The sequence below is a fragment of the Dreissena polymorpha genome, chromosome 12 (genome assembly GCF_020536995.1).
Source record: "Dreissena polymorpha isolate Duluth1 chromosome 12, UMN_Dpol_1.0, whole genome shotgun sequence".
NCBI lineage: Eukaryota > Metazoa > Mollusca > Bivalvia > Myida > Dreissenidae > Dreissena > Dreissena polymorpha.
Genome location: NC_068366.1, coordinates 71,920,976 through 71,985,284, shown reverse-complemented (window position 1 = coordinate 71,985,284; position 64,309 = coordinate 71,920,976). Strand labels below are relative to the sequence as shown.

Genomic DNA, 64,309 nt, shown 5'->3' with positions numbered 1-64,309 from the left:
ATAAATAATAAAGTATGGACATGACATGATTACTTGACATTGCACATGTTCACGCTATTTCCGCGCGTTGTTGTAGCAGAAAAGCATCGAATATATGCATTTTCAGTTGAGCCCAATGTTAGGAATGGATATTAATAGTTTACCGGGACTGAATGAGCATTTTCACATGTTGTATGCCAATGTTCAATTAGTTTAATTTAATTTAAATCATGACCATACCGATAACAAACTTTTTTTAATAGACGCCGCAGACGGCAAATGTTTAGATTCTCAATCAGAACTTTTTCAATACGGCGAGAAATCTCTTCACATTTTGCCGTTCTCATAATAAAAGTATTTATCCTATTATTTAACATACTAGTAGTTGAGTTGTAATAACACTGGTATTAATGGTATGACTTCAATAGAGTGGTCCGATCTTATGAAATGTAATTTGTTTGACCTAGGTTTGACCTAGGTATTAAAGTATCGGTGGATTAATTGTTAACAAAGTCGATTGTGATTGTGTTTAACTTGTATTTATCCAAAAGGTTTGTTAAAATCTGTCTTAGTTTAACAACAGCATTTCAAAATGGAATAAACGCTTAAGCTATTATAATAATAGCATTGCTGCAGGGCGTCCATCTGAACCAAACATTTACGCAGTTTCTGCATGACTTGTACGTTCGGTCAAGTTTCTCGATGGATCAGTTAGAATAAACAGCACATACATGTGTATCATTTAAAAGGATATTAACGAATGGTCGGATATCCAACTCCACACACACGAACACACTTACACACACTGTGATTTAGTATACGAATACTCGTAGGGAAAAAAAACAACACACACACACACACACACACACACACACAATTTTCCTCGTTTATAAGGCACCACCTGAATAGACAAATCCTGCAGGATCAATCTGCTCAGGGCGTACTTTAAGGGGAAGACAAAATTTAGGGGGCACTTATCCGGGTCATCAATTCTGACAAGAGGACATTACTTCGCCCCCTATTTTTTGCAGGAGGGAAGTTCTCCGCCAAATAAAAAACATTGAGGGGTCATATATCCATATATCTGCACAGTGAAAAATCTTTGAGGTGGCACCTCTCCGGGGGGGGGGGGGGCGCTTATCCTAGAGTCAGAGTTTTGGAGTACATGTAATAGTACCCGAGCCGACAATTACCAATCGAACTATAACAACCGTTTTCAGGAGGTTTTTTTACGCAACTCTATCAAATGTAGAGCTGATGTTTATGCTCCCGATAGGATGGCATATAGCAGTCGGACTGTCCGTCCGTCTGTCCGTCCGTCCGGCATTTCATTTTCCGGCTTTGTTTTCCAAATAGCTTTAAGATATTGACCCACTATTTGGTGTGTGAGTCTAGCTACATGACTTACAGATGTGTGAAGTGTCAGTTTCGTTCCGGTTAATTTATTTTTGAGAAGTTATGGGCCTTGGACTTAAACAAAGACGATTATCAACATCACCGCCTCATTGCTTTCAACATTATTTGTTTTTCACAAATTAACGTCAGCAATGTCCAGACCTACGAACTCCTGTGTCAGTTGTTTCCATTCGCTGCTTCTCTTTCCTTGGTCAATCAAAAGACCTGTTTAATCAAGCATTCAAGATCCCAAGGGGTAATTGACTGATCGGGGATGTGGGTACAAGGAGATAAGAAAACATTGCCTAAGGGCTTATCTCCACCGGCGAGTAAATTAGCGCTAATCCTTTTGTTTAACAGGGACATGAACACACGCCTGCTCTTTTGTATTGAGTGAAAGTGTACTGTGTTTCAGAAGAGAAAAATTTGCAGTAGGCCCATTATTTAAAAAAATCACAACTCAACAGACAGCTGGGAGGGCCCGGGCCCCTGGGCCCACCCCCTGGGTATGGGCCTGCATATGTCATTAAATACTCATTAATCAAATTTTCAGTATTTGAAGCACAGTAATTACTCCACATGCTTGAACAGCAAGCACTTTCTCGCAATATTTCTAATTTATTTTATTTTGTTTAAATATAGACTGATCATCTACTTCATGCTGTTGTCCGGTGATTTTTTTCTATTTTGGCAAAATCTCCCATTGTTCCGCGAAATTCGTTCTTTACAATGCACAAGTCTATACCATTTATCAATCCACCATATCCCGTGTCTCAAAAACTAATGTTTAAGTTATTAAAGGGATCTGTTCACGCTTTGGTAAATTGACAAAATTGAAAAAAGTTGTTTCAGATTCGCAAATTTTCGTTTTAGTTATGATATTTGTGAGGAAACAGTAATACTGAACATTTACCATGGTCTAATATAGCCTTTATATGCATCTTTTGACGATTTTAAAACCTAAAAATTATTAAGCGTTGCAACGCGAAACGATTGAATAATTTGGAGAGTTCTGTTTTTGTCGTTAAATTTTGTGAAACTACGAAGATTGCTTATATAAGGTATAAAATACTTCAAGTATATGTACACGGCGGAATAGCTCAGTAGGCTAAAGCGTTTTTACTTCAGGACTCTGGCAGGACTCCAGGGGTCACTGGTTCGAAACCTGGTCCGGGCAATGTTCTTTTCCTTTTTTTAATTTTATTCTTGATTTTTTACTGGAGCTTTTACGATCCAATGTTTACATTTATCGATATAAAGCATTTAATGAATAAGTTAAAACATGCCAAAATCTGTGAAAAGGCCCCTTTAAGTCGTATATAAAAAACGAGGAATTAACCTCCGGCTTTTGTTTTCTCGTCCATAGAAGTAGTATCCGGATGACAAGCGTACGGATCGAAGTTAATATTTCCTGAATGTTTTTCCCTGAATCTATCGACAGGATTCACTACATGTATATCCTTCTAGCATGTATTAATTAAAAATAACTTAATGTCCCGCTACATTAACAAAAAATTAGATTGTGCTTTTGTAATAACATTATTGTTTAAAACACTGGAGTGTATTGGTTCACTAGTTCGTTGTTATGGAAGTCACAATTTAGCAATTTTGCAGCATGATTTTGCACACGAGTAGTACGTGCAGTCTATTCGAGAATATTTTACGGTTGGATCTTAAGTACTGGTGTTAATTTCAAAAATAAATAATTGATATGTTAATATTGTAAAGAGATTATATGAGTCGTTTTCTGAGAAAACCGGGCATAATGCATGTGCGTTAAGTGTCGTCCCAGATTAGCGTGTGCAGTCCGCACAGGCTAATCAGGGACGACACTTTCCGCTTTAATGGTATTTTTCGTTAAAAGGAAGTCCCTTTCTACCGAAAATCTAGTATAAGCGGAAAGTGTCGTCCCTGATTAGCCTGTGCGGACTGCACAGGCTAATCTGGGACGACACTTTACGCACATGCATTATGCCCGGTTTTCTCTTATCGCGACTCATATAGATCTACTATACATAAATTATATACAACAGTTCCACATTTGTTCGTGTTTTTTTCTATTTACAACGCCTGAATCCGAATCTATATATTATTCCACCTGCTTCATAATTTATTTATACTGCAACACAGCAAATGTAAGCTATATTTACGCGTTAGTTTTACAAAGGCGTACTTTTATGTCGTAATATTTTTTAAGTGAATTCGAAAGTTTAGTTATTTGTCATTTATTGGAAATATATCACATCAGTTATCTCTACGCTTCATACTTGTTCAATTAAGCAATAACTGTGTTTTTGAAAAATAAATTTGTTTAATTTTACGACAGAGCATAGACCGCATATCGATTAGTGACGTCACCGGTGAAATTTACGCCAGCATTTTGGCATAATAAATGTTGACATTTTTGTATTTTATTCTTTAAAAATGAGCGATTTCTTCAAATCGGCTTTTGGCCTAATAAGTGGATCAGCAGCTGGTAGAGAAGACAGTGATTTCGTTGGACAGGTGGTTGAACTTGGAAGCCAAAAACTACGTGTTAAGAGAAAAATAGCAGAAGGTAGTGCCCCTCCTACTCAGGCAAACAAACAGTGTCTCAGACTCAGGTTTATTCTGCATATGATATAGTTTGTTGATATTTGCAATATTTAAACTAACAGCTATACGAATATATGGGTTTGCTCTGAGCTGTACATTGATGTACTCTATCAGTGCTTGGTCTAGGTCTTGAAACATAGTCCTCTAAGGGCAAGTGGTCGTAGATTTGTATGTTCCATGTGGCATTTTTTCAATTTAACCTGTGTAATATATTTAATCTAACATGTCTTTTCATTTAAGACATTGCTTCTACAATTTATAAAACTAGTTTCAGTTTTTAAATTAAAATTTATTTGTAACAACTAATAAAACAAATTTTGTTCAATTATTTTATCAGATCAAAAATGGCATAAAAAGGTAGTTGCAATAACCCAACTTCCAGCTATTGACCCTTATGTTAAGGCTACCGCCAGGAATCCAGGCACCACTTTAATAGGTTAAATAAGCAACATTTACTATTTTCTGGCATAAATAACCACAAACAGAGCATAAATATATCCCTAATGCGCAAATTAAAACAACTTACTTGATATGTTGTGCTCGCAGAATAATGATATTAATCTAAGTTTCTGAATTATGTGCTTATTTATACTTGCTCCAATGAGTAACTCCAGAATTCTCGCAAAGATAGATCTTGTGTCTAATCAACCGATCGTGCTAGTCCATATAAACAGACTTCCAGAGCCTTTGATAATTTTTGCTATGGCGGCTCTGGTAGTCCATATGCACCTCTTCATAAACATGGATGCAGTTCAGCGCACGGAATCCGTGCGCTTCACTAAACAGACGTCGTTCGAGACAAATTGAGGAAAATAATGAATAAACTTTAAAAACATGTTAAATTTATCTGAATGGCAACCTACGGATGTTATCCTTTGCATGCACTCTATAAAAACATGACAATGTTTCAACACACTTTTCTCGCTGACATTTTTATGTTTAAATTTGAAACGGTGTATTCTGTATCGAATACCACATTGTTATCGACTTTAATAGGCTACATCACATAACCCGACATGCAAAATATTGGTGTACTGCGACCTAACCAATATTGGGTCAATTATCCAATATGGCAGATACAGCGTACAAAAGAAAAACTAAGTCAATAAAAAGCAATTATTTCTTGCTTTAATGGTACCATTTGGATTAGTTTGTGGTTTAGACAGGTAAACTTTAATAAGTTCTTGCAGTTTCAGTGTTCCTTAACCCTTGCATTGTTGATACAATTTTGCACCCATGGTCAAGAGAGAGCGCATTGCAACTCTCAGCAACCCATTGGGTTATAAAGCTGAGAGTTGAATTATTGCAACTACCGTTTGTGCTACATGACTATCTCAGAAACCTTCATAAAAAAGATTAAATCATCAATTAAAAACTTTGGCTTTGGGTTGAATTGTTTTTTTATCAACCTTTTGTTTTGAGCATTTATCCACAAACAACACACAGATTGACATGGATGGTAACAGGTATTGTGTTTGTTACGATGCTTTAGGTTGATTGAATTTGATTTTATAGACAAACTTGAGTCTTAATTTTTGACATGGAATTTGGTTTTATCACGAAAAACTATGAGCTGTACACATGTACTCATAAAAGCTCAAAGCATTCAAGAAGAACTACATGGAAGGGGTCCCAGGAGGCAGGGTGGGACTTTCTCTTATGAGGGTTATTCTGTGAGGTCACTAACACATTTCAATAATTCTTACCTACACTACAGCCCAGCAAATTCAAATGATGTGCTTTTGTGATTGCCTTTTGCCTGTAGTTTGGCATCGACATTTACTGATGTCTAGAATGCTGACAATTTTATAGCTCTTTATTTGATGGTCAAAGTTCATAATATGTTGATGCAGACAATGTAAAGAGCAAAAGTGTATTTACGGAAACAGTACTTTAAGGTAAATCTGGCTTATATGTCACTTGACATTTTTCATTCTGAGTATTATTGACAATTGATTTACATTATAAAGAACTGTACATAACATGTGTATATTTTCAGGTGGTTTTGCCATTGTGTTTATTGCTCAAGATAATGCTAGTGGAAAAGAATATGCATTGAAAGTAAGTTAAGAAGTTGCCAATTATAATTATTGAATAAAGAAACATTAATAATTTTCTTTTATAAAATAATAATTTTTCATATTTATTTAATGGACGTAAATATTACAACTGTTGTTAGCCCGATAATAAGACCCAAGTGTTTTCAAAAAAAATGAATGAAAGCTTTATTAATTGAATAAGTCATGTTCCCTTAATGGAGAGACAAAGTTGTGGTATTGCCCTTTATTGATAACTTCTTCATACAATATAAGTTGACTTTCTTCACTTGCCTTGGTACTTGATATGTTTCTTAATTGTATTTCAGAGATTATTGGCAAATGACGAAGAGAAAACACAGGCAGTTGTTCAAGAAATAAAGTTTTTGGTAAAAAGTTTTAACTTTGTATTAACCGTAATCAACCAAATGTTTTAAGTTGTCTTTAATGAGCCAATTGGATACACATTTTAAATCATAAGTACCAACCTCTATGATTTCTGTAATTCAATAAATTTTTTTCAATTTTCTGCATGCCCTATATAATATGAACATATTATTTATATATGTACTGATAGATCTGTTGTTTCATCGAAAGACCTTTGATAAGGAAGACTTCTGGTAACAACATATTTTTGTTATTGATAATTTAAACCATGTTCTGGAAAAACTGGGCTCTCTGCATGTGTGTAAAGTGTCTTCCCAGTTTAGCTTGCCCAGTTCAGACAGTCTTATTAGAAATAACACTTTCTGCTTGTATTGATTTTTTAGTTGAAAGGAAGTTTCCTTTAAACAAAAACTAAAGTTAAGGTGCACAAATTTGGCCCTGATTAGCCTGCGGAATGTACAGGTTAATTTGGGACAACACTTTAGGAGTATGCATTAAGCCCAGTTTTCCCAGAATGAGGGTAAAATGTCCATGTCAACTGGTAATTTATAATAGTAGAACTGTTACTTTAATTTGTTTGTAAATCAGGAGGAAAGCTGTTGATTCAAAAATAGAATGATAAGCCATTTATATACATGTGAAACGTATTTTGCAATAGTCACAAAGCATAAGTTTCATTTTTTATTTATAGAAAAAGCTGACCGGCCATCCCAACATTGTCCAGTTCATTTCTGCCGCCTCCATAGGGAAGGAACAGTCCGGGCATGGACAGGCAGAGTACCTGCTACTCATGGAGCTTTGTACAGGTATGGAGTAAATGAGCCTGGTTGTGGCAAAACTGGGCATAATGCATGTGCATAAAGTGTTGTTCCAGATTAGCCTGTGCAGCCAACACAGGATAATCAGGAACGACACTTTCTACCTGAACTGGATTTTCGCTAACATGCAGCTTCCATTAAAAAAAAAATACCAAAACGTGGAAAATTGCGTCTCTGATTAACCTGTTTTGACTGTTTAAGCCCAGTTTTCCAACAACAAGGCTCAAATAAAGTTTATAATAGTTTAATTCTGAGATTGTTTTGGATTACAAATGGTTAAATAAGACCTTTCTATCAAGCAACTCAGTCCTGTATTTATAACTGTCTAAACACATGGACAACATTATATTGTACGGTCAATCAGTGAGTTTATGACTGACCACTGGTCAACTGCAGGTGGTCAAGTAGTGGACATTGTCAACACGAGAGACGGGCCTCTACCACTAGATGTGGTATTGAAGATATTTTACCAGACCTGCAAGGCAGTACAGCACATGCACAGACAGTCGCCTCCTATCATCCACAGAGACTTGAAGGTAGAATATTGCTAAAACATTTCTAGTTTAACCCTTTTAAGCATGTAAAGTGTCAACCCAGATTAGTCGCTGCAGTCTGCACAGGTTAATCAGGGAAGACTCTTTTGGCCTTAACTGATTTTTGCTGTGACGAGACTTCCTTTAAACAAAAAATAGCCTATGAGTGGGAAGTAATAAACAGGAAGAAGCCACTTATGAATTGTCAGTAAGCACCATGCTAACATCACGTATCAATTGTACAAGCACAGTTGTCAATGGACATGCACTGAGCAGTGCCTATGCCTAAAAGTTAAGAAGTATAATGTGTTTCTTTAATTATTTTTTTTATACAAATGAATTCATATCAGCATACTAATACTAGCACAGTATCTAGATATTTGGATATCCTGATATTTGATGACATCCCTAGCCATGTTGTTGTTTTGAATGCTAGGTAGAGAACCTGCTTATAAGCTCCCAGGGTACAGTGAAGCTGTGTGACTTTGGCAGCGCCACGACAGAGGCTCACTTCCCCGACTCCTCCTGGACTGCCATGAGACGGAGCCTCGTTGAGGATGAGGTGAGAAGTACTAGCAGTAGACGAATTGAGCCTTGGTACTTGTTGCTCTCACTTAGTAATGAGGGTGCACAATCAACGGGGTTTTCAGGGATTTACAAACGGGCTGGACAGAATGTAAACACACTGTTAAGAACTTTATTTTTGCAAAGTTATTGAAATACATTTGCAAACATCTTTAGTTGCAGTTTGTGCCAATATCTTAAGGTATAAGAATAAATCCTTGAATATGTCTGAAATCGGTGCCAAATTTCATGTTGCGTGATGTACATGTACTTCAAATTGCCATAAGCAGCATAAAAATCTGTCCTTTATGCACTAGTTTATATTCTTAAGAAAAAGTGTTTTAAAAAGCAGCACTTACTGACATGTTTGCATCCATTAACGTTTAATTGGGAACCGAACAAAGTCACGTGATCATGCACCTGGTAATACAAACTTGCAGCATTTATACTACAACTACATCCACTACTATCAGGGACGACACTTTCTGTCTAAGCTGGATTTTTGTTTAGAAGAGATATCCTTTAAATGAAAAATACCATTCAAACATAAAGTTGCGTCCCTGATAAGCCTGTGCAGACTGAACAGGCTAATCTTGGAAGACATTTTATGCACATGCATTAAGCCAAGTTTTCCCAGAAAGAGGCCCAATTCGTACGAACAGCAATTATAGTAGTGGAAGTAGTTGTATAATTAACTGCCTGGTTGCTACGTGAAAACAACAACTAATGGGAGGTAGCAATTGTCAGGGGGTTTGACTTTCATACTATATTCTGGCTGGTTTGAAAGGGGTCAAAAATAACAATTTTTATGCTCCCCATATATATATATATATATATATATATATATATATATATGGGGAGTATATAGTTGCCAGTTTGGGGTTCCTTACTTCCGTCACACTTTTGTTACCGTTTCTCATAGCACCTGTAATATTTTACCGATCTCTAACATATTTGGCATGTAGGTACCTTGCATGGACCTCTACCTTTTGATGATGTTTGAGATCACTGGGGTCAAGGTCACTGAGGCTAATAATAGATTTTTCCGTCACAATTTTGTTACAATTTCTCATAGCACCTTCAATATTTTTCCGATCTCTTACATATTTGGCATGTACGTACCTTTCATGGACCTCTACCTTTTGATGAGGTTTGAGGTCACTGGGGTCAAGGTCAGATCACCAAGGCTAAAAATAGATTTTTCCGTCTCAATTTTGTTACAGTTTCTCATAGTGCCTTCAATATTTTACTTGTCTCTTACATATTTGGCATGTAGGTACCTTGCATGGACCTCTACCTTTTGAATGAGGTTTGAGGTCACTTGGGTCAAGGTCACTGAGGCTAATAATAGTTTTTCTCAAGGTCACTTTTTTTTTCCACACAATTAAACCATATATCGACAAAGCATAATTGGGGAAGATCCATCAGTTTTACTGATATCCTTGTTTGGATAATCGTGCAGTAGTGTTTTTGTTGGTTGAAATAATATATTGACTAAGGCCATTTCACTTAGCACATTTACTACATTTACTTATAGATAGCAGGTGCCCTACAAATCGTACACTGGCAAAAATATGTTTGTTGAAATCATGCATTTTTCACTTAAACATGTCTGAACTTGTGAATGTTTGAAAATATCTAAAATGTTTGTTGCAATATTTGTACACCTTAACATACATGTACAACATATGTCATATCTCCAATCACTGAAAGCTACAAATAACTAAGCTGAATTTATACCTAGCTACATTTATCACCACTATCTAAGAATATACTATACTTAACTTTTAATGGAAAATAATACCATGTTTTTTTGCTTTCTGTTGGTTCATAGAGAAATATGAGTGAATTAAAACTGATAATTCACTGTTTCAAACAGTGAAAATTAACAGTGAAAATTATCAATAATTTTCATGGTTTTACCGGATCTATTTTTGAATATGTTTGGTTTTCCCATTGTGACCCCCAATTTTACCAAGGGTGACTTCTCCGCAATGAATGTTTATAACAACATAAGGATTAGCTTACTTTGAAAATACATGTAATGACATCATGGGGAGCCCAACAAGGAATAAGATTGACCGGAATGACAAAAATTTAAAAATAATCATTTGTAAGCATAAAATAAAAGGAAAATATATTGGATTCAGTGGAATATTGATTTTAATTCACTTGTGATCATTAAAGAAATATTTCTTTGATCACTCGTGAATTAAAATTGATATTCCACCGAATCAAACAATTATTCTATGTATAATAATGGAATATGATAATTAAGTTTTTACAACAATTGTATGATATATAAGCGAGTATTTGCAATTCTTTTAACGAGAAGAGAAAGGGAATAAAAGTGCAAAAACAGTGCCATTAAAACCCAACAAAATTACAGTTTTATAAATTAGAAGTTATTTTCTCTCATACAGAATAAAGCTCATTTATGTAATAAAACATTTACTTGTTTGGGAAATCAGCAAACATCTGTGCAGATTTCTTTGTAAAACTAATTGATACAATGTACAATGGTTTGTTCTGCAATAAGTATGAGTACATATGATGTGTCGATATCGGCTTTAAATTGGTTGTTTTGAATGTCAGTCAAGTAAGCAAAATTTGATTTATGGTACCAATCTAAGACAGCTGTTCTATTTCATAAAAATATTCCTTGCTGATATTCATGCATTTGTTTAAGATTGAGAAATAATTTGTTGACATTAATATGGTATATTCTGTCTGTAAAATGTTAACAAGTGATTAAAAAATATGAGCAAGTAATAGTTACAAGTATTACCACTCTTAAAATGTCTTCAACCTATATTTACTAGACCATGTTTAAGATGGAAATATCAATGACCATGCTATCAATTAGTGACAAAAAAGAAGGATTTTGGATTGTGAAATACAACTTTCTTATGTGCTCACTCTACCCAAATTTAAACTTTTTGAAAACATTTCGATTGATGGCTCATGCCGACATATGGTTTTCTCAGCATGTGCTTTACACGTTTATCATCTTTAGAAATCAATTAACTGGGGGCTTATTTCATTTGTTCAGTGCATTATTATATTGGTTTGTATCCAAGTAGTTACTAGTCATATAAAGCAGAAAATTGTGACATCTTCATAAAAAATGCTTTTGGATAATAGTACTAAAATAGCTCTCAATCTAGGATGAGAAAAGGGCAGGGTGCTCTTTTGTAAAAATGGCAATGGTCAGGCACACTCATTATATACCTTTTGCATATTTTCAATATAGCATGTTTATATATTTAATATTATATGGGCCATGCTCTGTGATAAAGGGGTTTAATGCATGTGTTGCAGCAGTGCGTAAAGTGCGGCCCAGATTAGCCTGTGCAGTCTGCACAGGCTTATCAGGGACGACACTTTCTGCCTAAACTTGATTTCTGCTAAAAAGGGACTTTCTTGAAATGAAAAATTTCATAAAAGCAGAAATTGTTTTGCCTGATTAGCGTGTTTGGACTGCACAGGCTAATCTGGTACAACACTTTACGCACATGCATTAAACCCCTTTTTCACAGAGTGTCGCTCATATGTATTTTAGTTTAAAATATTGTTCTATAATAAATAAAACTATTTTCACAGTGATAAAATACTGAAACTTCAAATAAAACTTGCATATTTGATCAGATAAAGACAGGCATGGCGGTGGTTTGTGAGTGCAGGGTGCAATCTTTGGGTGGCAGGGTTCTGCACCCTTCTGGTTAGGCCTTGCTGGAGCACTGCTGTAATTGCAGAATTGCATGTTATGGATTCTTTTGATATTCTAACTTTAATTCTGAAAATTTTAGATATTTTCAGCATAAGTGAACAAAATCGACTTAATAGAGTAAACTTAAGCTAAAAGCATTTTTTAGTTGAATGACAGTTTTTGCTCTGACATAAATAGAGACCAAACATGAAAAGAAATATGGTTAGAAACGAACTGTTATAATTTTGTTTTGCTAGATTACCAAAAATACAACTCCAATGTACAGAACGCCAGAGATGTTGGACTTGTACCAGAATTTTCCCATCAACCAAGCACTGGATATATGGGTGAGTGAACATCTGTTATCTTATGGTATCTTTCGTAACTTATGTAGTTGTCAATAGTTAAAAATCTATTGCTAAGAATTTTTAATATTGAGCATATATGAGACTATTGAAGACATTTAATGCCACCTAGAACTATTTTTCAATAACAGCTTATTATGGCCTAGAATGAAAACCATTTTTTGTATGAAACCTTATTTGTTTTATGTTTGAAAAAATAATTGTTGAATAAAGGTAATCGCACTCAGCAAGGTTTAGAAACATTTAACTAAAACTGGCTTTGGGTTTACCTTTCAAGCCAATCAGATTACTTCCTTTTATGCCCCCGGTTGGGTGGCATATAGCAGTTGAACTGTCTGTCAGTCTGTCCACCTGTCCATCCGAAAATTTTAAGATTGCCCATAACTTTTGCAATATTGAAGATATCAACTTGCTAGTTGGCATGCACATGCGTGTATCTCATGGAGCTGCACATTTTGAGTGTTGATAGGTCAAGGTCATCCTTCAAGATCAAAGGTCAAATATATGGCTTCAAAGCGGCGCAGAAGGGGGCATTGTGTTTCTGATAAACATATCTCTTGTTTATTTTAAAATTAACCTTATATCCCTTTATTTTACATTTTTGGCCATATAAAAAAGCAGGATTCTGGAAAATAAATAAAACCTTAAATCATACAAGTACTGCTTCTTTAAGTTGTTGCACATAATTGAATAAAGCCAATTAACTGAATCAATATAAGCTGTGCTCTGTGAAAAGGAGGTTTAATGCATTTGCGTCAAGTGTTGTTCCAGATTAGCCTGTGCAGGCTAATCAGGGACGAATATTTCCACTTATATGATATTTTTTGTTCCAAAAAAGTCTCTTCTAAGCAAAAATCCAGTTTAAGCGGAAATTGTTGTCCCTGATTAGCCTGTGCAGACTGCACATGCATGAAACCCCTTTTTTTACAGAGCTTGGCCCATATTGTTCTCTTACACTGCATCCAAATAATACTTTTGGAAAAAATTAATTCTAAAGTTGTGATGAATGACTATTTGTCCCTTCCAGGCTCTAGGCTGCGTGCTATACATGCTGTGTTTTGGGGTCCATCCTTATGAAGACTCTGCCAAACTGCGTATTCTCAATGCCAACTATCAGATCCCGGAGGATGATAAAGATTACACTGTGTTCCATGATTTGATAAGTAAGCCTCACGTCTTCCCATTTAAATTTGATTTATTTTTAATAACCTTAATTAATCAGCAGCATGGCAAAGAAGAATTTATTATGATTGGTGTTTTATTATATGTTGAGGATACAGTCAGCACAGGCTGTTCAGGGATGACACATTCCACTTTTAGGGATTTTTTTTACCAAGACCAGGCCGAATGTGTTGTTCCTGATTTGTCTTTGTGGACTGCACAGGCTAATCTGGAATGACAGTCTACTCACATACATTATCCCGTGTTTGTAGAGCATGACTCATTTAGAAATTGCAAAATTTACCTATATAATTTATGTTCATTCTTTTGTATAACTGTTTCAACTTTTATTTTTATGTACTCTAAAGGTTGACAAAAGACCAATTATCAAAATGATTTCTTTGTTTGCCAGTGGGCATGTTCAAAGTAAACCCAGTAGAGCGTCCCAACATCAATGACATCATTGAGCGATTGGAAGAGATAGCAGAGGTGAAGAAAGTGCAGTTGACTGGCCCCCTTCCACCATCTCTACTGTCAGATGCACAGATGACACAATCTGGTAACCAGTCTATGTGTTTATAATTTAAACTTAACACCATTTCCTGCTCAGATACGGGATTTGAGGTTTTTGGAGTGCTTTAACATATCAAGTTGAAGTAAAGACCTTTGTTATCAGATCCATGCTTTAAAGGCCTCATTTCCAACCTTAAGATACTCCAAAACTAAGACTCCATTCAGCAGCAAACAGCATAAAACTTGTAGAGACTGTGACTTCCTCCAGTATTACACTTAACTGGATACCAGATCCATTCCACTGATAATGAAATCTGCAGCCGTTCCCAGCTTTTCTTACTATTTAGTCTGTGCTGTTTTAGTTTCCAGCTTTCCCTAATAATGAAATGTGCATTGTTCGGGCTTCCAGCTTTCTCTTATATGAAGTCTTCAGTTTTTTTATATCTAGCTTTCCCTTAAGATGAAATTTGCGCTTTTCTGTTTGCCAGCTTTACTTAAAAATGAAATCTGCGCTGCTCTAGTTGCCACCTTTCCCTAATAATTAATTAGGCGCTTTCTGTATCTATTCCTAATTCAAGGGGGAATCAGCTTGGAACCAGGCCCAGGATGGTATCCAAGTTCCCTCTTTTATAATGAAATCTGTTTTCTGGTTTTCATCTTTCTCATCTGCGTCTGCTGTTGCTCCTGGGCTGCTGGTAACCAGGCCCGGGATGGTATTGCTGGTTCCCTCTTTTATAATGAAATCTGTTTTCTGGTTTCCAGTTTTCCCATCTGTGTCTGCTGCTGCTCCAGGGGCTGCTGGGAACCAGTCCCAGGACGGTATTGCTGGTTCCTGGCTCAGCTCAATGAAGGCAGGAGCCGGTAGTCTCATGAAGAATGTGAAAGACGCCTCGGCCAAAGTTGTGGAAACAGTCAGCGCGTAAGTGATTTAGGATATTAGTTCTTTTGTGTGTGAGATCTTGTTTTATGTTTTGATTTTTCATAGAACATACATTGGAGTGTTGCTCTGGGAAAATGAAACAACATGTAAATGCAATATGTGTGAAGTATGGTCTCATATTGGCATGTTCTGTCCTCACAGCTTATCAGGGATGATACTTTCTGCCTAAACTCGAGTTCTACCAAGAAGTGACTACAGGCTAATCTAGGATGACACTTAAAGAACATGCATCAAGCCCTGAGTGAGGCTGATTTAAATGAGCATGGGCTTCAGGCAAGCTTTTACCACAAAGGACCACTGTACAACCTGACTTCTTTTACCCCCTGAGTTTGCAATCAGTCTAAAAGGGTATTGGAGATTGTGAAGGGGTAATTGTAAATAGGAACGGGGATTACAGTTTATATATATACCAAGATGTTGAAGTATATGAATGTGCATGTTAATATTGTTCCGCACAAGTTGTGTTTTGTTTTTTAAATATACATTAGGAAACTTGATGTAGAACAAACATGTTAAATTAAGGACAAGATTTACTGTGATGAACAATACCTCCACTTTAAGTTTTGTGAATGGTTATTTTCTTTATTTTCTCAACTCGCTGTTAGGATTTTCTAAAGGCTATTTGCACTACATAATTTTTTTTATAAATGCTCAAATTATCTGGAGCACTGAAGAGTACAGGCGACATGACGAGCATCTTGTACAAATGGGTCTTACGTCAAGTTGGCCAGTGTAGCTTTAGACCAGCCTGTGCAATTGCGCAGTCTAGTCAGGAGACAGCTGTTTGCTATTAAGTCAGGCAAGGTTTCATTTGCAGGCTGGGCTGAAGCTGCAGACTGCATAAGACCCTTTTTTTATGATGACGGTCTTATCATCATAGGGATCCCACGGGTGCAATTTTTTTAAACCAAATGTATGGCAGTTTTATGGGGTTTAATATAGTAAAAGTTGTAGCCAAATGGAAATTTATTGAGCAAAACTTTCTTACTTGTACCCATTTAATAATTTCCGAATGGCAAAGCAGGCCCTAGATCCGATCTCCAAAGGGATGAATGGAGTGGTACTTGGCTTAAAAAAATAAACTGGGAAATTTCTTTTTAATTTGAGTACTGGTTGTTTGAGACGTCTGTTGAGTTTAAATCTTAAGTGATATGCACTGTTTGAACACATTTTTCAAAATGAAGCAAAAAGTGAGTTATTTTATAAAAAGATAAAAAGTGATGCAAAAATTATCCAAGAGACCACTTGATATTGCATGTGAATGTGAAAGTACGGTGGTAGTTAGATGCTTTGTTATGTGAACATTATTTAACCCTATCCCGCTCAGAAGTAAAATTTAAATGGCTATATGCAACCACCATAAAACAGAACACCCTTTGAGTAACTTGCAGTCTGTTCAGGTTATATGCTGATTGATGCTCATCAGTCTCTATGGTTGGAAATGAAGGCTTTAAAACTTGAATCTTGTAATAAAGGTCTTAAATTTAATATGAATTTCTAAGAGACTACTGAACTTTTTAAAATGCTTATCTGAGTAGAAAAGGGTTACAGAACATGCAATATGGTGTACATGTTTGAATGTTTCAGAACCATGAACAAGGGAGAACTGGATATCAGTTATATTACATCTAGAGTTGCTGGTAAGTTGTGTACAAAAACACTGAAAATGACATATCACCCATCTAAATGTCAACGTTTTTTTTAATTATTTTGAATATTCAAACTCTGAAATAAACCCCTACACAACACAACAACACAAGGTGTACAGTATGAGATTAACCCCTCTGCCTTTTCAACTGTTGCAATATTTCCTTAAGTAATCTCATTTACAAATGAAACTTCGTATAAATATATTTTCAAACTTTTTTGATGCATATACATGTACCTGTATTTGATTCCGTATAACAAGCTGGTATGAAAGCTGGTATGGTATTGTTCAACTTGTGAAGCAAGGATTTAAATCAAGTATCAATAAAGGAAACAATTTAAGCATATAATATAATATTATGTTGGAAGAGTATTTATACCTGTTCTGGAAAACTGGGTTTAGTGCTTGTGCGTAAAGTGTGATCCAATATTAGCCTGTCCTAATCAGGGACGACACTTTCTGCCTTATCTGGATTGTTTTTATTAAAATGTTTTGAAGTCTAACAAAAAATTCCACAACAGCAGAAAGTGTCCTCCCTGATGAGCCTGTGTGGACAGGCTAATCTGGGGCGACAATGCACATGCCTAATTAATTTTCCTAGAACAATTCTCTTACAATGAGATAGTGCTTCCCATCTATAACATTGAATGTTATTACAGTGATGTCATTTCCTGTTTCCCATCATTGACATAATATGTTATTACAGTGATGTCATTTCCTGCCGAAGGGGTGGAGTCGGCCATCAAGAACCACATCGACGACGTGCGCAACTTCCTGGAGTCCAGGCACCGAGGCTTCTATGCTGTGTACAACCTCTCCCAGAGACAGTATCGCAATGCTAAGTTTGAAAATAGGGTAAGGAACTGTAGCCTTGTTTTACCGTTGGTTCTTTATTTAACCCTTTCCCACTCAAATGCAAAGTGAAAATGTTTATGTGCAAACAGTGTAAAACCAGAACAATCTGCTCGCACTCGCAGTCTGTGTAGGTTTTATGCTTGTTGCTGCTCATCAGTATCTAAGGGTTGTCAATGAAGCCTTTAAAACTTAAATCTAGTAAGAGAGGTCTTTAATTTAATTTAAATTTCTATGGGACTACAAATGCGTCAAAATAGGTGGAAAAAGGTTAATATCACACTATTTGACACAGTTTCAAATATTGCCACATACTTACACGTTCATATGTTGATGTAAATTGATTTATCTCGGTGAGCATAATATCTAATTTTTTGTTGCCCCATATTGTTGGCAGGTTCAGTAAGGTTTGCTGAAATATCATTTGCACTGTCTTTAAAATATCTTTGCAACATTACTGTTAATATAACTGTCTATGGTGCTTGATATTAGAATTGATACTTTTTGCAAAATTCATTCTTTATGTATTTTGTGGTGCAAGATAAGCCTGTGCAGTCTGCACAGACTCTCATGGACCACACATTACATTCTGCCTTAACTGTAATGTTATTTAGATTGGACTTTTTAAAGGAAAATGTCCATAAAGCGGAAAGAGTTGTTCCTTATAAGCCTGTGCAGATCTCTCAGTCTTATCTGGGTCTACACTAAATACACAAGCATTTATTTAGCCCAGTATTCCCAGTAAAAGGCGCAATTAATCTTATCCCCCTCCCCCTCCATTTCTTTGCAGGTGTCTGAGTGTGGTTGGCCCGTAAGGAAAGCTCCTGGACTTGCAAACCTGTTTGCCATCTGCAAAAACATGCACCTTTGGCTGCGACAAAACCCCAAGAACATCTGTGTAGTCCACTGTCTGGTATTTATTACGTAACAGTGTTTGTTTTACCGTTTTTTATGAGGCGGGGTCCCTTTGGATTGGAAAAAATGAAAAAATTGCTTTGTTTTGATTTATTCATAATGCTCATTTTTATTAGCTCGGCTGTTTTCGGAGAAAACCCTGAGGTATTGTCATAGCCACCTCGTCGTGTCGTCTGCTGTCCGCGTCGTGCTAAAACCTAAACATTTTGTCAAGGTTTTGAACATTGGCTATAAAATCAAAGTGCTTCCACCTACAACTTTGAAACTTCATATGTAGCTGCACCTTGATGAGTTCTGCACGCCTCACCCATAGTTGGGTCACTAGGTCAAAGGTCAAGGTCACTGTGACCTCTAAAAAAAAAAAAAAAAAAAAATTCTGACAAGCTTTCATTTATTAAAAAATGCACCTGCAGCCGAGCGTTGGCACCGTTATGCGGTGCTCTTGTTTTATGTGTGACAATATATTCCATTTTAATTTCCCACCACGATTTCTGAACATTTATGAGCAAATGTGACACTTGCTTTGGGTAGTGCCGGAAGAATTCATGAGAACTACCTGGTGCTTCCGAATCTGCCCAAAGCCAAGTTCGGATGTCGTAGCCGGAAATTCACATGGAATATATTGTGACACAAAAAAAAACCCGGAGCATTTTGTATCGAGTTAGATCTATGTTATCAGACCACATCTTGCGTTAAATTTTTTTTTTTTTTTTTGATGGGGCATTATTTGATTTTAGGCTTTTTTGATGGAGCATAACTCTGTTTTAGGCTTTTTGATTGGGAAAACTATGTTTCAAGGTTTTTAATGAGATATAAATCTGCTTCAGGCTTTTTGATAGACAATAATTCTGTATTAATCCCTTAACTGGTAAATAACTCTATTTTAGGAATTTTGATGGGACAAAACATTTTGGTATATATTGTCGTAACTCCTGGCAATAAATATGACAATAATATAAAAATTCAAAGACATGTATTCTATCTTTTGTATGATTGGATAAATACTGAGTTTATACAATGATGACAATAATGAAATTGTGTCTGTTTTAGGATGGCAAGTCCTCGTCTGCTACTGTGACTGGTGCCTTCCTGGTGTTCTGTCGACTCTTTGACGGTCCCCAGCAGGCGGTGAAGATGTTCAGCAACAAGCGATGTCAACCTGAGATGATGCCATCACAACGCAGGTGGGAATATGGGATAAATGGAGCCTCGTTATGGGAAAACTGGGCTTAATGCATGTGCGTAAAGTGTTATAACCAAATAAGCCTGTGCAGTCTGCAAAGGCTCATCTGGGATGACAATTATGGCCTAGACTTGAGTTTCATTTAGAAGGGACTTTCTTTACATGAGAACTTCCATGCAAGCGAAAAGTGTCGTCTCGATCAGCCTGTTCTTACTGCACTTTACATACATATGTCCAGATTTCCCAGAACGCGGCATATGATAAATTGTTTTTATAGTTTGTAGAAGTAGTAACAATGTTTTTTGTGTAAAAAATTAATTATAATATATACTCAGAAACATGCTGTTTTTAATACATTAGTGGCTGAATAGAGGTTAGTTATGTGTGGCAAAATCAGGGCTTGCTCTGCCATTTGCCAAATTAGTAAATGGCTAAAAGTAAGAAAATTTGGCCCAAGAAAGTCCATTTGGCTACAAGTTATTTTTCATAATCACCCACCAAATAACCAAATATCCAAAATAATAAGGAATCAGACATTAAAGGTAAATTTGGTTAAAGAAAAGTTTGACTCAGTGAAAGCCCTGAAAATTTATCTATTCTTTGGATGCCTTTTGGCAAGCTCAGCAATACAAACAATAGATTCATCAATGCCCCTGTTTCTGTTGCAGGTACATAGAGTACATGAGTGAGCTGGTGGCAGAGGAGCCATTCGTGCCGCACACAAGACCCGTAATTCTCAACTCCATCATCATGACCCCTGTGCCCCTCTTCAATAAGATGAAGTAAGTAGCAACCCTGATAACAGCCATTCCTTATCAGTTCAATGGAAAAAAACAGAAGGAACAGATACCACTCTGACTTAATTATCGATTTAACCATTATTTAACTATGTAAATCAAAAGAATACGTTATGAAAAGAAAAATGTTATATGTTTCAAAGTAAGTCACCGGCCTCTCAAGCAGGCTTGTGTAAAGTAGGCGATGAATAACTCTTAAATAAACAGTCCTACCTGACTTAGGGGCCTCCTGAGAACAACGGTCAACTGCCTATAACGGTCATTCTGGATTCCCTGTTATGCCTTACTTTTGGTTTACAACAGAAGTGCACTATTAATACTTCATCGAACGTAACTTCATTGACACATGAGGACCACTATTGAAAATTATCTTCAAATGAATGTAATATGAACTGTCAGAGTTATTGAATGAACGAGATGCACGAGTAAGCAACAATATTGCCGTTGATAAAATCATAAGTTTTATAATAGGTATGAATTTAAATCAATTTATAATATATTAATTTCTATTATTCAATAAAAAGAATGTGTGTTATTATACTAATGATCGGCAATCAGCCTTTGTTTACATTACACTGTATGGAAACGACAGGGTGGGGTAACAAACTAGCAATACTACTCTTTGTTTTTGCCTGTGTCTTGATTCATCTCTTCAAGAATGGGTGTACTCCATTTGTAGATGTTGTTTTCTGTTTCCACATTTATTGTAGCCTCACTCTAGGAAAATGGGCTTAGACATGTGCATTAGGTGTCTTCCTAGGTAAGCCTTTACAGTCTGCGCAGGCCAATCAGGGATCACACTTTCTGTTTTTATGGTACTTTTTGTTTGAAGTAAGGTTCTGCTCTGCAGAAAATCCAGTTTTATTTTTAGAAAGTGCCGTCCGTGATTAGTAGCCAGTGCAGACTGCACAAACTTGTAAGGGGATGATACTTATACACATGCATTAAGCCAGGTTTTCGAAGATGAAGTCTAAAATACTTGATTTCTTGCAGATAACCTCTTTGAATATGTTCTTGATTAGCCTGTGCGTACATGCTTTAAGCCAGCTTTTTCAGGTACACAGCTCATTTCTATATTTTTCAGGGTTTTGGAGATAATTTTTGTCTTAAAAAGCTGTAATATCCTGCAGGAATGGCTGCACTCCCTTTGTAGAGGTGTACATTGGCGAGGATCGTATTCTGACAACGTCCCAGGAGTACGACAAGATGCAGGGGTACTCTGAAGTCGAGGTCAAGATCACGTTGCCTTTGAATGTGTCAGCAACGGGCGACATCACAGTCATCGTGTACCATGCTCGGTCAACGTTTGGGGGGAAAATACAGGGAAAGGTGAAAAGTGTTAGATGCTTAACATGTTAATGAGATTGAAACAATAAATTGGAGTTAGCTATTAAACAACTTTTTAGATGTACATCCATTTAATGCATACGTTATAAAGGCGATAATATGAATGAGAATGAGGTGTTTATTGGCTAATTAACAATAATTCTTTGAAAATAATTGATTCTTACATCAACTGAAATTTTATTTTCAGAACTATAAGCAGTGTTTGAGAAGTTTAAAAGTGTGTGAGATCGAGAGATTGATAGTAGTTTTTTGTATTGCTGGTAAGAATTCATGTGCCAACAACACAGTTGATGTTGTTAACATTATTTCAAAATGTGTAATATGTTATGTATGTCACAAATATTGTCAATATTAACAAAATATTTTATACTTCTTTATCAATTACATTCAACAGCCTGTGTTTTAAAAGCATATGCACAAAGTGTCATCCCAGGTTAGCCTGTGCAGTATGCACAGCTAATCAGGGACGACACTTTCCACTTTTATGGAATGTTTTGTTTAAAGGATGTCCCTTCTAAACAAAAATCTATTGTAGGCACAAAGTGTTGTCCTTAATTAGCATGTTTTGACTGCACAGGCTAATCTTGGATGACACTTTAGGCGTATGCATTCAGACCAGTTTTACTAGAATGAGGCTCATTTTATTGACAAAAATTAACTTAATAAAGTACTTTCTTGCAGATAACCTCTATGAAGATGTTCCAGTTCCAAATTAATTCTGGCTTCGTAAAGCCTGACAAGAAAAATATACGATTTACCCAGTAAGTGTGTATAGCTCTTTATATCATATCTTAGTGGAATGTTGGATCACATATTTCTTATAAGGCAACAACAATTTTCAATATAGAACGGTTGGTTTCATATTTAAATAAGAACAACCGTATCTAGTATTTGAAGATTTGTTGTTGTGATGTAAATGTACATTTTTGTTGTTTCGATACCATGGTTTGATGCCATGTATTGGAACATTAGTAACACAATACGAACAAAACACAAGAACCCATACATCGGACAATTATAAACAAAGCAGACATGTCCTTTTAAATGTCCACTTGTTTCTAATCATATAAGACATACATACATTTTAGCCTCTACTGAAATTTAAAATCACCTTCAAATAATTATTTCCATCAATCTCTCTTAATACTGTTCTTTATTAAATCTATTTGAGCCTTTCTCTGGAAAAGAGGGTTTAATGCATGTATGTAAAGTGTTCTCCATTATAAGCATGTGCAGTACAACAGGCAGGGACGACACTTTCTGCCTTAACTCGATATTTGCTAAGAAGATACTTTTTTTTCACTTAAAAATACAATAAAAGTAGAAAGATTTGTTCCAGATTAGCCTGTTTACTGCACATGCTAATCTAGGGTGACACTTTATGCACATGCATTAAGCCCCATTTTCCAAGAGTAAGGCTCATAAATCATTTTCTTTCAAATCAGGTATGACCTTGATCAGCTGGACACGCCCGACCATTACCCGGACAATTTCACAGTTACACTCAACACTACGGTGTCACCAAAGGATCGGCCGCCAGAGACTAGGTTTCCATGGGAGACGTTTGAGATACAGAAACTGTCTCCGCGAATTCTGTTCTCAAATAAAGAGGAATTACAAGAGACCATGGCAGATTTTGGTAAACGTTTTAGAAATTCAAACTCATATTTAGGTCTAAGTTACTCTTTGAAGTATAAAATAAAACAATATAATTATTTTATGACAGCCTTTGTAAAATTAAAACGTTTAGAAGAATTATATTGAATTGTATTGTTCATTTTGTTTGGTGTTTTTTTATGCAAAGTTGAAGAAATTTGCCTAATGCTTTTGCGCTTTTTATATTGGGGGTTTCTTTGGTTTAGAAAGATATTTAATGGTTCATTGCTTTAAAGAGACAGTTTTCGGCTGTGAAAGTAATCATCTTAAACTAAAACTTTTCTGGTTATTTGTTTTAGATGTAATAATATATTTGTTGATTGAAAAAGCACTTGCTAATCTTTTATATGAAATGTTTCATTTTTTCTTAAAAAAAACAAGCTGGTATATAGATACAATTGTTCATGTTTGCTAAAAAAGGCATATAGTATCAAAATGATTATTTGTTGCGAAATAAATAGAATTGAAGACAAATATTTTGACTCTATAATATTACTGTTAGACCATTCAATTTTTGTCAAAGGATTAAACTATAAAGCTCTCTTTCTATGTTTTCATTTTCAAGTGAAACTGTTTATGATATTTTACAATCTTAACAACACACTCGCTTGAATGAATTAACAATGCACACTATTTCAATTTGATTATAGGCTTTTTGGACAGAAAGAATTTAATTGCTTCAGAAAACATGCTTTTATAATGCAAAATGTGGGTCAGAATATATTAAGGCCAGGCTCTGGATAAATTAGGCTTAATGCATGTGCATCAAGTGTCGTCCCAGATTAGCCTATGCAGTCCGCACAGGTTAATCAGGGATGACATTTTCTGCTTAAACTTGCATTTTGCTTAGAAGAAACTTCTTTTAAATGAAAAATATTTTAATAGCTTTAATTTTAATCACTGATAAGCTTGTGTTGAAAGGCATTTCAGTGACAACACTTTACATGCATGCATTAAACCATGTTTTCCCTGACTCGGGCTCATTTGTTGTCATGCCCTTTTGTAATATCCCTTCAGGCATATCAGACAGAGGTAGGGCTCGTTTAAATCGATCTTCTAGTCAGAGCTCAAATGACAGCCCTCAACATCAGCCAACAAAACCACAACAGAAGCAGACAGAAAACCAGCCTGTGAAAGTGGATAACCAGTCCAAACCAAAAGCAGAAGTTCCGACTGGGAATTTCTTTGACACTCTAGACTGGTCAGGGCAGTCGACTGTGACACAAGCAAGTACAGATGTGACACCACAAGATACAAAAGCTCCCACGACGGAAGACGCTTTCAGTCTCCTTGACAACGCCAGCGATGACGATGACAATTTTGCATCATTTGGGCATCAGAGGGTGGTTGGCCAACCACAAAAACCGCCAGTAGTGGACTTTTTTAATGATAATTCAAGTGAACAAATAGAGAATGGTTTTACCACAAAAAAGGAAAATCATTTAGATAATGTGGATTTCTTCAACATGAATAATAGTGATAGCTTAGCGAATAATATTGACCTTATGCATATAGAGAAGAATCCATCAAATGTAGATTTATTAGTTGGTGGAGCTGATGTTCAAGACGATGACTTTTTTGGCATCAGCTCGTCTAAGAAAGCAAGTGACAATTCATTTGATCCATTCCAAGCTTTTAACACCCCACAGCCAAAAGATGTTCCGCAGGTCAATGTTTCTGATCCCAAAAGGGAGTTCAATGCATTTGACCCATTTTCAGACTCATCTAGTGCCAAAAATGACATGAATTCAGGACCCGGTGGTATTGATGGAGATTTGATAGGTGATTGGAATACGGTGATATCATCAAATTCTAGTCCAAACTTGTCACGGAACAGTTCATCGTCAAATCTTCAAGGTGGTCAAGGATCCAATTCCAATCTATTCGCGGGCAGTGGCAATATTCCTCAGAGCGCTTCCTTTCAGGGCGGCGCAATGGCTGGAAACATCCCTAGAAACAACAGTGGCACATTCCAGGGAATGCAGATGGGTGGCAATATCCCTATGAGTGGATCATTCCCAATGATGGGGGGAATGGGTCAGACACTTGGGGGAAAACCAGCTGGGCCTGCTAAACCCGCAGATCCGTTTGCAGGCTTAGGTATTGCAATAAAAGCTTTTTGTGAATTGTGTTGTTTGCTTTAGAGATGATCACGTTATTGATAAAGTTTTTCTCCTGAAAATATGTTTTTGTGTGTGTCCGTTAATGGTTATTTGTAAACTATAATTGGACATTTAAGTGAATTTTATTTACCTTGTATTTTTGTATTTGTGTATCGTAGTAGTATTGTATGTTAGGTGTTTGATGGCTAACCTAATTTAAGTAAGAAAGTAGGTTAATAAATTAAATGATTGATACATTTAAATCATAGACTCCATCAATATACCTTTATAAATAACTTTGTATTCATAAGTAATTTCCTTATACAATTTTAAAAACCATACGTATGTGCACTAAATACGAAAATACCAGCTAATCCAGCTAATTATCATGATCTTACTTAAATTCTGTTCAATTTAGCAAATGATCCAAATGTGCCTTGATGTGGAAAAACAGGGCTAAATGCATGTTATTCTATTCAGGCTATCAGGGACAACACTTTCAAAACTTGATTATTGCTAACAAGGGACTTCCATGAAATGAAAAATACCATGAAAGTAAAGTGTTGGCACTGATAAGCCTGTGCGGACTGAACAGGCTAATCTGGGACGACACTTAAACGCACCTACATTAACCCTCATTTTCCCAAAGCACTGCTTAGATAAATAAATACAATTTGACATCACAAGTACTACAGTTTTGTCATTGCCTGCTCACTGTTCACAGGAGGGTTTGGTAAGCCTGCACCCATGCCCTTAAATCAACAACAAACCAGCAAGCCCAGCTCACAGCCAGTCAAGCCTCCCATGGGCTCTGGATATAAAGGTTAGCGTCACCATACAGTGTTTTTTTTTTGCCCAAAATTACAGCTTCTTACAGGCTGTTTCCCAATTACAAAAATTTTACAAATTTAAAAAAGGTTGTATCCCAATTACAAAAAATTTACAAATTTAAAAAAGGCTGTTTCCCAATGGTAATAAGTATCATTTTTTTACCTAAAAATATGACCAAACATTTCCTCAAAAATTATTCCAATTTTGTCCAATACCTCAATAATTGCTTTATTAAGTTTATTATACAGCAATTTAATTTCCAAGCAATTTATATTATAAATTTTTGAAAGCAGTTAAAAGTGCCCTTATAAACAATTGGTATACTGTTATTTATAATCATATGAATAAAGTTTTATTTTTCCCAATTCCATGGTCTATTGCACTTTTTTCCCCAATCAAAAAGGCACCGGCTATAAATGTAAAGTGAAAAAACCAACACTGCCATAATGTGCAATTATTTTTTGTTGCTTTATGTTTTACGGTCTGTACCTTAATAATAAACCATGAAATTGGGGAAAATGAAACATTATTAATTTGATTATAAATAACAGTATTCCAATTGTTAGTAAGTGCATGTTCAACTGCATTTAAAAATTTATATTATTAATTGCTACAGAATTATAGCATTGAATAATAAACTCAATAAACCAATCATTGATGCTATTGGAAAAGTTTGGCATCTTTTTGGGGAAATTTTGGTCAGAGTAAAGGGCAATAATGTGACTTTTTGCCATTGGGTCTGTAAGAGGCTGTAATTTTGGGCAAAAAAAAAAATCGCTGTGGGAAAGAAAATCCATTATGACTGCAGATGTGTTATTCTTCCTTTCAGAAGATTTCTTCCTGCTGTCAATGTCAAACTTATGTTACACATAGTTATAAACTTTGATGGATCATAGAAATTGAAGAGTTTTATTTAACCCTGTAAGGGTGGGGGGAGGGGGGTATTTTCCTTCCATGAGTTGGTTCTTAAATTTCATCCATTGGGAAGTATTTTGCCATTACAACAGGTCCATTTAACAGATGGATTTTGGGAGTTGTGTTGTTATATACTGGAAGGAAGGAGATGTATTGGAGTCAATATATGTATCTCTGATATTTTTTGTCAGTCCTTGAGTCTGTCTGCAAAAGTTACTTAAATGTTTCTCAAGCGATTAAAACTTAAATGTCATTCTTATTAAGTGTGTATGCGCTAGACATTATTTTTATAGCCAATTATTAACACATTCCTGAGTTATGATTCCTTGAAGCTAACACAGCAAGGGGGGGGGGGGGGGGGGGGAGTATTAGACCAGTTTTTTTTCATAGGTTTAGTCATTTCAGTCATTAATATTTAGGAAGCTGCTTTGTATGGATGTACAACTGAAATGCTCTTTTCTTGAAAACTTGAAAAGGTTTGCAAAATCTCTAAAGTGCCCTTAAAGTGATTTCTTTCTGAAACGTAAATAGGCACTTACATATGAAAACACTCTTTACATTGATATAACATTATTAGCTCATCTATTAAAAAAAAAAGAGAGCTATTGTCATCACCTTGGCGTCGGCGTCCGGTTAAGTTTTGCGTTTAGGTCCACTTTTCTCATAAAGTATCAATGCTATTGCATTCAAACTTGGTACACTTACTTACTATCATGAGGGGACTGGGCAAGCAAAGTTAGATAACTCTGGCTTGCATTTTGACAGAATTATGTGCCCTTTTTATACTTAGAAAATTGAAAATTTTGGTTAAGTTTTGTGTTTAGGTCCATTTTATTCCTTTAGTAATAAAGCTTTTGCTTTCATACTTGCAATACTTACTATCATAAGGGGACTGTGCAGGCAAAGTTTTGTAACTCTGACTGGCATTTTGACAGAATTATGTGCCCTTTTTAGACTTAGAAAATTGAAAATTTGTTTAAGTTTTGTGTTTAGGTCCACTTTTTTCCTAAAGTATCAAAGCTATTGCTTTCATACTTGCAACACTTACTAACTATCGTAAGGGGACTGTGCAGGCAAAGTTATGTAACTCTGACTGGCATTTTGACGGAATTATGGGCCCTTTATACTTGAAAATTTGGTGAAGTTTTGTGTTTTGGTCCACTTTAATTCTAAAGTATCAAAGATATTGCTTTCATACTTGGAACACTCGCAAACTATCATAAGGGGACAGTAAAGGACAAGTTGCATAACTCTGGTTGTCATTTTTACGGAATTATGGCCCTTTTTTTACTTAGTAAATTTGAATATATGGTTACATTTTGTGTTTAGATCCACTTTACTTCTAAAGTATCAAGGCTTTTGCTTTTAAACTTCAAATACTTTCATGCTATCATGAGGGTACTGTACCTGGCAAGTTGAATTTTACCTTGACCTTTGAATGACCTTTACTCTCAAGGTCAAATTATTAAATTTTGCTAAAATTGCCATAACTTCTTTGTTTATGATTAGATTCGATTGATACATTGACAAAACAACTCATACCTGACATACCACAATAGACTCCACCCTAACCATCCCCACGCCCCCCCTCATCCCCCCCCCCCTGGAATCCCCCCTCATCCCCCCATTATTTTTTTTTTAATTAAAGATCATCCAATAAATGACCACAACACCCTCACACTATACCCCCCCCACCCCAAATTTTTTTTATGCCCCCGGTAGGGTGGAATATAGCAGTTGAACTGTCCGTCAGTATGTCAATCAGTCTGTCCGTCCATCCGAAAAAAACTTAAACATTGGCCTTAACTTTTTACTTTTGAAGATAGCAACTTGATATTTGGCATGCATGTGTATCTCATGGAGCTGCACATTTTGAGTGGTGAAAGGTCAGGTCAAGGTCATCCTTCAAGGTCAAATGTCAAATATATGGCGTCTGTCTGTCCGAAAACTTTAACATTGGCCATAACTTTTTTAATATTGAAGATAGCAACTTGATATTTGGCATGCATGTGTATCTCATGAAACTGCACATTTTGAGTGGTGGAAGTTCAAGGTCAAGGTCATCCTTCAAGGTAAAAAAAAATAGAAGTCAAAGCGGCGTTCTCATGAAGCTGCACATTTTGAGTGGTGGAAGTTCAAGGTCAAGGTCATCCTTCAAGGTCAAGGTCATCCTTCAAGGTCAAAGTTAAAAAAAAATCAATCAAAGCGGCGTTCTCATGAGGCTGCACATTTTTAGTGGTGGAAGTTCAAGGTCAAGGTCATTTTTCAAGATCAAGATCATCCTTCAAGGTCAAAGGTAAAAAAATAGATCAAAGTGGCATTATCATGAAGCTGCACATCTTGAGTGGTGGACATTCAAGGTCAAAGTCATCCTTCAAGGTAAAAATGAATTTATTTTTTTTTAAATCAAAGCGGTGTTCTCATGAAGCTGCACATTTTGAGTGGTGGAAGTTCAAGGTCATCAAGTTCAAGTTCATCCTTCAAGGTCAAAGGTAAATTATTTTTTTTTAAATCAAAGCAGCATTCTCATGAAGCTGCACATTTTGAGTGGTGGAAGTTCAAGGTCAAGGTCATTCTTCAAGGTCAAGGTCATCCTTCAAGGTCATAGGTATTTTTTTTTTAAATATTTCAAAGTGGGGTTCTCATGAAGCTGCACATTTTGAGTGGTGGAAGTTCAAGGTCATTCTTCAAGGTCAAGGTCATCCTTCAAGGTCAAAGGTCAAACAAATAATATTTCAAAGTGGCGTTCTCATACAGCTGCACATTTTGAGTGGTGGAAGAAGTTCAAGGTCAAGGTCATCCTTCAAGGTCAAAGGTAAAAAAAATAAAAATTCAAAGCGGTGCAATAGGGGGCATTGTGTTTCTGACTAACGCATCTCTTGTTTTGAGCTCACCTGAATGCTCAGGTGAGCTTTTCTGACCGGTCTCTGTCCGTCGTATGTCCGTCCGTCCGTCCGTAAACATTTGCTCGTACACACTCCAGAGGCCACATTTCTTGTCCCATCTTCATGAAACTTGGTCAAAAGCTTTGCCCCAATAAAATTTGGCCAAGTTCGAAACTGGGTCGTGCCGGGTCAAAAACGAGGTCACTAGGTCAAAGAAAAGAAAAAACCTTGTAAACACTGTAGAAGTCACATTTCATGCCCAATCTTCATGTAACTTTGTCAAAATGTTTGCCTTTATGATATGTTGGTTGAGTTCAAAAGTGGTTCCGGTCCGTTGAAAAACATGGCCGCCAGTGGGCGGGGCAGTTTTCCTAATTTGGCTATAGAGAAACATCAGTTTTATTGATATCTTGGACGGGTTCGAAATGGTCCAGATCGGTAACAAAACATGGCCACCAGTGGGCGGGGCATTTTTCTCAATATGTTTATAGTGAAAACATGTGAACACTCTAGAAGTCACATTTTTGGCCCAATTTTCATGAAATTAGGTCAGAACATTTGTTTCCTTGATATGAGAGTTGAGTTTGAAATGGTCCCGGTCAGTTGAATAACATGGCTGCCAGGGGGGGGGGGGGCAGTTTTCCTTATTTGGCTATAGAGAAACCTTGTAAACACTTTCGAAGTCACAATTTTTGCCTAATCATCATGAAAGTTGGTCAAAACATTGGTTTAATTGATATCTCGGACAAGTTCGAAAATGGTCCAGATCGGTGAAAAAACATGGCCACCAGTGGGCGTGGAATTTTTCTCTAAATGTATATAGTGAAAACATGTGAACACTCTAGAAGTCACATTTTTGGCCCAATTTTCATAAAATTTGGTCAGAACATTTGTTTCTTTGATATGAGAGTTGAGTTCGAAAATGGTTCCGGTCCTTTGAATAGCATGGCTGCTGGCTGCCAAGGGAGGGGGGGGGGGTCAGTTTTCCTTATTTGGCTATAGAGAAACCTTGTAAACACTCTAGAAGTCACAATTTTTGCCCAATCATCATGAAAAGTGGTCAAACTAGTTCCAAAGGCCAGCGGGGCTTATGTCATGGTCTTGTGTTCATCGTGCGTGCGTCCGTGCGTGGGTGCGTTAACTTTTCCTTTGAACATCTTCTTCTCTTAAACTACTGGTCTAATTCTGAAGAAATTTCTTAGGAATGTTCCTGGGGTGAACCTCTTTCAAATTTGTTCAAATTATGCCCTTGGGGTCAAATTTGACCCTGCCCCTGGGGTCACAAAATATGAAAATTTGCTTAAATAAGGCCTATTTTGTAAAAACTTTCAAAATCTTCTCGTCCATAACCATTGGGCCTAGGGCTATCAAATTTGGTATGTAGAGACATCTAATAGTCCTACCAAATTTCTTCAAATTATTCCCCTGGGGTCAAATTTGACCCTGCCCTTGGGGTCACAAAATTGAACATATGCTTAAATAGGGTCTATTTTGTGAAAACTTTCAAAATCTACTCGTCCATAACCATTGGGCCTAGGGCTATCAAATTTGGTATGTAGAGACATCTAATAGTCCTCTACCAAATTCTTCAAATTATGCCCCTGTGGTCAAATTTGACCCTGCCCCGGGGTCACAAAATTGAACATATGCTTATATAAGGCCTATTTTGTGAAAACTTTAAAAATCTTTCTGTCCATAACTGTATGGCATAAGGCTACCAAATTTGGTATGTAGTGACATGATATAGTTCTCTTCTTAGTTTGTTCAAATTATGCCCCTGGGGTCACATTTGAAACTGCGCCGGGGGTCACAAAATTGAATATATGCTTATAAAGGTCTTATTTTTTGAAAACTTTAAAAATCTACTCGTCCATAAACATTGGGCCTAGGGCTACCAAATTTGGTATGTAGTGACATCTTATAGTCCTCTACAAAGTTTGTTCAAATTATGCCTCTTGGGTCAAGTTTGACCCTGCCCCGAGGGTCACAAAATTGAACATATGCTTATATAAGGCTTATTGTGGGAAAACTTAAAAAAATCTACTTGTCCATAACCGTATGGCATAGGGCTACCAAATTTGGTATGTAGTGACATGTAATAGTTCTCTTCTTAGTTTGTTCAAATAATGCCCCTGGGGTCAAGTTTGACCCTGCCCCAGGGGATCACAAAATTGAACATATGCTTATATAAGGCCTATTTTGTGAAAACTTTAAAATTCTTTCTGTCCTTAACCATCTGGCCTAGGGCTATCAAATTTGGTATGTAGTGACATCTAATAGTCCTCTACCAAATTTGTTCAAATTTTATCCCTGGGGTCAAATTTGACCCTGCCCCAGGGGGTCACGAAATTGAACATATACTTATATAAGGCCTATTTTGTGAAAACTTCAAAAATCTTCCTGTCTATAACCATCCGGCTTAGGGCTATCAAATTTGGTATGTAGTGACATCTTATAGTCCTCTTCCAAATTTGTTCAAATTTTATCCCTGGGGTCAAATTTGAACCTGCCCCGGGGGTCACAAAATTGAACATAATTATGCTAATATAATGCCTATTTTGTGAAAACTTAAAAAAAATTCTTGTCCATAACCATTAGGCCTAGGGCTACACAATTTGGTATGTAGTGACATTGTATAGTCCTCTACTTAGTTTATTCAAATTATGCCCCGGGAGTCAAATTTGACACTGCCCTGGGGGCCACAATATCGATTATATGCTTATATAGTGCCTATTTTGTGAAAACTTTGCAAATCTTTCTGTCCTTAACCATAAGGCATAGGGCTACCAAATTTGGTATGTAGTGACATCTTATAGTTCTCTTCCAAGTTTGTCCAAATTATGCCCCTTGGGTCAAATTTGACCCTGCCCGGGGGGTCACAAAACTGAACATACGCTTATATGGGGCCTATTTTGTGAAAACTTTAAAAGTCTTTTGTCCATAACCATTGAACCTAGGGCTACCAAATTTGGTATGTAGTGACATCTAATAAACCTCTACCAAATTTGTTCAAATAGTGCCTCTGGGGTCAACTTTGACCCTTCCCTGGGGGTCACAAAATTGAATAAATGCTTATAAAGCGCCTATTTTGTGAAATCTTTAAAAATCTTCTCGTCGAAAACCATTCAGACTATGGCTACCAAATTTGGTAAGCAGTAACATCTTATAGTCCTCTACCAAGTTTGTTCAAATTATGCCCTTTGGGTCAAATTTGACCCTGACCTCGCGGGTCACAAAATTGAACATAATATACACTTATATCTTGCTTATTTTGTGAAAACTTTTATAATATTCTTGTCCTTAACTCTAGGACCTAGAGCTATCATATGTTGTATGTACATGTAGTGAGATACATGTATAGTAGTCCTCTACAAATTATTTTGCTCAAATTATGCCCCTGGGGTTAAATTTGACCCAGCCCAGGGGGTCACAAAAGTGTGCATGTGCTTAAATAGGGCCTATATTTAAGTATTTGCACATGCAGAGAATATTTGTTTCAGCCTTTTTTCAGCAGTGGAGCGATACAGGGCCATCATGTCCCTCTTGTTGATATCTCTACGAGTTCGAAAATGGTCCAGATTGGTGAAAAAACATTTTTCTCTATATGTATATTACAGTGAAAACATGTGAACACTCTAGAAGTCACATTTTTGGCCCAATTTTCATGAAATTTGGTTAGAACATTTTTCCTTGATATGAGAGTTGAGTTCAAAAATGGTTCCGGTCAGTTAAAAAACATGGCTGCCGGGGAGTGGGGGCAGTTTTCCTTATTTGGCTTTAGAGAAACCTTGTAAACACTCTAGAAGTCACAATTTTTGCCCAATCATCATGAAAGTTGGTCAAAACATTGGTTTTATTGATATCTCAGACGAGTTCGAAATTGGTCCAGATCGGTGAAAAAACATGGCCGCCAGTGGGCGGGGCATTTTTCTCAATATGTATATAGTGAAAACATGACTGTGAACACTCTAGAAGTCACATTTTTGGCCCAATTTGCATGAAATTTGGTCAGAACATTTGTTTCCTTGATATGAGAGTGTTGAGTTCTAAAATTGTTCCGGTCAGTTGAATAACATGGCTGCCGGGGGGGGGGGGGGCAGTTTTCCTTATTTGGCTATATAGAAACCTTGTAAACACTCTAGAAGTCACAATTTTTGCCCAATCATCATGAAAGTTGGTCAAAACATTGGTTTTATTGATATCTCGGACAAGATCTAAAATGGTCCAGATCGGTGAAAAAACATGGCCGCCTTTGGGTGGGGCATTTTTCTCAATATGTATATAGTGAATAGGGCTGCAACAATATACCGGTATATCGGTATATATCGCAATACGCAATCCGCATATTGTATTGCGATATGATTTTCATCATACCGGTACGAAAATTTTACAAAAATTCATTCACATTTCGTCCAGAAAAGCCATCCGAAATAATGATAAAAAGGTAAACAAAACAAAGCAGTGTAAATTATTTTTTACGTAAAAATAGCATTCTAAAAAGTGTATTATACGGAGTAGCGTTGTTACATGGGAGCATTCATGCTTTTGAACAGATTATCGTTGAATTAATTGCGCACAGCTGTAAATGTTTCGTTTGATTCTGATTTGAGCATTATTTGTAATCCGAATTTCGAAAACACGCTTCCAAATGTGAATGCTAACGCGACAATAAAAAATTATAGCATCAAATAAAAAGTGCTTTATCCTTTGTCTCAATAAAAACCGCGCGAAAATTATACAGACATGTAGAACGTCGCATGGAAAGTAAGGGTGTATTTTGTGTTGTATAAAAACGGGAACATCACGTCAGCTGAATTACGCGTGTTCAGTGGGAAAAACGCCCCGGTTGGACGTTATTTCATCACATCTTTAAATAGTAACAATTGCAAAAATGTATTTGATACTTAGGAAAATTTGCGAATGTTTGTGTTTCTTATTATTCTTGAGCACATTTATAGTAAATATTTACCAGAATTTGCTTTAAAATTGGAATTTATGGGATTATCGGGTAATTGGCAAGTTATAATTTTGGTACAAGTTAGCAATATATTGCGATATATTGCAATACGGGTTTTTGAACTGACAATATATTGCGATACGATTTTTGGCGTATTGTTGCAGCACTAATAGTGAAACATAGGAAACATAGGGAGGGGGGGCAGTTTTCTAATATTTATATAGTAAAAAAAGCTTGTGAACACTCTAGAAATCACATTTTTTGCCCAATCATCATGAAACTTGGTACAAAGATTTGTTTTATATATATCACATAATAAATGCCATAATTATTGCCCTTAGATTGTCCAAATTTTCATTATATTATACAAAATCTTTGTAAACACTCTAGAGGTCACAATTTTGTTTCAGATTTTATGAATCTTGGTCATAAAATTTATTTTTGTAAGCAAAATTTGATGTTTGGTAAGGGGGGGTCAACACAAAATATAGGTCACCAGTTCAAATCTTACAAAAACAAAAACACTCCATATGCCAGAGTTTTGGTTCAATAATGATGAAACTTGACAAGAGTGTTTGTCTGGACAATATCTAGGTCAAGTTTGACGTTTGGTAAATATTGAATGAACCGACTCCTCTCAGGTGAGCGCACTAGGGCCATCTTGGCCCTTTTGTTTTCAAACATGGTTAAAAAAACGCAAATATTTATTTTTATTATTTTATTTTTGAAATGCCATCCAACCATCCCACCCAAAATCCCCCCCCCCCAAAAAAAAAAGTAATTTTTTTTTGCATTTTTGGAAGATAATGTAATAAATGAGCACACCCCCACACTATACACCCCTCTCCACTCCACCCCTCCCTCTTTTATGATTGAAATTGAGATAGGTCCCTACACCTTTAAAAAGAAAAATAGATGAGCGTTCTGTACCCGCAAGGAAATGCTCTTGTTTTTTTTTACTGCAGCTGAAGTCATTTAGGGCTTAATGACCAGTTGCACATAGTTTTCTCTTATTAGCTCATCTATTTTTTGAAAAAAAATTATGAGCTATTGTCATCACCTTGGCGTCGGCGTCGGCGTCGGCGTTGGTGTTGGCGTTGGCGTTGGCGTCGGCGTCCGGTTAAGTTTTGCGTTTAGGTCCACTTTTCTCAGAAAGTATCAATGCTATTGCATCCAAACTTGGTACACTTACTTACTATCATGAGGGGACTGGGCAGGCAAAGTTAGATAACTCTGGCGTGCATTTTGACAGAATTATGTGCCCTTTTTATACTTAAAAAATTGAAAATTTTGGTTAAGTTTTGCGTTTAGTTCCACTTTTCTCAGTAAGTATCAATGCTATTGCATTCAAACTTGGTACAATTACTTACTATCATGAGGGGACTGGGCAGGCAAAGTTAGATAACTCTGGCATGCATTTTGACAGAATTATGTGCCCTTTTTATACTTAGAAAATTGACAATTTTGGTTAAGTTTTGTGTTTAGGTCCATTTTATTCCTTAAGCATCAAAGCTATTGCTTTCATACTTGCAACACTTACTAACTATCATAAGGGGACTGTGCAGGCAAAGTAATGTAACTCTGACTGGCATTTTGACAGAATTATGTGCCCTTTTTATACTTAGAAAATTGAAAATTTGATTAAGTTTTGTGTTTAGGTCCACTTTATTCCTACAGTATCAAAGCTATTGCTTTCATACTTGCAAGATTTATGAACTATCATAAGGGGACCGTGCAGGCAAAGTTATGTAACTCTGACTGGCATTTGGACGGAATTATGGGCCCTTTATACTTAGAAAATTGAAAATTTGGTTAAGATTTATGTTTTGGTCCACTTTACCCCTAAAGTATCATAGATATTGCTTTCATACTTGGAACACTCACAAACTATCATAAGGGTACAGTAAAAGGACAAGTTGCATAACTCTGGTTGTCATTGTTACGGAATTATGGCCCTTTTTTGACTTAGTAACTTTTAATATATGGTTAAATTTTGTGTTTCGATCCACTTTACTTCTTAAGTATCAAGGCTATTGCTTTCAAACTTCAAATACTTACATGCTATCATGAGGTTACTGTACCTGGCAACTTGAATTTTACTTTGACCTTTGAATGACCTTGACTCTCAAGGTCAAATTATTAAATTTTGCTAAAATTGCCATAACTTCTTTATTTATGATTAGATTTGATTGATACTTTGATGAAACTACTCTTACCTGACATACCACAATAGACTTCACCCAAACCATCCCCCGTGCCCTCCCCCCCCCCCCCTCCCCCCCCTATTTTTTTTTTTTTTTTTTTTTTTTTTTTTTTTTAAGATCATCTCACAAATGACCACCACACCCTCACACTATACCCCCCCCCACCCCCCCCCCCCCCAATTTTTTTTTTTTTTTTTTTTAAGATCATCTCACAAATTACCACCACACCCTCACACTATACCCCCCCCCCCCCTCCCATTTTTTTTTTAAACTGTTATGTTTGAAATACCGTCCAACCATCGCACCCAAACCCCCCCCCCCATCGCCCCCCCCCCCCCCCCCCCCCCCGATTTTTTTTATTTTTTTTTTTTTTCGCTTTTTTGGAAGATAATGTAATAAATGTCCACAACCCCACACTATACACCCCTTTTCACTCCACTCCTCCCTCCTTTGTGATTGAAAATGAGAGTCCCTTCACCTTTAAAAAGAAAATAGATGAGCGGTCTGCACCCTCCCTCTTTTATGATTGAAATTGAGATAGGTCCCTACACCTTTAAAAAGAAAAAAAGATGAGCGTTCTGTACCTGCAAGGCAATGCTCTTGTTTTTTTTTACTGCAGCTGAAGTCATTTAGGGCTTAATGACCAGTTGCACATAGTTTTCTCTTATTTCTAGTTCTTTCCATGGATTTATTACAAATTTAATTGATTGAACCAAACAATTGTTTGCCACAGAAATATGAACTGCTAATTGGACAACTTAATCCTTGATGGAAAATTAGCAATTGGTCAATCTACCTTACCTCAAACCTCTTACTACATTCAAATATCATTTCTTAAAAAATGCAGTGAATAAGAAAAAACACTTGAAAATACCTGGTATACGTTGTTTGCATTTACCATGTGTAGGTAATGTTTACTGGCATTATTGCTTTAAAAATGAGAGAACTATATAAATATGTTGTTTATCATAAAACACCATTTTACTGAACATTTTATACATGTTCAGAATGTTTTTGATTCAACGTTATCTTATTCAACAAGATTTTATTTAAATATGTGTTAGCCAAACTTGAGTGTGACATCATTCAAGCTGTGCAAGCCAGTTACAGCAATGCCTTTCAACGATTAAATGAAAGAAACACACTTCTTAAATCATATGTTAAGAAAATCATAATGGTAGCCACTTGCAGTTGCAGTTTTTGTGTGTTGGGGAAAGGGCCGGCCTTCCATTTTTTAGAAAAAATTATCAACATTTAAAAGAAATTCTCTTTTGGGAAGAACTTTCTTTTGGGGGAAGGGGCCTTTACAAAGCTCCTGCAACAATAGGCATGTACAAACTGGAGGTAGGAACAGATTCTATGTTCTGAACAGTAATGCCAAGAAGCTGTATTGAAATTAAACATAAAAATTTATAGTTAAGAAGAAGAAAAAAAAAGATTCAAAGTATGCGCAATTCTGATTAAAAGTCTCCAACAGAATGGTGATCTACTGTACATTATTTCCAAAGGTGGATTGTACCAAGCCTGGCAACAACCGCAGTCCCCACAGCAACAACAACAGCAACCTGCCGCTAACGGTGACCCTAATCAGCCCCGCAGTGGTACCCCAACTCACTCTGGTCCAAAGACAGGGCCTTCCAAACCTAACTACAGCCAAGGGAGTGTGTTTGCCGGGCGAAACGACTCCAGCCAGAAACCCTTTGGTGAGTACATATTGCTGCAAATGCTCAAAACTTTAATGACCATTTAAAGCACGAATCTTTTCTATATGCCTACTAATTTCATATCAGATACAATACTCTTATGCTTAAAACTTGATACCCAAATATAATATAAAATGAACACGCTTTAATTTAAATTGTGCACATATGAGCCTCTTTGTGAGAACACTGGACTTGATGCATGTGCATTAAGTGAATTATGTTTGTTAGTAGAGACTTACTTAAAACAACATTTTCCATAAAAACAGTCTGCACAGCTTATCAGGGACGACACTTGAGGCACATGCAATTGGCCTTGTTTTACCAAAACAGGGCACTAATGAAATAAACAGTGATTAAGTTGTGCACTGATCATTCTAGGTCCCAAACCTCCGACCAGTGCTGGTTTTGAGGACTTGCTGCCTGAAGGTAGCAGCTTCACCAAGAAAGACGATGGACCGAAAACTATAGGAGAGATGAAGAAGAAAGTCATGGCTGAGGAAATGGATCCAATCAAGCTTAAAGTAAAATTAAGCTACAAGTGCATTTTAGCCGTTCTCTGGGATAATAGGGCTTAATGCATGTGAGAAGTGTGAGATCTCCCCCAAAGACACCAAGTACTGGTTCTAGGCCCAGGAAACGGACTCGAGAGCGTTTATATAAGCCTTAGGCTTTCGATGCAATCGAGCTAAAATAAATAGGTTTAAACTAAAGAAGTGTCCTGGCAGTCTTAACAGGCTAATTAGCAAAGACACCTAAACTGGATTTTCATTAAGAAGAGACTTCCTTCAAACAAAAAATTCTAAGACAACGGAAAGTGTCGTTCCTGATTAGCTTGTGTTGACTGCACCAGCTTATATGGGAAAACACTCTGTGTGCATGCATTTATCCCAAATGGAGGCCGATTATGTTTAAGGTCACCAGGCATGCATGTAAGGTCACATTCTTAGAGGACATTGAAGTTGTGTTTACTTTCTAAGTCTAATTTCTTAGTTATTATTTTCCTATGCATCTGAATAATTAAAAAGTTGTTAATGTATTTCTAGATATTTCATTCACAATCAAAAGTTATTTGATAGGTCGCCATAGTGTTGTTGATATGGTGTCTGCCTAGCGACCGGGAGGTCACAGATTTGATCCCCACTGTGGGTATATTCTTCCGATCTACCGCATAGACACCAAGTACTGGTTCTAGTCACAGGAAAGGGACTCGAGAGCATTTCAAATAAGACTTAGGCTTTCTATGCAATCGGCCTAAAATTAATAAGTTTAAAAAAAAGTATTTCTTTTACTTAAATAAGTATTTTACTCCCTTGTAGCGCTTGCAAAAAGAGTTATGAGGCTGCCTAGGTGTATAGGATATGGTGTCTGCCTAGTGACAGGAGGTAGCAGGTTTGATCCCTATTGTGGGAGTGTTTTTGTTTTAGATATCTCTTGTAGAAACCGAGTACTGGTTCTACCCAGGAAACAGACTTAAGGGCCTTTCAATGAGCCGCAGGCTTTTGATGCAATCAAGCATAAATAAATAGGTTTTAATTTCAGTGAGTACTGTCTGTGTGTTTTAAGTGCACAGTTTTCATTTAATTCCTCTCTTTCTCACAGGTCATGGAGTGGACGAAGGGTAAGGAGCGGAACATTCGTGCTCTGCTCTGCTCTCTACACACGGTGTTATGGGAGGACGAGAAACGATGGAAGCCATGTGGCATGCATGACTTGGTTACCCCTGATCAGGTGAAGAAGGTCTACAGGAAGGCTGTGCTCTCTGTGCATCCAGATAAGGTACAGATTATATGAAGTATAACAGCTATCTGTTTGAGCTCGTGAACATTGAGAAGTTTGGGCTTTTAAACAGACCTTTAAACAGTAACTTGCTTGATTTTCAGGTTTGATACTGTTTGATACTCATCATTATTTAAGGGTTGGAAAAGAAGGCTGTAAATTTGAATCTTGTAAGGAAGATCTTTAATTTAATTCAAAATTTTCTAAAGGACTTCAACCAGGTCAAAATGGAAATCTAGTAAAGTGTTAGATAAACTCTCTGATTTGTTTGCTGGGAACAACAAGTACTTGGTGTCTTTAGTGAGGATGGCATTTGGGACCACCCTGTTGTTAGGCCGACACCAGATTCTTTAGTCAAGTGTGATGATATTTAACTTCACACTTGTTTTCATATTCCTTATTTAAAGAAACAGGCAAATGCTGATAGCACTCACAAATATATTAGTCCAAATGAGCTTGTTTTTGTTCTGAGGACTGTTAATGTTTAAATTAAAATGACAGAATATATGATTGGCAGAATATTTCAGCACATTGTCTGGGAAATTCAGTTAGTTTAAACCTATTTATTTTAGCTTGATTGCATTTAAAAGCCTACAGTTTATTTGAAACGCTCTCGAGTCCATTTCCTGGGCCTAGAACCAGTACTAAGTGTCTTTTGGAGATTTAAAGAAAGCTTTCACAGTGCAGATCTAACCCGTGACCTCCCCATTGCTAGGCATACACCATATCCACCATGGCAACCTTTAAGGAAAACCATTTGTTTTCTGTTGTGCTGATTAACTAGGACATGTTCTTGGTTCATGGACTGGGCATGATTAACTAGGACATGTTCGGGCATGATTAACTTGGACATGTTCTCAGAACATGGACAGGGCATGTTTAACTAGGACATGTTCTTGGTACATAGACAGGACATGTTTAACTAGGACATGTTCTTGGTACATGTGTACATGGACAAGACATGCTTAACTAGGACATGTTCTTGGTACATTCTAATTGTGTGCTGAGGGTTGCACACAAGTCTGAGGATGTGCAATAAGCATTACAATAAACTGTCTGTCTTTCCTGAAGTTTTTGTTTTTATCTCCTCATTAAATGCTAGGTGGTGTTGGTGATTGTTAAGGATTGTTGTCAGTTTTGGTAGAGTTATGGCCCTTGTCTGTTTTTACACTGCAAGGTCCCCAAACTTGTGTTACTTGACTCCTCTATAATACATTAGAAATGCTGCCCATGTTACTAATGATTGTGAAACTTTGATAGTTCTGCTGCAGGAATGAACATAATGTTATGCACTCGTGTGTTTTCATGTTTCAGCTGACAGAGTCGCCACATCTAGCCCTCGCCAGGGGGATATTCATAGAACTCAACGATGCCTGGGCACAGTTTGAAGAGGAAGGCATGAAGTCGCTGTACTAAGGATAAAGAACGTATCATATCCCAGCCAAGGCATTAACAGAAACAATTCAGCCTTGCTCTAGGAAAACACAGCTTGATGCATGTGCATGAGGTGTTGTCCCAGATTAGCTTGTGCTGACTGCCAATGCATTATGCCCTGTTTTCCAAGACCGAGGCTCAAATTAAATTTAACACTTTTATTACAAAGAAATCAACAAGTATGCTCTGTACAGGTTTTTTTTTTCAAAAAATTATTCTCATTTGCTGAGATTGCCAATATGAGCGGGCTGGCAACATTGTGTTGCTCTCTAGCAATTATGTACAACATTGTGTCGCTCTCTAGCAATTATATACAACATTGTGTTGCTCTCTAGCAATTATATAAGAGTTTGGCTGAAAAGGTAATTCGGATGACTTGTTTGTGTGTAACCTTTGTACATGACTATGTGTTTCACACAGTTTTCTGACACAGGGTTCACAATGACCTCGATTGTACAATGAACAATCTGGATTTTTTTGTGTAAAATATATTGCAAGCAATGGTATGCGTTAAGTTCAACCCATTCAGCAAAAATGATCCATCGAGTTAAAAAATATTGAATTCTTTAGTAAATCCTGTCTGAAAACATGACCATTGTTTAAGTATTTACACTCTGCATATTATGTAATGCTTTACATTATTAAATAGTGCTGACTTTATATTGTATGCTGTAATTATTTGTTTAAGATACAGAAAGAAGGTCAGAGTCTAGAAGAATATATTGATCTAAGGCCCCTCCCCCCTCCACATTTTAAATATACTATGTATGTGTGTATTATTCTTTAATGTTGAATTTAAAAGTTTTAGTTTACGTGTTAAGGGTAGTAATGACAGAGACAAAGGTTAATTCAGAAATTAGAAATGGAAAAAAACGATCATTCTTTGCTGTAATATTGTTAGCAAACATGTAACGTATTTGTCATTGTCATTACAAATATATAGGAACTGAAACGAGTTGTCATTTCATAACACATTTTATTAAAGGAGTCCAGACATTGTGTTAGTAATTGAGCCTTTGACAAGCTTACCGCAAAGTTTCTTGTAAAGAGTTTTTCTAAAACATGGTATGACAAATAGTTTCGGATTTATTTTATATCGTGCCTATAAATTAGCAAAGAAAATTAATATTAACATCAACGTCATGATAAAACCAGAAAGTTGATTACATTATGTAAGGTTAATTGACTTTAAAACTTCATTTCAGCAAAACAATGTCAACCAATTAGTCAGTCAAACAAAAAGTAGCATGAAAATGCTCAAAAAGCTATATAGCACATGTTTGAGATAAACATATTTGACATATTTATATTATGGATTAGGATTAAATAATTATATTACATATACTATAACTTTTAGCATGTGATAAAAATGTGTTTGAAGAACTTGAATATGAGTGATGCTCTGTGAAAAGGGGGTTTAATTGAAAGTGTTGCTTAGATTAGCCCATCCAGTCTGTATCTGGATTGTCATCTACAAGAGTCTTCCTTTAACTCTTTCAGTGCGGGAACCGAATTTTGAAAGCCTTTGCAAACAGTTTGGATCCAGATGAGACGCCACAGAACGTGGCGTCTCATCAGGATCCAAACTGTTTGCTATTCTGATAGTATTCTTTGAAAAAAATTCGAAGAAAATGCTAATTTTAGTAATTCAGCAGATGACATTTTAACAGACGACAAATTTCCCAGCATGCAAAGGGTTAAACCAAAAATACAATAAAAACGAGAGAGTTTTGTCCCAAAATAGCACTTGCAGACTGCTTAGCCTTAAATGCATGTGCATAAGGTGCCATCCAAGATTATCCTAAGCCTTAGGATAATCTTGGATGGCACCTTATGCACATGCATTTAATACCCTTTTCTCAGAGTGTCTTATATACATGTATTGAAATTACAAAGTGTTCATTATAATGGTATTTTTATGTAGATCATGTAGATGACATATTTGGAGATTGTGTAAGACTAGTCTGTCCATTTAAAGCATTCCAGAGAATTTGTTCTGCTGTTAACTGTTAACATAAATGTATCTTTGTTTTTGTGAGTGTGTGGTTATGTGCGCATTTTGTCTGATGTATATACAAGTTTGTTATGAATTGCATTTGTTTCATTAGCCTTCTTCTCCTTGCATGTGTTTTTAAATTTATTACCAACAAACATTAAAAAAGTATTATTAATTTAGATAATGACTCTTTTATGTTTTTCAATTGTATTGGATTTTACTTTTAATATAACTGGTACATGTCTTAAAACATTTTGATTAATATTGAAGTTTCAAGTTTTACTGTTAATCCTAATATGATGTGTTTATTGAAATGTAATTGCCTATGCAATATTAAGTTATTATGGATCATATCATGCCAAAAAACGTATCTTTTCATTGCATTTTAATGTATTATTAATGGATGGTTAAATGGTAGAATTACTGGAAAATGTATTCTAATAGCTTACACTAAAATCTAAATGCAATATTGTCCTATCGTGACAAAATAAATTGCAGTACATGACTTATAATTCATGAACCTGAAATTCTCACAAACTATGAATGTTTTAAAGATATGGATTACAATAAAACTTACCTTTGTTGTAAATATATTGGCTAGAAATTCTTGCAAATTTATTTGTTTGTTTAGAAAAGCTTGTTAATAACATTTTACAATAAATATAGAGTTACTATTGCCTCTCTCCACTCTTATTTATGTAGTACCAATAATATATTGATAAAATACAGTTGCACAGTTAAATGAGATTTTTACATTACTACAGAACCTTTAACAGAGTATGTGCATATAGCAGTGCTTTATGTACAAATCATTCATTAAGATTTTATCACTGTTCTAAATTACTTTTTACAATTACACAAATCAATATTTTGCTTTGAGCATGTACAAAAAGATATGTTTTTTAAGAAATATTAAATTAAATGCTGCTTAATACTGTTTTTATGTGTTGAAAATACCCTATTAGCCATTAACTACTTATCTCGTTTGTTCCAGTCCAGTGGTTTACATTAATATCAGAGGGTTTTGTTTTTGACATGATTAATCTGTGATAGAGTATTTACTTACTTTAATCATTTTGGTTTCTTCCATTTTTGTATAGAATCTACACAAGGTCCTACTGGTCATGCAAATGTATATATACATGTATAAAATTGCATAGGTTGTGTAAATGTATTTTCATCAAACAAATGTCTATATGAATCCGTCATAGGTGATATGTTTTGTGATGATAATTGTATGTTTGAGATTACTTCTTTTAGTACTTTTGTTCATTTTGTGATTCCCTAGGTGAGAATTTTTTTAATTGGAAACAATGGCAAAAATGTCTGTATATACTCTATTGTCTTAAGATTTGTTGCCAGTTGGTATGTGAGATACTGTCTATAAAATGCTGATTGCTCGCCATTCGATATAAATAGTATTGTTTACATAATGATGCATCTTTAATACCAAAACTTCTGTTGGAAGCATTGATGACTGGATAAAAACTGGATACTTAATAATGCCAGTCATATTAGAGCGCTCAAAGTATGCTTAAAATTGTAAGAAAGTATCAAAGTTTTATAAGAAAGTCAATATGTATTCAAGTTTGTTTGGTAGGTTTAATGCACAAACATATGCATTCCATTTTTTACACATACGTGAATGACACTGGTAATTTTTGTGTCTTCTAATATGTGTCTAGATTGAAGGCCGAGGTTTGAAATTTTTTCACATATCTATTTGTAGTTATTTTAACTTAATATTTCCACAACTTTATGCTCTGTTGAATGTTATTCACTTTAGGTATAGACTTTTACATGTGTCTAGGAGTGGAAAATATTATCGTCCATATGTTTTGAATTTTAATTTGTTGTTATTTAGTGTATAATTGTTTTTTTCAATGTTATTTATGTATTCTATTATCATACATGTACAATAAAATGAATAGATGAAAAAGTGTTCTCATTTATTTATTAATGCACCAAATGTTCTACCAAAATATTCAGTATATTTGAACTGACATAAATATATCCAAATATATCAAATTGTACTTAACGCAAATAAAAATGCGTTCACTTTTTAGCTCACCTGATTGCTCAGGTGAGCTTTTGTGACCGGTCTTTGTCCATCGTATGTCCGTCCATCCGTCCGTTAACATTTGCTCGTAAACACTCTAGAGGCCACATTTCTTGTCTGATCTTCATGAAACTTGGTCAGAAGCTTTGTCCCAATGAAATCTCGGTCGAGTTCGAAACTGGGTCTTCCCGGGTCAAAAACTAGGTCACTAGGTAAAAAAAGAGAAAAACCTTGTAAACACTGTAGAAGTCACATTTCATGCCCAATCTTCATGTAACTTTGTCAAAATGTTTGTCTTAATGATATCTTGGTTGAGTTTAAAAGTGGTTCCGGTCTGTTGTAAAAACATGGCCGCCAGTGGGCGAGGCAGTTTTCCTTATTTGGCTATAGAGAAACCTTGTAAACACTCTAAAAGTCACAATCTTTGCCCAATCATCATGAAAGTTGGTCAAAACATTGGTTTTATTGATATCTCGGACGAGTTCGAAAATGGTCCAGATCGGTGAAAAAACATGGCCGCCAGTGGGCGGGGCATTTTTCTCTATATGTATATAGTGGCAGTTTTCCCTATTTGGATATAGAGGAACCTTGTAAACACTCTAGAAGTCACAATTTTTGCCCAATCATCATGAAAGTTGGTCAAAACATTGTTTTTATTGATGTCTCGGAAGAATTCGAAAATGGTCCAGATCGTTGAAAAAACATGGCCGCCAGTGGGCGGGGCATATTTCTCTATATGTATATAGTGAAAACATGTGAACACTCTAGAGGTCACTATTTTGGCCTAATTTTAATGAAATTTGGTCAGAACATTTGTTTCCTTGATACGGGAGTTGAGTTCAAAAATGGTTCTGGTCAGTTGAATAACATGGCTGCTGGGAGGGGGGCAGTTTTCTCATTATGCCCCCCCCCCCCCTTTCGAAGAAGAGGGGTTATATTGTTTTGCTCATGTCGGTCCGTCCGTCCACCAGATGGTTTCCGGATGATAACTCAAGAGCGCTTATGCCAAGGATCATGAAACTTCATAGGTACATTGATCATGACTTGCAGATGACCCCTATTGATTTTCAGGTCACTAGGTCAAAGGTCACGATGACCCAAAATAGTAAAATGGTTTCCGGATGATAACTCAAGAACGCTTATGCCTAGGATCATGAAACTTCAGAGATACATTGATCATGACTCGCAGATGACCCCTATTGAATTTCAGGTCACCAGGTCAAGGTCACGGTGACCCAAAGCAGTCAAATGGTTTCCGGATGATAACTCAAGAACGCTTATGCCTAGGATAATGAAACTTTATAGATACATTGATCATGACTCGCAGATAACCCCTTATGATTTTCAGGTCACTAGGTCAAAGGTCAAGGTCACGATGACCCGAAATAGTAAAATGGTTTCCGGATGATAACTCGAGAACGCTTAGGCCTAGGATCATGAAACTTCATAGGTACATTGATGATGACTCGCAGATGACCCCTATTGATTTTCAGGTCACTAGGTCAAAGGTCAAGGTCACGGTGACCCGAAATAGTAAAATGGTTTCCAGATGATAACTCAAGAACGCTTATGCCTAGGATCATGAAACTTCATAGGTACATTGATCATGACTCGAAGATGACCCCTATTGATTTTCAAGTCACTAGGTCAAAGGTCAAGGTCATGGTGACCTGAAATAGTAAAATGGTTTCTGGATGATAACTCAAGAACGCTTATGCCTAGGATCATGAAACTTTATAGGTACAATGATCATGACTCGCAGATGACCCCTATTGATTTTTAGGTCTATAGGTCAAAGGTCAAGGTCACGGTGACCTGAAATAGTAAAATGGTTTCTGGATGATAACTCAAGAATGCTTACGCCTTGGATCATGAAACTTCATAGGTATATTGATCATGACTCGCAGATGAAATAATGATGAAATTTGACCAGGATGTTTGTCTGGACAATATCTAGGTCAAGTTTGACATTTGGTAAAGATTGAATGAACCGACTCCTCTCAGGTGAGCGAACTAGGGCCATCTTGGCCCTCTTGTTTATTACAAAGTTTGAATAAATTATTTAATTACAGACATGATTCAATTAGTACAATAACTATTTGTGCTTCATATTAGCATTTAAAGCCTTGAGATGAAGTTCACTACCCCACAATTTGGTAAACAATTCCCTCTCACGTGTATAAGCTAAATCTTCCATATTAGCTCCTTCAAGTACCATCTGTTTAATATTTCTTGTAACAGTAAAATCGCCCACTAAAGTTTTATTAATCCACTTTCTTGCCTCGCTAGCTATATCCTCGGTATCAAACACTTCATTCACAAATCCCAGTGCCTTGGCTTGATCAGCGTTCAACACTTGCCCAGAAGATAACAACAGCAAGGCATTAGTTCTACCCAGAAGTCCAATAAGCCGGGTTCCGCCACCCCACCCTGTGGAGACATTCATTCGCGCTTGAACAAAACCAATTTTTGCCTTGGTGGTCATCACTCGAAAGTCACATGCAGTCGTCAGTTCCGCCCCACCACCCAAAGCATGGCCATTAACTGCAGCTACACTGATAAGTGGAAGAGAATATAACCGCGAGGTTGTGAACTGCATCAGTTTGCACATGTCCCCTCCCTTGTGTAGGATCTTCTGGACGGTCTGAAGCTCACCGCCAGAGCAAAATGTGTTCCCACTGCCCGTTAGAACCACTGCTCTGCCTGTCGCCCACCTTTCTAGTTCAGAGACGCACTCATGGAGGTCTGCCATCATTTTACCTGTAATAATCAATTGATTTTTGCAAAATATAACCAAACTTACTGAAGCATTGCTATGCGTGATGGAAAAAATATTGCCCTAGGTAGCTCATCTGCAAGGCTAAAAAGTTTATAAACTTGGGGCAAGATATATTACAATATAAAGATTTGCTTAAAGGTTTGATCTCTAAAATGTTGACAAGCATTTTATTAACTTTGTTTATTACTGCATGTGTCTCAGTTCCAAATTATGTCAAAATATACACATGGGGGAAAAAAATGGAGATTCGGTCTGACAAAATGTAATCACAAAAAACTTGCATGAGCATGTTGTGCTTTGGCAAGCTGAAATGTCTCGAGGATTCAATAGATTCTGAAAACCAGGAGCAAAATGACCTCATGCTTGAAATGTTCAGGTGTCAGAAAGGAATTGTCTGGGGTCAAAATAGTATGCAAATAGTTTTTGCATAAACTTAAGTGAAATACTATGCAAAAACGGAAATTATATTTTGAAGTTAGCTTCATTGTAACATTTGTGGTCAAAATGGTGCAAGCCAGGGTAATATAATATGTAGGAGTCAAGAGAGGGACAACGTAAAAATGCATGCATCAAAAGCCAGACTTTGCTTTAATTGAAGTTCCTGGGTCAACAACAAAAAGTTTTAATCTAGCCCAGCAGTGAAATTTGAGTTTTTTTGCAGGATGTGGACAAATACAATAAAGGAATGTGAAATTAGGCCTTCTAATGATGGAGCATAATAAGTTGATTACATGTGGCTACCAGACAATCATGAAAACCTGTGAAAGCATTTTTCTTTTCTGGATTGTTGATTTTGATGGTTGCCACCCCGGTTGCTTCATTTGTTCAGATCAACTGATCCAATAGACAGCTTTGCAATATTGCACAAAGTTTGGCAAATGCATCAAAGCTGGACAGGTGCCAACGGTTTGACCATACCTGGTGAGAAGCATGAATTAATGACTAAAAAGTGCATCTCCATGAGATACACTTGCATGCCAAATATGAAGTTGCTATCTTCAATATTGCACAAGTTATGGCAATGTTTAAGTTTGACGATTTTGACCAATATATTTGACCTTTGACTTTAATGACCTTGACTTTACCACTAAAAATGTGACAGCTCAAATATGAAGTGGCTATCTTCAATATTGCAAAAGTTATGGCGGTAATACTTGGGAACATAAGAATGTAAACTAATCGATACCCAGTCTTGAACACGAATGTGTTGCATGTAGGGTAATGATCAGGTAATGGTACTTGACTGTACTAAAGAAGTTGAGTCATCATTAGATAACGAAAATGTAGGCTAATAATGATCCTGATCCTTATTTGCGAGCCTAACATCTATTCTACCGGTTATGACTAAAATACGAAAACAGTACTGTTTTCGCGAAAACAGTAACATGTACCGAAAACAGTTAGAATTCCCAACTTTACAGCGTGATAGTGGCGTTTAAACTGTGATTTTGCGTTTATAAACTATGATTTTTATGAATGTTTACAACAAAACACAAAATGATGCTTTATATTAATTATTACTTTTCTACGACAAGCATGTTATTACTGTTTTAAATGTAAGAATTATAATACGAGGACATAATACCGAAAAAACAGTAACATGTACCGAAAACAGTTAGATTTCCCACCTTTACATCGTGATAGTGGCGTTAAACTATGATTTTAATTAAAAAATCCACATTCATTTTCTTTTTTTGATATACGAAAACAGTAAAATGTACGCCCGAAAACAGTGAACAAATATACGAAAACAGTATGTATTCAACATGTTAGCAAGAAATAAATATCGATAAAACATAACCAATACTATTTTATTTATTTGTAATGAAATTTACTATTTCAAGAAACCACAAACAGCATACCAAATGGGTGTTATAATTGATCGCTTTAATATATTAGTTTGCAAAGTCGGCAATGTATTATTAAAGTAGCGGTTCGTGTGTTCTTTTGTGTTGCATTTCCTATAAATATCAAACTGTGATCATTAATGGATTGTAATTAGAGAAAAACTAAAGAACATGATTGGTATAATTTGTTTGTTGTTATCACATTTCCATAATCGTAATTTTAATTGTTTCAACAAACATTGTTATTACCTGATGTCTTATATAAATGATAATTAATTATTTTTGGCTATTTCCTTGTAGAAAAAGAAATTTGCAATGTTTTAAACTGTTACCGGTGAATATCGAACTGTTGACCGGTCAACAGTTTGAACTGTTGCCCGCTGGAATAATGACGTCATTTCGTCGAAAAAATGACGTCATTTTACAGTTAAACAGTCAAATTTATTTATTTTATCGATTACTGTTGTGTGTAAATAAAAATTTAGTTTGCTGTTATTTCTATGTTGGAAATTTGATCAGGTAATAAAACACTTATTTCATGGATGCTTGGTGAACAGTCAAAACTGTTGTCCCTCGGTATCAGGGCTGACATTTGGAACTGTTGCCCTCGGCCTATCGGCCTCGGGCAACAATACCAAAGTCATCCCTGATACCTTGGGAAACAGTTTTGACTGTTCACCGCGCATCCATGAAATAAGTGTATATTGTTTTTCGTGTAGATTGATTAAAGCAATCATAAAAGAATTACTCAAATCAGACCGACTTATTTGGGTATAAAAAGTTGGAAGTTCAGTATTGAATCCTTCTTAATACTGTTCAAATTCATTGTGATAACGTGTGAGTGACTTACAATGGCAATTGACAAGTGTAACGTGTGTTCGTTCATATGTACGGATAGCTGTATTCTGTGTGAGGTAAGAGATATACTTATCGGTGATATAGAGAATACTAGGTCGGTGCCGAATAAAGCAAAGTTTATTTTGCGAGGCTTAGAAAATCTGAACCACGAGCCTTGGCGAGTGGTTCAGATTTTCGTGCCGAGCAAGATAAACTTTGCTTTATTCGGCACCGACCTAGTATTCGATTTATCCCATCAATTTTCTTAGTCGTAAATTATTTCTTTAAACATAGAATAGGAAAATCGAACTAGACGGAAAATCCCAAAGATATTTTAAGCAAACATTGTTTCATTATTTTAATCGTGTCGAGCCTAATACATTACAAAAAGATCAGTAACCAACCTGTTTTTTCGTTTATCATACCTCTACGTCCCCGATTTTTAAGAAATAATGAAAAAAAGACACTAAACAACTGCATCTTTAGCGTGAAACAACATGCATTGTGTCGTATGACGTATTAATAATGACGTCACGAGTACGCGCACTTAATATTTGTAAATAATGTTTATTTGCTTTTTGAGTTGCATTATGTGTAAAAACTATATTACATCTTGGTATCAAATTGTTTGTTTTGTTAAATCTGATTCGATTTTACTAAAAATGATTACTTTATAGTTGATTCCGAGTAATATGAACATTCTTCGCCGCGCGTGACAGCTATATTTCAGCACTGCTGAAATAAAGGTAAATTTATTCCACAGTGGTTTATTTCGACAATGCACGTCTGATGATGGGATATAAAAATATTTATGGTCCGTATTTTTCCTATAATTGTGTAATAGCCATTAGATCTAGTGATAAACAATATTTTTTACATACAATAAAATGATATATAAACAATCCTTACGTGTTATCTTGTTAAGAATCATTTTTGATCGGGGGAACATTATTGCAAACACTGTTGTTTTAACGTTTTGTTGACAATAAGTATTATTGTTGATAAACAAGTGGCTAATATTCGAACAAGGGAAGAAACTCAACCTTTATTAAGTGTCAAAAGTTACTTAGAAGATACTGTGAACACTGTGAACATAGTATATATAATATATATTATATATGAAACAACCATGTAAACAGTTTTGGTCCATACATATTTTTTTTGGGAAATAAGAGTCAAATAATCACAAAAAGAAGGCTTGTCAAATATGGATTTGAACATTAAATCATATTATAAGAACATTCACATATGTGACACAGGTGGTTAGCGTGTGGCTATGATATTAATTAGTGAAAACATAATTTTGAATGATAAATAATCATATTATAACGAAAAATTAACTTTTCTGAAAAAAAATATTTCACTATCAAATATATATATAACAAGGTATGCAACTCAAAATCACCCCAAAACGGGGTGCATCGCTTTGAACAGCCATATCTTCATCAATTGTGCAGCGATTTTCACGATCTCGGTCTTATTCAACGCAGAAATGAATTTCCTTTCTGGAAATGTATATGTCTTGCAATATTTTTACAAATGCTGGGTCAACTTTTAAGAAATAACACGATACACAACACGCATGACCCAGTTGACAGTGATCATGTATTCTTTATGAATGAAATCTCCAGTTGTAAAGACACACCTCCGCATTGGACCAATGAAATCACTCGTATGTTTAAAATGTCAGTTAGTTGAAATGTATGTAAACAAAGGTTTCAAACGGCGCTGGACAGTTAGTCTTGATGCAGAATGTAACGACAAGAACGGTAATAATGTTTTTTCATACGTTTTATTGAATTATGGTATCGAACTACATGAACTTTGTAGGGAAGTTGCCCTTTACTCCGTGAAGATTTCAGTCTTAAAGACAGCATGATCACTGTCAACTGGGTCATGCGTGTTGTGTATCGTGTTATTTCTTAAAAGTTGACCCAGCATTTGTTAAAATATTGCAAGACATATACATTTCCAGAAAGGAAATTCATTTCTGCGTTGAATAAGACCGAGATCGTGAAAATCGCTGCAAAATTTATGAAGATATGGCTGTTCAAAGCGATGCACCCCGTTTTGGGCTGATTTTGAGTTGCATACCTTGTTATATATATATTTGATAGTGAAATATTATTTTTTTTCAGAAAAGTTAATTTTTCGTTATAATATGATTATTTATCATTCAAAATGATGTTTTCACTAATTAATATCATAGCCACACGCTAACCACCTGTGATATGTGACAGTCTTTAAAACTTAATAAAACTGTAGTCTTTAGATTCTGTTGTTGTGTGCGGGGATTTATTTTATTTATTTAATTTACTTACTAACCAGCTGTGGATATAATGTATGTTTTTTCTTCCTTACTAATTATTGATGAGTACTGTATACTCATTTGTATAATTTTAGGTCAAATGGTTTTCTAGAAATCAGGCGTAAAAAACGTCCACGGGACCACATGAAAATATTGTTTATGCTACAAGCCCTTGTTACATTGACCTTGGTAATGTTTTGTTTTCACCTCATTCACAAACACGGTTTTATGTAGTCCAAATTGTTGACGCTCTCAAATATTAAGCTACTTAATTTTTATATGGGTAAGCCCATATAAAAAGTATCTCTAAATTCTTTGCGCGTCTTATAAATAAGACTAGGTTTTATGTTTCTGCCACTCTCAGCCATTGTCAACATATCCACAGAGTATTTCTCATGTAACGCTCAATCTCGTAGACAACCGTTTAACCAGACTTGAATCTACCCAGCGTTCCTTGCTCAACGTCTTGTTATCCGCTTAGAAAACAATGTATACATGATGTTTTTGTTAATGTATGCTGAATGCTATCTGTGCTAAACTAAATGGATAGTTATAGTGATCAGTGTTTTAGAAGGATGCTGGGTAAATAAACGTGAACCAATCATTTTTAAGTTTTTATATACTTGCAGTTGGAATTGCAACTTAATTGTTACCTGCGCAGATATTCAATCTAACTGATGTAAATAGTATATGGGTAGTGTCATGCCACATTGAGTCTTATAACATATGCGGCCAGCGTAGCTCCAGACCAGACTGCATTATTGTACGGACTGGTCTGGAGCTATGCTGGCCATATATGACATACAAACATTTTTGCACGACGCGGGTCGTATTGACCTATATGTATGTAGTAGTAGTAGTAGTAGTAGTAGTAGTAGTAGTAGTAGTAGTAGTTGACCTATATGTATGTAGTAGTAGTAGTAGTAGTAGTAGTAGTAGTAGTTGTAGTTGTAGTTGTAGTAGTAGTAGTAATAGTAGTAGTAGTAGTAGTAGTAGTAGTAGTAGTAGTAGTAGTAGTAGTAGTAGTAGTAGTAGTAGTCGTAGTAGTAATAATAGTGGTAATAGTAGTAGTAGTAGTAGTAGTAGTAGTAGTAGTAGTAGTAGTAGTAGTAGTAGTAGTAGTAGTAATAGTAGTAGTAGTAGTAGTAGTAGTAGTAGTAGTAGTAGTAGTAGAAGTAGTAGTAGTAGTAGTAGTAGTAGTAGTAGTAGTAGTAGTAGTAGTAGTAGTAGTAGTAGTAGATATTTTGATAGTAGACCTTCCGTTCTCTCCGGTTACTTGTTATGTATATATTGTTGTTATTGTATAGTTATGGACTTAACGTCCTTGATATGGATTGTCAAATATCTGATTCAGATGTTCTATTTGGGGCATTGAAAGCGGATGAAATTGTACAAAGCTCCGTCTGGACCATCTGATAATAGGACCATTTAATTACCAATTACGTGCTAACTTGAGATAGCGTCCAAAGACAATTGTATAAATTTTCTAAATCCTGTTTCGAGCGATTGTACGATGTCGGCATCGGAAGAAAAACTCCTATTGAAAGTCGAATATCAGAAACGAGTATCGAGGAGAACTTGTTTATTTCGAGCTTCGGCGAAAACCAATCGTACATTGTCCGGTACAAATGTGTTAACATCGTGAAAACATTTTCAGAAAGCTCCGGGGCTTAAAGGGATCTTTTCACGCTTTGGTAAATTGACAAAATTGAAAAAAGTTGTTTCAGATTCGTAATTTTTCGTTTTAGTTATGATATTTTGGAGGGAAACAGTAATACTGAACATTAACCATGCCTCTAATATAGCCATTATATGCATCTTTTGACGATTTTAAAACCTAAAAATTATAAAGCGTTGCAACGCGAAACGATTGAATAATTTGGAGAGTTCTGTTTTTGTCGTTAAATTTTTGTGAAACTACGAAGATTGCTTATATAAGGTATAAAATCATCAATGAATTTGTACTCGGCGGAAAGCTCAGTAGGCTAGAGCGTTTTTACTTCAGGACTCTGGCAGGACTCCAGAGGTCACTGGTTCGAAACCTGCTCCGGGCAATGTTCTTTTTCCTTTTTTAATTTTTTTTCTGATTTTTTACTTGAGCTTTTACGATCCAATGTTTACATTTATCAATATAAAGCATTTAATGAATAAGTTAAAAAAATGCCAAAATCTGTGAAAAGGCCCCTTTAACTAGTAGATACAAAAATCGTGCGCCGTTAAATGTTTGGGTACTCGCGATTTCGCGCCCACCTAGTTTCATTTAATTAACTGAATTGCTTTGTTTTGACTGTGTCGTTAAGCTCCTTGGAAACGCCCTCGATTTTTTTTCTGGGAATAAAAAACAATACTTGGGGAGATCTCACGATCGCTCCCACAGTGGACAATGAACCCGTGACGTCCCGGTCACTAGGCGATCACCAAATCCACCACGCCACCGCGACCTTATTTCTGTTAAGGTGAGATTGTACGATTTTGTCAAATATTTATGAATTTATATAAAATGTGTAAAAAAACTTAAATTAACTTATATTTCAATATAAATTAAAATAAAAGTTAAGAAGAACATGTGTCGAAAAATGCGAAATAAGCCCGATATTTAATTCTGAAATCGAAAATGTCTGACGCAATTTTGAAAATCAGTATGCCTAAGCTACGGTAGGGCCCGTAACCCATGACTGCCTGTGTGGATAACTCCAGTCAAATTTAGCAGACGACACATGATTAATAACTATAAAGCGTTTCTGTTTATACTTAACTGGTACACTGCAGCAGACGACAGCCTGTTATTATGTAAACAATAGGTTTAAGAGCTTGTGGGACATATTGGCCAGTCTAGTGTTTATAACAGCTTGTGCGATGACATTGGTAAGTTTATCATTGAAATATGTACATATTGGCTGCTTTATGGAAAACGGGGCTTTATGCTGCAGTAAAAGTCTGTCATGTGGATAAAATTGTTTCTCAATAATTTAAAGAAAATACCGGTAGATAAAGTATTAGATACACATATCACAACATGTACATGATTATAGGCATGTTATTCTTTAGCAAGGCAACCACAATTCAGAAGATGGTTGCCAGTGCAGCGACCAATTGTGAAAAAAGACATATTGTTGTTATTTTGTCTAAGTTATCTCTATCACATAAATATGAGGATAAACAGTCACACACATCTCGACCTGTGCTTTAAGACACATTCTTTAAAATTTGAATGGGTTGTGTTCATTTCAAACTTGCGATATAAAAAGCTGTAACATAAGTTTGAAAACTGAGTTGCTTTTAAGATTATGCAATAGCGAACAAATTTAATGCCTTCAGCGCTTTGAAATATCCTGCAACGATATCTATTAATACGACACACGAACACTAACTCCGATCCTAATAAAAAGACGAATGCTTCGGTTATTGTAGGAAAATATGTACGAAATATCTTCGTCACAATCGGCTCGTGGCGCTAATTTGTATTTGCTGCATTCATGAAATTCGTCTTCAATGTATACCTTTTCTTGCCCATTTTGTGTTATTGTAACACATTTTTATCAATATATTACTATGTGTATTATTATGTGTAATTTAACACATATACAAATCATACAATCTCACTTTAACGTTGATCCGCGGAATAAAATTAAATATATCTCAGATCAGAAAATTCCTAAAAAATATTTCGTCCCGGCGTGTAGTGTCAGATAAGTACATGCATTGCCAAATGTTGATTTCACTCTGGAGTGCAGAGCTGATGTAGCTGTTATAAAACAAATGTTGATATGCAAATGACGCGCTAGGTTGATGAGCTGGTTCAGCATTCGATGTAACTGTTACAAAACAGTCTTCAAATTACAAGAAGAGCTCTACACCAGATTTTCGCCATGTAATCAAACAATTAAATGCTGTTTAACGTCGTATAAAGCCGGACTATCAAGCATCACAATGTATATCATTATCATCATCATTATCAGTATCATCAGCATCAATATCATTATCATTATTATAATCATTATCATAATCGACATTATCACCTACATTATCATTATTATCATTATCATCAACAACATTACCATTAACATCATTGTCATTATGTTCATCAGCATTATCATCATCGGCATTATCATCACCATTATCATCATCATTTTAATCACTATCATTATTATTATCATCGGCATTATCATCATCATTAAACTCAAAATTATCTTTATTATCATCATCATTAATATGATAATCATTACCATACTCATCATTATCATTATTATCCTTATCATAATCGTCATTATCATGATTATCATTATCATCATTATCATTGTAATATACATCATTATCTTCATTACCATCATCTTTATTATCATGATCATCACCATCATTATCGTCGTTCTCATTATTATCATAATCATTATCAACATCGACATAACCATCTACATTATCATCATAATCATTATTATCATCATTATCATCATCATTATAATCATCATGATCATTATCATCATTATCACTAGCATTATCTTCATAACCATCATAATTATCACCATCATTTTCATTAATATCATTATGATCATTATCAATATTTACATTATCATTATCAAAATTATAATTATTACAATCATGATTATCATTATAACCATTACCATCATCATTATCATTATTATCATCATTTTAATCATCATACTCATGAGTGCTGAGCTGGGAAAGCATTCGCCGTACCCTTTATAAGACGAATGCTGATCTGGAATGACGCGCTGGAGTGCTGAGCTGGCTCAGCATTCGCTTTATCGCTTTTGAAACAAATGCTAATCTAGAATGTCGCGCTGTAATGCTGAGCTGGCTCAGCATTCGCCGTAATACTTTTAAAACGAATGCTGATCTGGAATGTCGCGCTGTTTTGCTGAGTTGGCTCAACATTCGCCGTAATACCTTAAAACGAATGCTGATGTAGAATGTCGCGCTGGAGTGCTGAGCTGGCTCAGCATCCGCCGTAACACTTTTTAAACTAATGCTGATCTAGAATATCGCGATGGAGTGCTGAGCTGGCTCAGCATTCGCCGTAATACTTATAAAACGAATGCTGATCTTGAATGTTGCGCTGTAATGCTGAGCTGGCTCAGCATTCGCCGTAATACTTTTAAAACGGATGCTGATCTAAAATGTCGCGCTGGATTGCTGAGCTGGCTCAGCGTTCGCCTTAACGCTTTTGAAACGAATGATGATCTAAAATGTCGCGTTGTAGTGCTGAGCTGGCTCAGCATTCGCCGTAATACTTTAAAATCGAATGCTGATCTAGAATGTCGCGCTGGAGTGCTGAGCTGGCGCAGAATTTGCCTTAACGCGTAGCAGATTTAGGTTACTAGTTTTTTGCTGATAAAACATGCGGTGGTATATGTTCGCATTATTCACGGTTTATATTATAAATAATTATTGACACGCATACATTATGGGTCATGAAGTGCGAATAATTTAGTTTTCGAGGAGTGTCGTTCATATGGACCGAATATCATGACTCCGCGAAGACACGTTACCTATCATCTTTGTTTTGTTGTTGTTGTTTATTTAGGACCAATAGTACATCAGTGTTAATTTCAACGTGGCTTGCATGTTCAAAAACATGGCTAGTTCCATATTTCATCTACCATAACAAATTTACATGAACGTTGCCTATTTGTACTAGGTATTGACATATAAAAAGACTTTAATCACTACATTAAAGTAAGGTCCGTAAAATTATAGATTGAATTACTTTCCCTTGAGAAGTTAAGTCATTAAATCGCAAACCGCGACCATAATATAACAGCAAAAAGACACATATGCTTATTTAATCCGTTTGTATATACCCGTTCTTACGCTAGGTCTAGACGTGATATTTTTTGGAGTTTTTTTCTCGCAAGGTAGAATTTCTGGATAGGGATGTCATTTTAAACCGGAATTACCATTTGTACACGATGATAATAGGAAATAATAGCGCAGGAAACCGTGATGTAGTAACCAAGCAGTAAATTGCAGTATTGTCATTTATTTGTTCGTGCTTCGTTTTCAGGAAAAACAAGCATATCCATAAAACGTCTACTGCTACTGCAACTGCTACTGCTTTTGCTGCTGCTGCTACTGCTGCTACTACTACAACTACTACTATTACTACTACCACTACAACTAACACTGCCACTGCTACTCCTACTCCTACTTCTACAACTACTTCTACTACTACTACTACTCTACTACTACTACTACTACTACTTCTACTATTACTACTACTACTAATTCTTCTACTACTACTACTAATTCTACTACTTCTACTTCTAATTCTACTTCTTCTACTACTACTACTACAGTCGGGTGTGTTATACCAATCGGGGATCTTGCCCGATAGGGAAAGTTGGGGAATCCCGTTTTTACTTGCCTGATCGGGAAATATTGATTGAAAAAATGCCCGATCAGGCAAGAAAACAACCATTTTTCATATACCTTGGCAAAACGTGTCGGGCATCACACAACTCATCCAAGGAACAACTTAAATATTCGATTCCATTCTTAAAACAATTAAATTTAAAAATCTTAAATTTGACCTTATCGATTTTTTAAAATGTCGTTGTTCGTCAGATATTCAAGCCCAAAGTTGAGCAACTTTTAGCATCTATCAACATTTTCCGCACTTGCCTGTTTTCAAAACAAACTTGCCAGAAGGAGCAAGTCGTCTAAGTTACATTATTTAATCACTTGCCCGTTTTGAATTTGAAATTCCTGAGCGAGCAATAGAATGCGCTCTGTTTTCCATGTGGATTGGTGTATAGTATTCAGGCATGACAGGAAACATCAAAGAATCACGTCGAACAAATGAATTCAATCTTAAAATAATTATATAACGTTTCACCGTCGCGATTTTCTTAAAGCGCCGTTTTTTTCTGTTTTTCAAATTCAAAGTTGAACAATTTAAATATTTATTAACACTTTGCGCACTTGCCCGTTTTGTAATCACATTATTATTGGCGTCGCACTGAAGTGCGGCGACTAGTATGTAATACGTTTTTTTTTCGCTTATGGGAGGAGAAGTTATTTTAGGGATCAATGTATATATTTTTTGTTGTCAGAATATCTTGCATAGTGGTGATTTTTTGTGTAAATAAGTGTAAATAAGTACTGCATTTGTGCCTATTACAATTACTACAACATTTATTGCCAATAATGCAAAGCTAATTCTTTTTATTAATAACTAACCACAGGGACTGGGTAATAATAAAAGATCACAGGAACTAGGCAAATACGCGAACCGGTGAAACTTTCTGGTTTTGTATAAAAACAAAACTTCTTTGTTCCACTATCATAGCAACCACCTAGTTACTAATAAAGGCGCTATAGAGGAGAAGCGCGACACGCATTATTAATTGTAATAATGAGTCTTGATAAAGGAAGCAGCCGCTTATCAATGAGGAGCACCATAAACAGCGCCCCTGTCTCATTACTATAAAGTCCCCCTACAGGTTTGTTTTTTAAGAACCCCATATAGAAGGCCGCAGGCCTGACCCGTATCTTGCCAGTGGTATGGACCCTTTGGTATGGACCTTTAACCCCGCTCACTATCCAGCGTTTAAACTTTCGGGTTTACATTTAAACCGACTATTAAAAACTTATTAATATCTTAGATAGAAGGTGATTTTTCAAGCGTTTCCGTAGTGTAGTGGTTACACGCTCGCTTCACATGTGAGAGGCCCAAGGTTTGAGCCCCAGTAGAATCAAATTATTTTATTTGTGTTCAATGTTAACTTTTTGTTTTGATGTAGACATTTTAGTTTAAAATATATGCTGTTTTATTGTAACCATTTTTTGTTTTTATTATGCCCATGAAATATATGTGTGAGAGGGTGGGGGGGGGGGGTTCGTAAACACATTAAAACTTTTACAGTGTTTTCATATCGATGAGTACTCAACCCCTATCGTAAATGAGCAACGTAAGAATAAGTTCAGAATCATCTCTCCTTGAAGTTGAGAAAAATATGAAATTACGCTTACAAGATGAAGCAGATTTTTTTAAACCTACAAAGTTCTGTTCCATTTATGAAAACTGCACACGGGTGCCAGTATAAAAAAGAAAACAATGTAAATAAAATGAACTATGAAATATTTGGTGGTTACAACACAAAATCATAGATAATGGTTATTTGGGGGTTATAACACAACATCATAGATAATGGTTATTTGGGGGTTATAACACAAATTCATAGATAATGGTTATACCAGTATCTTTTTCTATTTTGTTTAAAATAATCGGCCAATATATTAATATTTACAGAAGAAAAAAATCGTTCCATGTAACTTCATTGAGTGCCTTTTACACTTAAATTCCCGACGCCCTTTGATGCTTTGCATCAATACTTATCTTGTTGAGATAATTACTATATACAATATTTATTAATATTGCTTTCAGAAGCTTTGATTTTATGATCAGTGGTCCGAGTTTTATGAAATACGTCTATCAAAGCGACGACTTGAATAGAACAGATGTTATCAAGTTAAGTGTAGACTGGACACCACACCCTCCTGATCACATAGCAGAAGTTCTGTGTCTGGGTCGTTGATAATATGGGGTGATTGTATATGATGTCAGTTTATTTATTTTCAAAATGTTGTTTTATATTAGTTCCCTTTATAGCCGTTTTATATATATACTCTTACATTACAGTTAACTGTTATTTAAATAATATGATTGCCTATTTGATTTCATTCAGAATAACGTTGAAACCAAAGTGTGTTCTAGACATTATATTTGGTAAGTGCAAATACAACAACACTTTCCGTTATGCTAGCCATGAAGACAATTTGAATATCGTCAGTTATAAAATCAAAAACACACAATAATTTACTTATTTATCATGACCCGTGAATATTACTCGTTATAATAGATATTTTGCTTTAGATAACGATAATTGTAAACAAGTGTAATGTGAAAATAAAGGAACGTACATGTCGGAATATATTTGACAATCCACTAGAAAGTTGTGTGTGTGACGCCGAATATGTAGGCAAAAGCTGCTCTCAAGGTACGTGTTTTATATGATTGATCATGTTTGAGAATGAACATAATGTTTACTTTGACATTGTGTTCTTAAAAACAAACACGTTATTCTCAAACATATGAGCATATCCGAAACACATAAACTGTTGTCATTATGAGTATTTTAACTTTAATCGTAAACAGCGATAACGAGAAATCACGTCTATCATAATTGTTGTATTGTGATAATTGGACATATTATACAATGTCTTTTCGCGTAGAAGGTCCTCTCCCTTTTTATTGTCGACCTTTATCAATTCGGTCTCTACAAACGCCCCGTCATATCCACGGTTCACGAGCTGTGCTTTCGCCGCCTGTCTGTGCTTCCGGTAGGCAACCTCCTCTGAACAAATTCTTTTCGCACGCACACTCAGACCATATGGTATCGCTTTTTTTTGTAGACTCCGGGTGCGAAGAATCCCTGTGTAGGTACATATGTTTATCGGTAGGTTTAGTATATAGGACGGTTTGAAGGCGCCCGTTCCGTATTGATGTCACCGTGTCCAGGAACTCGAGTTTTTCCGAAGAATAGCGGAGCTCGAGTTTAATGCGAGGGTTGATTTCATTTCCTTGTGTGTGGAAAGTTGCAAGTGCCTCGATACCATGCGTCCATAAGCCCCACACATCATCCACAAACCGGAAGTATTCGAGCGGTTGCTTTTCTGACCGCCGTAACAGTTCCTCTTCCCAAGGACCCATGTAGGTTTATGCATAGTTTAGCCCGAGGCGTGAGCCATTTGCCGTCCCTTCCGTCTGTATAAAGTGTTCGTCATTGAAGGAGGTGTTGTTTTCCAACACAGTGTCCATCATCACGATGACGTCCTCTGTAGGAATTTCCGGGTCCGCTCGCCTGTTTAAGCCTCTATAGCCGCAGCACGGGCATCATATCTCGAGACAATCGGATACAGGGCCTTCACATCTAAACAGAATATTAACGTACTTACCGGAAGAGGTTGTTTCACTTTTTGTATTTTGTTTAAGAAGTCCATAGTGTCTCTTACAAACGACGGAAGTGACGTCACATGGCTTCGCAACTGGTCCTCAACAATTTCCGCCATTTTCTCTGTCGGGTGGCTTCTACCATTCACAATGGTGCGTAACGGCATTCCTGGCTTATGTAACTTCGGGTTCCCTTGAAGCTTACCAGAAGTGTCATCGTACCCTGTCATGTATTGTCGTAGATCACTGTCTATGGAACCTCTTTTGTGCAGGTTGTCTACCACCTTTTTTTACGTTGTTCTGCACTGATTTT

General features: G+C 36.0%; 2 protein-coding genes across 2 annotated transcripts; one reads left to right on the top strand and one right to left on the bottom strand.

Annotated features, from left to right (window-relative positions):
* The first annotated feature begins 3,719 nt into the window (after positions 1-3,719).
* LOC127853586 (cyclin-G-associated kinase-like) lies at positions 3,720-44,872 on the top strand. The gene is made up of 24 exons (XM_052388247.1): positions 3,720-3,931; positions 5,969-6,030; positions 6,335-6,394; positions 7,084-7,198; positions 7,607-7,746; positions 8,180-8,305; positions 12,274-12,363; positions 13,409-13,544; positions 13,955-14,101; positions 14,818-14,974; positions 16,583-16,635; positions 17,350-17,498; positions 18,286-18,408; positions 19,461-19,594; positions 20,262-20,375; positions 21,521-21,719; positions 22,419-22,498; positions 23,183-23,376; positions 24,411-25,493; positions 26,220-26,318; positions 38,796-38,990; positions 39,369-39,511; positions 40,590-40,766; positions 42,081-44,872. Exons 1-24 carry the CDS (start codon positions 3,799-3,801, stop codon positions 42,180-42,182), a joined length of 4,011 nt encoding a protein of 1,336 aa, XP_052244207.1. The 5' UTR covers positions 3,720-3,798; the 3' UTR covers positions 42,183-44,872.
* A 3,385-nt stretch (positions 44,873-48,257) lies between these two features.
* On the bottom strand, positions 48,258-49,892 carry LOC127853596 (ethylmalonyl-CoA decarboxylase-like). Its single transcript, XM_052388264.1, has 2 exons — positions 49,793-49,892; positions 48,258-49,015 (listed from the first exon to the last, which is right to left on the bottom strand). Exon 2 carries the CDS (start codon positions 49,008-49,010, stop codon positions 48,351-48,353), a length of 660 nt encoding a protein of 219 aa, XP_052244224.1. The 5' UTR covers positions 49,011-49,015; positions 49,793-49,892; the 3' UTR covers positions 48,258-48,350.
* Positions 49,893-64,309: the final 14,417 nt, after the last annotated feature.

Excerpts from the sequence above, each read along its gene's own strand:
- LOC127853596 (XM_052388264.1), bottom strand. The coding sequence starts at position 49,010 with ATGATGGCAGACCTCCATGAGTGCGTCTCTGAACTAGAAAGGTGGGCG.
- LOC127853586 (XM_052388247.1), top strand. The coding sequence starts at position 3,799 with ATGAGCGATTTCTTCAAATCGGCTTTTGGCCTAATAAGTGGATCAGCA. Across the intron at positions 6,395-7,083 it reads TTCAAGAAATAAAGTTTTTG|AAAAAGCTGACCGGCCATCC; the intron begins GTAAAAAGTTTT and ends TTTTATTTATAG. Across the intron at positions 16,636-17,349 it reads TATTACATCTAGAGTTGCTG|TGATGTCATTTCCTGCCGAA; the intron begins GTAAGTTGTGTA and ends ATGTTATTACAG.